The sequence below is a fragment of the Pyrgilauda ruficollis genome, unplaced genomic scaffold (assembly GCF_017590135.1).
Source record: "Pyrgilauda ruficollis isolate IOZ18807 unplaced genomic scaffold, ASM1759013v1 scaffold2, whole genome shotgun sequence".
NCBI classification, from domain to species: domain Eukaryota; kingdom Metazoa; phylum Chordata; class Aves; order Passeriformes; family Passeridae; genus Pyrgilauda; species Pyrgilauda ruficollis.
In genome coordinates this window covers 26,546,014-26,618,102 of record NW_024519206.1, presented here as the reverse complement: position 1 = coordinate 26,618,102, position 72,089 = coordinate 26,546,014, and the positions used below count along the sequence as shown (strand labels likewise).

Genomic DNA, 72,089 nt, shown 5'->3' with positions numbered 1-72,089 from the left:
GGGGGTCCCTGCCCCTGGATAACAAGGGATGATGTGAAAGGGATGCAGGAGTAGCAGTGCTTGCAAGTAAAGTCCTGAGAACCCTGTGCTGAGAGAGTGACTGCCTCAAAATTCACATTGCCGGGAAAAAATTAACAAGAGTTCACAGAGTTTGCCCAAGACAACCATTAGATGGATCCAGCAGAAATGCATGGGGAATTCTGTAGAGACTCGAGGAAAAGCATCAGCTTGGAATCAGCTGTGAAAGATGTATGAAAATTCACAGGACTTGGGAGAGAATGGTAACAGCAGCAGGTAAACCTCAGTTCAGCATCACCAGAAAGTTACAAGGATTAGTTATAAGAGGGAGTTTAGGCACTTTTAGGCTCTAATTAGCATTTTGAAAGTATCTAGTCCCATGGTTTACCTGTTGTGCTGCTGATACTAACGTACACCAGTTGTTGGTTTACTAGATAACCAAAAGTGCTTTGATCCTGATTTGATTTAAACCATGTGAGCCAAGCAGTTGTTCCCTACAACACCCCAGAAACTTTCCTGACTGCAGGGGACAACATAAGAGGAGGAACAGGCTTCTGGTTCCAAATCCCAAATCCTTAATCATTTCTGAAAACATGACTCACCCAGCAGTAATTGTCCCCATCATCTGGAAGTTTAGAGCACCATTTCAGTGCTTCATGGAGTGCTTTGAGATAAAAGATGCCATTTCAAAATATTTTATGTTTAACACTTTGGCAGGTGTGACATTCCATCTCATAAAGGATAATCAGAGTGGTATGCAGGATAACATTACAATTTTACCTTATGAGTCAACCCAATCAGAATTTATATGCTTATCTAGCAAATAGGATAGAGCAAAACCAGAAACAACCCAGAAGGGGGTTTTTTAAATGTTATATTTCATTCCATTTCAAGCCCATTTTTTAAATTATTTTTTAAGAGCTGAAAGAATATGATATGTAGAATAGATATGTAAACTCAGATGTCGTTTCAAATGTGAGCAGATAAATTCAGAGCTCAAATTTTAAAACCTACCTAAATGTTAGGGGTTTCTGGAGCTTCAAGTAGAACCATATTGCCATTTATGCTCCATTCATGGCAAGACAGATGCAGCCCCAAACCCAATAGACCCGGATAATACAGATTGCTCCCATTCAGACATTTTCTGGACTTGTGCAATCAGCTGTTTCTCTAACAGAAACTATTGGCAGCCTTTTTTAACACACATAAATGTGTGTTAAATTCCAAAATTTTATTTTTGTGAACTTGTGATTATGGCTGATCTCAAGCCTCATAACTATGTGTTGAGATTGTTTTCCTTCAGTTAGTTTCTTACTCTCAATATTTTGGGTGGGGATTTTTTTGATTTTGTTAAGGTGTTTTGGTTTGGTTTTCTTTCCAGGGGATGTACAAAACTAACATTAAAAAAAAAAAAAAAAAAAAAAAAAAAAAAAAAAAAAAAGAAGGAAGAGAGAAATTTGTACACATAAGGCAGTGTATTCACTAAGTATCCACCCAGATTTGAAATGTGATGGGAACCAGCAATATCTGCAGGTTTTTCTATGTTGGAAACAAACTGCAGGACAACCCTGGCTCAAAGCAATGTCTGCAACACAGGGGCAGGGATAAGCATTGGGAAAGCACAGAAGTCTCTGGTTTGTCTTCTGAAGCTTCTCTGTGTCCTTCAAGAATGTAACCAGGCCCCAGGTAATGGATTGCAACAAAGTTTGTTTGTTCCCACAGTTCTTTCTTTAGCTAAGGCCTAAAGCTCTACAGTCTTGGATGCACTTCCATTACAATAAAGTGTCTTTCCAAAAGGCTTCCCTCCAAAATGTCTTCCTTGTACACAACTGAATGCCCTGCATGGTCTATAAAGCTGGATATCAAACCCACCTTTCAGTGGTGAACAAAAGGAACAGACCCCCTCCTTGCTCACAGATCATGTATGCCCACAAATGCTCAATGCATTGCCAAACCCTCTACCTACACAGGCTTATGCCACATATTAACAAACGTTCAGGGGCCATAATGACCCCTTTTTGGACAAAATCTGCACAGCAGATCTAGAAAATTCACCCTTATTCTCTTGGTCTGAACATTCAGACCAGTTAGTCACCACTTATAGAACAAACACTTTTTTTTTTCATGGTTTCATGGAGTTCTGGCCATTTCTTTTCCTTGACATGTGCAAAGAATATTACATTTCATGTGTAGCTTTTTTCCCTCAAGCTATGCATGTGAACAGCTTCTGCAACTCTTTCGAGAGCATCTTCAGAGCATAATTTCTTGTTAAAAGTTTTTTTTAGACAGGAAATCTATTTTAAAGCTAACTGCTTACCAACAATTCAAGCCAGCCAATTTAGTGTCTAGGACACCAAATTAGTGAAATTATGATCCTTTTCAGTACCCAAGTGTCCTTTTACTTTTGCCACTACTCCACTGGTGTAATCCCTCACCTGTGCACACACAGTCTCCCACATCCATAGCTATTAATGCCCACCACAGGATTTCTCAGACAACACCCCATTTACAAATCTCTAGATCTTGTGCCTTTTACTAAGAAACAGCCAGCAGTGCCAAGCAAACAGAGCAAATGCTGCTGAACTCACACCAGGGAAGAGAAAGCAATGCTAGCCCAGAGCAAAGCTCCTTGCTAGCTCAGGGACCACCTCTGGCAGGGGAAGCAGGTCACCCCCAGGGCCTGGGGCAGGAGCACTTCCCAGTGTCAGACAGCACCCACAGGACTCTGCTGCCAGCACAAAGGCCCCAACTTCCACCTGCAGCTGAGTAGAGAAAACATAAAGAAAATTAATTTCCATTTTACTTGCTGCCTTCATAGAACTTTGTCTCCCCTTGCTTACCCCTTATTTTTGAGACAAGCATGTTCACAAGTAAAAGAACTACCCATAAGGAGCCTTACAGCCCATGGTCCACCTCAGGTCACAAATCCCTGCCTCTGACTTCTTCACTCCTACATCAGACCCCCTTCTGGTGCAGGGTTTCCACCAGAAATGCTGATAGTTCAGGGTCTTGGATTCTGCTTTTTGGCACATGCTACAACTAGCAGCAAAGCACAAGGCAGAGAGGTGCTGTAAAAGCAAGCAGTGTATTTGAAATTGCTTACAACCCAAACAAATTCCAGCTGCTGCATAGCCAGCAACACTGTCATTTTGATAGTTCAAGTTTCTGGGAATAAGACAATTGTTTTAAATTGTTGTCTCTGTTGTTGCTGTTGCAACAGAACAGTACACTTAACCCCAAGAACTGGTTTTGATCTCCTATAAGAAGGAGAAGGTCTAGCAAATCCCATAACTTATTTCCTTTCCAAGCATGATCACTTCAATTCCATTTGATTTTGAAATCCAACAATTCTAACTGTATATGTTGCTAAAATAGATGGTCTATGAAAAGAAAAAAAAAAATCATAGTGTGCATGTTTTCCCTGTCCCAGTCTGGCACCATTTTATGTATCCAAAGTATATCATTATTATTATTATTATTATTATTATTATAATTATTATTATTATTATTATCTGCAAAGGAGCTCCCTCATAGCTGAACTTTTTATTAGCAAATTCATCTCTCTTGAGCTTTGGAAGAAAACAGAGAGACCTCTTGTGAAAGAAGGATGTACTGCAAGCAACTTCCATGTCTTTTCCTTCTTTCCTTACTAATGGGCTCCTCAAGTGAACAACCCTACAAGTGAACAACCCATCACAGTCTTGTCCTCAAATAACAGAAGGAATCAACCTCCTCCTTCTCCCTGTCCTGCCCGTTTGTTAGAACATCCCTAGAAGAAGGTCAGTTTAACTCAAGAAGGAGAATGAATTTTCATCCATCATAAAAATTTAGATTTATTTCTGCAGACTTGAAATCAGAGCCATGTACATTTGCAAAGTGCACCCTGCCAAGCCCAGCGAGGCCATTTCTGACACAGGCTCAATCCCTGGATTCAAGACCACAAGTCCTGCATTCAGTGTGGGACAGGGACCTGCAGTCTTTCCCTCAATTCTGCCCTGCAGTAGAAGTGGAACAGCTGGAATCCATGACTTGGGTGATCAGATCCCAAAACTTGGGTTAAAATAACACAGCACAATTCCTGACATGGCCCAAATAATCAGGTACCAGAGGTGGCTGTAGCTGTTTTACTGGACATTGCAAGGGAAATATACATACCTGAGGCTCCCCAAATACACTCTGGAAATAAAGCAATACATTTGTTGTCAGACTCTGGCTGTTCATCAGTTAAGAGCAGCGATGAGCCATTAAAGGATGACTGCACACAGACAGTCTAGTGTTTCATGCTGGTGTATTTGTTAGTGTCACCTGTTACAACAGTAACACCAGTGACTGATGATTTGGTTTTTTTGGTTTTTGGGTTTTTTTTGTTTTGTTTTTTTTTTGTTGTTGTTGTTGTTGTTGTTTGTTTGGTTTAAGGGTTTTGTTTCTGTTTCTTAATTTAGGGGCAGCTGCTTCCTGCAGTAATTTGGAGAGGCCAGTGCTGCTGCAGCACCTGTGCCTTGCCCAAAATTAAAGGTAGTGGTTACGTACTGGGCTGCCAGCAGGAAGAGAATTGCTCACCAGCACCTCAAAAGGCTTTGCTCTGCCAGGTGCCTCACCTTCTCGTGAGGGTGCTGGAGGCCACAAGAAGAAGCTGAGTAACTTGAGAGGAACTTTAGGAAACAAAAAGTCCTATAAAAATACAGTATTTCCCCCTAGGAGAAGTAAAATATCAGAAAAAAAAAAAAAAAAAAAAAAAAAAAAAGCTGAGGAAAGGGAAGTTGCTGAGGTCCCAAGTCCTGCTCTGACACTCTGCCTAGCCACAAGCCCCCCTTTCAGCTGACTCTTGCCTATCCCAGCAATTTCAGCTGCTAGGGAATGGCTGGTCCAGGACCAGTGTCCAAGCACCAGCACAGGTCAGCTTTAGTAACACAGGAACAAAGCTCCTCAGCTCTGACTCAGAGGAAAGCAAACAGCCCACACTGCTCAGTAAGACAGAGAACAAAATAACACATTTTTTCTCCATCCACCTTCAATCTATTTATCACTTGGGGACATGACTTACAAGACTGTCCCCTGTTCATCTCTCCTAGGATCCTTCTTTGTATCTGATGGTGTCAGATGGCATATCAGTGACAACACTTTTACTCATCTCAGCAATGGGCACGAATCTTGGATTTCATCTCTAAAACAGACAAGCTGAATGGGAGGTGAGAGCAAAACAGTGGCCAAAACAGCCAAGTCTTCAAATTGTGAAAAACACAGGGTGCCATTTGCTGCCAAAGAGTGACTGCTACAGGCACGGTTTGCAACAGGAAACCATTCCAGGGAAAAAAAGGGCTGTAGAGTTTTCCAGCAGGAAAGACTTAAAGGATTCTTAGTAGAAAAAGGAGAAAAGACTACTTTCATTCAAGGTGTCAGCCCATCTGCCACAAAGGCAGTCAAGGGCTGTAACTGAGCACTGGCACTGGCTGCTGGGACAGCTGGACCATCCCTGCTGGGAGCTCCCCCAGGACAGACCCTTGGGACCAGAACACTAGAGAGCTTTCCCAGGGAAGCCGGCAGAAGGAAGATATCTTTGCGTTTTTCCGCTGGGGAGATTTAAAACAAAACCACCAAATTTCCACACCCACTGCCCATGGCACCTATGGTACACGAAACACAAGCTATGCTAGCACAACTGATCTCCCAGACCTCTCTTATGCACGAGTCGAGGCATCATCAGAGCCATCCTCTGGATCACACTCTGCTGAGAGGGTATCAAGAAGATTCCCATTTCAAAACTGGGTTTTTTTCCCCTTTGGGAGACATTGTAAGAAGATTTCTATATTTAAAATGTTTTTCCTGGACTAATTTCAAAATCGGGAAACTTTTGTGCATCCTGGAGAGGAGCAGATGTTGGTGTCGAAGTTCATTTGTAAATTTTTGCTGCAGCCAAGCCCAAACCTTCACACGGAGCTCAATGCAGAGCGGAGAGCAGCGTCCCAAGTCCCCATTTCTGTGCCAAGAGCACCACCCGGTGGCCTCCCCAGCCACGGCTCTCTCCCTCAGAAACCGTGGTAAAACCGAAACATTTGAAGGGGAAGGAAAAATCAGAAGCCTGTAGCTGTGCACAGAGCTGTATGGATAGGCTGGGTATAAACCCTGGTGTGCTTATTGAATGAAACCCAGCCAGCATAAGAGCAAATTTAAAAATCCCGCATTACAGGTGTCTTGAAGAAGAGGAAAGAGTCACAGGGTGGGTGTTGATGGGACCAGGTGGATGTGCAGGGCTGCATGGCTTTGAGAGAGCAAGCCATGGTCCTGCTATGGCTGGCACCTACCTCCTCCTCCTCCTCACTTGGCCTCCCAGGACAGCAGCTCTGCTCCTCATGGGTCAAGTTCCAGCACTCCAAAAGTGCTGTATTGCACAGCAGCTGTCCCTGCTCCCTGCACAGCTCCCTGCACCCTCAGCAAGCCAAGACAGCTTTGGTATTGCTGACCTGGGAAGCAATGGACCGCCACCTCCCCTTTTCTACCCTCCCTTCACTATCAGTTTGCTTCTACCCAGTGTGTTTAACAGGGTCACTTCAAGTTTTTCTGAAACCTTGATGATCCTGAGGCCTAAAAGTGAGGATTCAACACGTGTTCATGAGTAATTTTCCATATACTGGTCACAGGCTTTGACTGCAGTTGTGCACTCATTGGGTTCCCTGGGGCATGCTCACCAGAGAAGGCACTGTGGGATTTCTGTGTGCATCCTCCTGCTGCCTGGAGCAGGAATCCATTAAATAATTCAGTTCTGGCAAGGAAGACAGCCCTGTGGGAAACAATTTATACAAGGGTTATTGGCTGTTAATGGAAGTCTTTGGGAAGAAAAAGAAAATGTACACTTCTATTTAGAAGAAAAAGGAGCATGTCCATATAACAAATAATTCCCAGTGGCTATGCCTCGAGGCCCATGTGCAAAGGATGAGAAAGGACCATTGTTTTTAGTACTCTGTTCTGAAGGTTTTATATAAGACCTGAATGGGTCAGAGAGAAAATTAAATAGTGTTGAAGAAAGTCATGTTCTGCCTGGCACTGGAGACCTTACGAAGCAGGCAAGTGAACTCACCAGCTGCCTGAAGTATTAACAAATAAAAAGAGCTCACAACAACATGAGGAGGAAAGAGGCAAGGGTCAGACACGGCTAATTTGGGAGTGAGCAGCCTACACCAAAAGCCCATGGGCCCAGCCTGGCAGCACAGCCTGATGTGTAGGATTGGGTCACCCAAGGCACCTTTAGCTCAAAGGTCAAAAGCCTCCTGTCAGCTGAGACAGTCCTTCACCTCTCTTCCTGCTCTCATTTCTTTTTGCTTTCCTGTCCTTTCCACTTTCATTTTCCTCACAAGTTTAGGAAGAGCACTTTGTCTCCTCTGCAGACAGAGCAGCTGGCAGGTCATGCAGCCATAGCTATGATAAATACTCCAAATGTGGGATGAACACATCCAGCATATACTTGTCCTGCTTATCTTCTGGATGTCACTTTGTCTAAGTACAGCTGCACCATGAGAGGTGTTTTCTTGCTAAAATATCAAAGCTGCTTTAGTAAAGACAGAATTACTGAAAAGGCTCTTCACTTCCAGAGACACTTCAAGACACCACGGCGCTGTAAACCTTTATCATCTTAATAGAAAAATCTTCTCAATTGTTTTGTACTGTGAGCAGTATAGCTTCTGGGACAAGTCAGCATCACTGGAAAAAATGAGATACATACACATGCATGAAGATGTTGTGTAACAAAATGTAGTGTCGCTTTCATTTCCTAAAATTGCAAGGGTCCAATTTTATTGAGAGACACTGGAAATTGAAGCCCACACTAATTAGAAATCTAGAGTGATATTACCTGTGTACATACTTTTTTCCAGGCTTACCAGATATTTGATGAACATAATTAAATAATCTGTCTTATGCTTAAAGCTCTTCGGAAATTTGTTCAGTTATTTTTATTTTAAACCACCCTTCCTTTGTTCATAAAAAATGTGTGAATACAAAAGGAACATCTGTGTTTAAAACATAGTAACATTATTGGATTTTACTTTGACACAAAGATTCTTGATATTGCAATATGCAAAGCAGCATTTTTTACTGGTTAATACAGCTTCGTGGGTCATGTCCTATTGTAGACATCCTTTTTCAATTTTTTTTTTCCATCTGAAATGAATTTCATATTGCAATCCTTGTCAGCATGAAACTACAGCCATATCTCTTTTTCAAAGCTGTTTGCAGATTGTAGAAAGGGATGCAGGCAAGAAGATGGTTTCTCTACAGCACTTGCAAGAAAATTACCTGCTGTTTACTTTTACTGTGGATTTCTACAAGGATTGCTTTCAGTAGTGAAATTTTGAAGAATAGCATTGAATTTTTTTAAATTGTTTCTAAGCTGCTCTTTAGATTCTTCTTATACATCCCCTACCACAACAAATAATGTCTCTGGATGCTGCTCCACAGAAGGTATTTTAAACAGTCTTTGTAGACCTCCTTCTTCTCAAACCTTATAGCACTCATCTAAGTAGCTAAAATATTCATATAAAGTACCACTAAAACTCTGTTCTCAGAAGTATTTCTCCAGCAGCAATATCCCAAGCTATAAAGGTTTGCTTGTGCTGAAGCCACACAGAATGGAATGAGACTGCTGCAAAATAGGAGGAAAGATCCGATCTGGAAAGTGTTTGCAGCTTAGACACAGCTCTGTAATGAGGCACAGACAGTGAAGGAGGATGAAACATGAATTCCATAGACAGCAGTCCCACGGCAGCCTTGATCAACACAAGCCATTGTCGATGACTGAGAAGAGGACAGGATCATTTTCCTTAGGCCTTTGAAGACCAGGCTTGCCAGTGGCCATAAGGAATGCCACAGGAATCTTACCTTGGAAGAAGATAGAGGTGTGACTTCCTAAAACACTTTCTGGTGCCCTGAAGTGTCACAGAAAATGTCTGGAGGAGACCATAGCACAAAATATCACAGGACACCACCTCTTTGAGCAGGGGGGTTTCCCTTTGCAACACCTGTCGGCGCAGGTCTCAGTCTCCCACTTGTAACTTTTTCCCCTTCTCCACAGCCCCCCATGGCAACGTGGGCCCGCAGCACATTTAGACTCTAACTACCATTCAACACCACAGTAAGAAGTGTTGTTAGAATCATAGGATGGTTTGGGTCAGAAGGGTCCTCTAAAAATCATGTACTTTCAAAATGTCAGCCTCCTGCAAGATGCAGAGGGCAGCTGTCATTCTCTAGACAATGTGCAGATGAGAGTGGGAACTCATGCACAGAGTAGCATCCTTCAGTGCCTCACTGCTCTCTTTGATACTACTACTCATTGCTACTACTAGGGATTTTCTCTTTGAATTTCTCATTCTGAAAACAACCCATTTACAAAGACTGACTGTTTAATTCTAGGTTATTCAAGGTTCTTTGAAGATACTTTGCAGCAATGAAAGAATAGCTCCTGTCTCCCCAGCTGCTTTTAAAACCACCACTGACAATTGTCCTTGCCTTTCCTTGGCTGAGGATTTCCCCTTGCAATGTTTTTCTCCATGCATAATTATCTTCCCCAGGCTAACCTTTCTTAAACAGAACTTACTTGAGGGAATCTACCCAATTAGACATTTAAATCAATTATGCTGATTGACAGGAGGATTAAGTCTAGCATATTCTTGATTGCAGACAGAAACACTCAGCTGGAAGAAATACCTGCCTCATATAAGGCCTTGCTGAGGTTTAATTAGTTAATGTTTGTGAAGAGCTTTGAACACATGAAGTACTGTACCTGCTCTGTTATTCTCTCTGTTCCTTGTAATGGAGGCTTCAAATTTGGATGTGACAAAAACAAGGATGGCAGACAGGGACCTTGACCCAATGCCACTGGGGACCACAGCTGCAGGAGAAGACAGTGATGTCTGGCAGGGCTTTGCTCTAACTAAACATCTCTGTTGCTCTGTGCTCATGAAGCCTCTCTCAGTTCTCTGCAGGATAGCAGGAGCTCCTGACCTCTAGACCTCCCATCGGGACTTTCCCTCACACTGGAACCAGCATCAGATCAGCAGGCAGGGCATGAGTGAATTCTGGATCCCAATTGTTCTGCATCCTGTTCTCCAGCATTCTTCCCAGGAGGGAATTCAGGTTGTTTGTTCTTTTAAAGAAGCACCATTCACTAAGGCATCAAGACAATCACTCCTAATAAACAAGAGCTCAAGTTTGCAGAGGCCTTTGAGGCTGCCCAAAAGCAGCACTGGTATTTATTACCAGCTAACAGACACCTGGGAAATCTTCACATTAACATCTGGAAAATCTCCACACACCTCAGCGATACAAAAGATCTCTTTTCAAAGAAGCATACAGAAATCTTCACCCTGAAAACCTAAATTTCTCTGGTCATATGGGCTTAAATACAGATTAAGTTTTGCAAGGTGTATGCTTCACCAAAAAAACAATACACCTGAAAATCAGTAAAATAATTATGTATATTAACTAATAGACCAATAAGTAGTTTTTTTTATCCCACACAGAACTGTCTTACTTAAATTGCAAATGTGTACACACATGTGAACTGACAAACTTTTAAGTTTGGGACTCACAAAATCTAGTTTGGACTGGCATTAAAAAATCCTCAGAATCCAACCATTGTAGCATGCCAGTAAGGAGGTTTCCAATTAAAAAACAAAGCTGTCCTTACTCTTCCTCTGTCAGCCTCTTTCAATTTGACGTTGAAAACATATTGAACAGCAGTCAGTCCTGGTGATTTACCTTGCCAGAAAGAAGCTGCTGAATTCTTTGCTGTTCTCCTCCCAGAATCCCTTGTACAGGATCTGCCCAAACGTTCTTCCAAAGTACCCTCCTGATGAAGGCTGTGTAGGTTTTGGTACAATTCATAGCAGTCCCATCACTGATCATTAAAACAATGACCTGAAGAGACTATTTTTGCCAGTGCATTTTGAATAATGTTGAGGATTTTTTCTGCTGTGAGAAGTAGTAATGCTGGCAGATAGCCTCAAGAAGCAACACAACAGAGGGCTTGCACAGAATTCAGCATTTATACCATTAAAACCTGTGTGCACAGCTGTAAACCCGAAAAGCCTCAAGCAATAGTTATTTCCAACTAAGGGGAAAAATTCCCCATCACCAGCTCTAATCAATTTAAACAGAGGAATGCCCTCAGAAACACCAGCAGATCTTTTAATTTCAAAACATACGTTTTTGAAGATGCTCATGAAGGAATCCGCTACTGGCAAGTACATAGGAACTTAAGTTTAGTGTCAGAGAAATACAACACTAAATGTTTGTTTTCCCTAAAAGCTGGATTAATGAGCAGCAGAAAATATTCTAAACAAGGGTGGGATCTTCAAGGCAAAAGCATAAATTGTACCAGTGTTTCACAATAAGTGAAAATCTAAAACCCATGTTTGTGTCTTTTAAGATTCCCACCATCAAAGCTTAAGAAAATACTAAAAGAAATATTCCATCGTAAAAGAAATACAGGTTCATTTTTAGTGGCCACTAAAAATGGTTTCACACTCAGTGGTTTCTTTTGGAGTTTAGAGAACAAATTCTTTTTCCTGGTCATTAAGGGATCTATCTGCATATCCTTGTTCCAGTTTTCCTGATCTATCCTGCTGCCTTTCCCCAGGTAAGTCTGTACCTAAACAGAAGTTTTGGAATATTCTGATTTTATAAACTTACCAGTTATTAGCCAAAAATTTATGTAAGGCTTCAGCTGTTAGGAGGAGTTTATTACTGTCACATTCTAACATCCACCTCTAACTTCTGTCCCTTGAATATTAACTGTGTGAGTTATGAAAGCATGTAAAAATAAACTTCCATAAAGTTCTCCTGTGGATGAATAATTGCTCAAAGTTACTTACATGGTGGAGGAGTTTTGCTCTTATTTCTTTTCAGGGATTCTTCTCCTATCCTGTCATTAGAAAATTATGATCCAGGTGAGATAATCCAGTGGTTGCCATAGTATCTGCTTGGAATCAGCTATTCCCAGACACACAGAAGTAACTGGGGAACCACCACAGGAAAGTCACACACCAGCAAGGATAAAGACATTTTTTATTCCACTCATTAAGGTCTGTTGGATTTGTCTAGAGCATTGATTTACCTCAGAAAATAAAACATTTTAGAAAAAAGTTATATTTTCCTTCAGCTTTTCCTCCTGTTTTATTTCCCACTTCTTTCTTTCAGAATCTTGTTTGTTTCAAATCACGAGGGACTATTTAATGTGGTGTCTCTCCCTCTTTCTTTATTTGAAGAAATAATACCTTAACAGGACACATGCTGGCTTTTAGCCAAACAGAAAAAATACTCCCATTTTCAAGAACAATTTTATGCTTCCATTGGAAACACTGATCAATAACATTTTTCATCCATCGCTCACCACATGAACGATATTTTGGCCAGTATGTTTCCAGGCAAGCTGGAATTATTAAGATGTATTCAACCCATTTAGTTCCAGCCTTACACTAGGCACAAAAGTTTCTTCTGAGCTGTTGAATAATACATTTTGATGCTGTAACTGTGCAATGTCATTGAAACTCTCAACATTGCAAGCTGGGTAGTTGCAAATGCTTAGGTTCACAAAATTGAACTCTTCTTGAAAATCCAGCAATAAGGTTTTCTTGACAATTTATCATAGTAGTTAACAATCACACACTTCCATTTTCTAGGCAAATTGTCTTCATTGCTGAAATGCTTTATGTTAAACACTATCTAAAATGCTTTAAGTTGCAATTCCTTGTGGTAAATGCCTTCTTACAGTACAATGGTTGTCACTGAAATTTAGAAAGCTTTATAAAGACAGCAATGACAATGCAGGATTAATCTTTTATATGATTCAATACATTTTTCCAGTGGTTATAAGGAGCACCCCTTTTTTAGACCTACACTCCTTATCCAATCTAGCAATCTCTCACAGCCCCAGTTGCAGTATCTGCTCAGCCCTACCAAGGTACTTCATGTTCTCACTGCACCAAATATTCTTATTGCTTTAATTGCTGAAACACTCTGGGAGTAACTCCTGCATTTCTCTGGTTTTTAAAATGCTTCCAGCTCTTCACATCAGTTTCGGAATTTGGAAAACAAAATATATTTCCAATGACAGTTTAAGGTTATTAGCTTCACTTTTTCTGATTTTCCAATTGCCACTTTGTCAAAACAGTTCTAATTTAAAAAGAAAAAAATCTGCAAGAATACAACATCTGATTTTTATGATAATCACACGAATTTATTGCACTGCTGGACTCTGCCTTCAACTACTTCTGACACAGAAAACACATCTGAATCCCACTCCTAACAGCAAAGCATTAAATCAGATTTAATTAGCTGCCTATAAAACTTGTTAAAATGAAGTGCAATAAATTTGTGTGATTAGCATAAAAGTCAGTCATTCCAAAGTGTTTACAGTTATTCTTAGAGTAATGAGGAGGCTGTGATGTCTTTAAGGACCAATATGCAATAAACTTTTCTCACTGGCAGCCACTTTGTCACACAAGCTCACATGCAGAGAAGGTAGCTTCTTCAAAAACCACCATCAATATCCTAGACACGGTTTCATTTCCACTGCTTCAGGAGATACTGCAGGCATATGGGAAAATACCATTTTTAATAACAGAACTGAAATATACACAAGCTACTAAGAAACAGTCTCCTTTGAAAAAGCCACTTTTTGCAAGCCACTCAATTTCAAATAGAATGCCTGTTTCCACAAAGAAAGCAAACCTTTTTCTAAACAAACTTGAATTTTACAGAAAAAGTTTAATGATGGGAGAAAGCAGTCCTGTATGCATTAAGCATAAGCGCAGCTAAGTCTGATTGTCATGATGGCTCTAACAACAAAACATATATGAATAAGACAACATGGGGCAAAAAAATGGTGGTAGAATAAATCTCAGCTCCAGTTCTGCGAAGACTTGTGTTGGTTTTAATGGGATTACATGCAGCAGCAAAGAAAAACACAGCTGTGAGTATTCAAAGGACTGCAGCATTAGAACAGGTTTTGCTACTTGTAAATGAAGGGATACACAATACTTACTGAAATTGCAAACCTTTTAAAACAAGCATTTCCAAATAGATACATTGCCAGAAGAAACAAAACACAACAAAACAAAAAAAACCAACTCAAAATACTTGGCCACACATTTGTTTCCCAATTTATTGGAAAGAACTGAAACATAATATTTACTGTATAATTTACCTTTATTGGAGGTACAGGGGGAGGAATAACAACTTTTCTGCTGAAGTCTACAATGTATTTTAATTTAGAAAATTACACCTTCAGCCAAGTTACAAATAAACCATATTGTAGAACAAACAGTGCCAATATACACTGTCAGCCCAGTTAAAGTGCCCATAATTCCTTTCAGGAACAAGAATGTCAACAGTGAAATATTACTCATGGACTTAAAAAAGACAGAAAAATGCATGCCCAGAAACATAAAAAGCATTTTCCTTACATTGCTTAAATTAAAAGAAATCCAGGTGACAGAAGAAATTATAGGAAAAATATTTAAGAGTGATACTTATTTGTCTTTGGGAAGATCACTTTATAAGCACAGCAAATTTATTATAATTTCAAGCAGACTGAATACTTCCCCAAATCTGGGTACTTGCCAAAAAGCAAGCAGTCGACTCCTGAAAGTTCACTTTAACAAGAGGACCAAACCCCAAGAGGCCTAAGCTTGGGGGATAACATCCCACTATCCCTCCATCACCCTACAGCCAAAAATTGCAGTAACAGAGATATAGGAAATCCACCTATAATTCCAGTCAGAAGCAAGGTGGCCAGTTTGATGGTGTTTGAGTCCAGCTATTCCACATGGCTGCTGAATAATCTCAGATTAAGAAGATCCCTGAATAGAAGTCTGTGTCTCAGAGGAAACAGTCTCTGCTGTACTGACAAGATTCAATCACAGGTCTCCTGGGCACACATTTTTAAATAGTAGGAGACCAAATATAAGAGCAATGACCAAATTCCCATTGTTCATTTTCAAGCAGTTATGCACCATGCAGTGTGAAGCATCAGTCTTTTTCTCAGTTTCACATGCCTAAATACTTCCAAAATTTTTTGCTCATTCCCATTTCTAAGGCCAGAATTTCCTGAAGAAAACATACTAACATGTGAAGATTTCACCATTATTAACATGTGAAGATTTCACCAACTCTGTCTATTAGGCATGTATTTTACTACCAAATGAAACATTGATTCAGTTCTACATGCCTGGATCTTTGTGCTTGCTTCAAGTCTGAGAAATATTACAGTTAGGGCATGAAAATATGCAATCATGCTTAAAAGCTGCAACCAACTAAAGAAGAGCCAAGTCAATGGTTGAAGATGATGGAGAGCCACTGGTTTCTAAAAGGAGAATATTTTTTGAATAGTCAATACCAGATAGTAAAGAAATAACCCTGGAATAACTAGAACTTGATCAGGATCTGCATTATGAATTAGGAACCAAACAATACCTTTTAAGAGGCATGAAAGGATTCCTACTCAGCTGATTTGCTAAAGCTTACAACAAACAAACAGGTTCTTGCCTTCTATTGCCTTAGACCCAGCAAATCCTCTGGAAGTGGAACTTTCCTGTTGAGGTCTGCAATATTAATTAATATTTTGCACTTTGCTCTTGGTTGTTTATCTTGGTGATATATTCAGACTCTCTTCATTGTCAGTATTTAAAGGGATGAGGACACTTGTTCCACTTGTTTTATTTTCAGTGGAATATAAAGCCATACGAGAATCTAATCCACATAGACTTAAGGGAGTGCAAGAAGGGATATTTCTTTTCCCTAACAAATCAGCAGGAATCTGCTCTGATTCTATAATCTCCCCCAGCTTTGAGCTTCCTCAGACATACTGTAGAGAAAGGAACAAATCAAGAAATAAAAATATTAAGGGGAAGATGACTCCAGAACACAAGGAGACAAAATACATTAAAAAATGTCAGGAAAGGAAGAACAGTGATAATCCTCAATCACGGAGTGTGAACATGGTTCATATATTAGAAACCCTCTTACAGAGCATAAAGATGAAGTCTGCATGGGAATGTCACACAGAGGGAAAAGAAAAGCCTGAGAAATGGCAGTAGGAGATGAGAGGGGATTTTCACCATTTTTTTCTTAGTCCTGCTAATATTACTTTCAACACCTACAAGCAAAGCTTGAGGCTGAGCTCTCCAAAATCATATGGGTTTTCATTGCTACAAGTAAATTAAACCATAATGTCTGGGGACCTGGACTCCCTTGGACAGCAGAGATAGAGCAAGAACACTGGAAGCAAAAAGAGAAAAGAAGGAATAATTAAGTAGGAGAGAAAGAAAGAAGTAAAAACCCTGAGAAGCACCTGGAAGCTTTTTCAGCCTCCAACCTGAAGGAGGAGGGCCTAATGCCACACATCTATTAGCAACAGTGACAAACCTGTGCCTCAGCCTTGCCACAGCAGCATCTGTACTTACAGGTGCCATGCAGTGACCACCTGGCACAGTCCATGTTTAGCCTCTCTGGAACACAGAGAACATGAAAGAAAAACAAAATTATTGAAAAAATAATTACTTTTATAATCGTTACAAGCAAATTCGCCATCTTCTGCACTATGAATAAGGCTGCAGACAGGTTCTTAAAGGTGAAAAAGGCAACTTGTAACACAATCTCCAAACTTTCATATTCATTGTTGATTAAATATTTTTGTCACTTCAGACTTTATTCCTAAACAACTATATTAAAAATAAGATAATTACAAAATATAGTATTGCACATCAGAAGCTATTTTTCCACAGTTTCCTATCCAAAATAGACTTAAATTAACAGATGATACATTATTACTAGTACTCAAATACGATGTAATGCTTTTATAACATTAGGTTACATTAGGTTCCCTTAACTCAGGGAAGCACTTAAATCCATTCTTGTTTTCAGGAAAAGGAAAAGTCTTCCTGACTCAGAGACTCCAAAGCAGAAGTATGACATATTATAGAGCTACTACTTGGGCATACAGTAAAGATTTGATTGGTTTGTTTCACCAAGTCTTGAACTCCACAGCAAGTCTTATTCCAGTAAGTATTAGAAATAAGCTAAATCAATTTAAAGTGCAATTCTCCTTTAAGAGTCAAATGATCTCTACTTTTATACATAATTCTTGCAGAAAAACAGTCACAAGATGAAACAGAAACATGATGACAGCACCCTACACTTTTTGGTTATTCAGCAAGTTCACACAAAATATTAGCACTCACCAAAAAATAATATTCTGGTTCATATAGTTGTGAAAATGTTTCACTGATTCTGAAATGCTTCTGACATTTCTCACTATGAAATACATAGGCAGAGAAGCAGCTCTCCAAGTGTAAAACACCCTCCTTCATTTCTACAGGCTGTGTATTCAGTGCCAACACCACTGATATTCTAACGTCAATATTATTTGCTAGCACATGGAACTTGAGGACAAAGAATTATAAAATGGAAAACTCAAGTGCTTTTTAAATTTAATTAATCAATCAAAAGTTCTGAGATTCAAAAGCTGGTCTAGGTCATGGCCCCTCTCTGGGCTGTAATTTTCCCCCCACAGGATTTCTTTAAAACTGCATCCAATAAAAATATTAAAACCCACATGCAATAGAGCATCTGATGCTTCCCCCGGGAGACCTTTCCACAGCCAACAAGTTGTTTTTCCTCAAGCTGGATTTTCATTTAATTTCATCCCATTGCCTATTCTCATGGAAGCAAGGAGAAAAAGGTCACAGCGAGGGCAAGAGATAGAAAAATCCAACCAACCAAACAAAACAATTCTAAACTACAGTGAAAAAGTGTGTTGATGAAAGGGAAACTGTGAAGGCAAGGGTTAACTTTAGTCACAATTTCCCAGCTTTTTCTTCTCCATCAGCATGGAAAAGTCACAGATGCACATGGATGTCTCCAAGAGGGAAAAAACTCAATATGGAAAAATGACTGAGTTACCACTCCATAATTATGATTTTGGGAAAAAAAGCAAAGCGCCCTTAGAACTGCTTAAGTTCCTACTTCCCAGAGTAGGAAGAAAACCTCTTTGAAACTTGTTATTATTTGAACCTTGAAAAGGTATCAGCCATATCTTCCACATTCTAAAAACAAATGAAACCTACATATTACACAGCACTACCTTCTTGTAACAGGAACATTGTACCATCTATTACCCTGAAAAACCAATGAAAGATGTGGCCAAGGAAGATATCATAAAACATAAGATTTAGTCAATAAGGGTTTGTATTCCCTCATAACCTAATAAATGTAGTATCTGGCTGTTTATTTAATATATCCTACAGATAAAGAATATTTCTACTTTTTATTTTTCCTTCTCTGTGGCTAGAAGGAATTAGTGAAAAGACTGTTTAAAGAATTAGTGCAAGACATGTATGCAAACAGCTATTTTGAAAACATTACAAACACAAAACTCCTGGAGGATATCATACAAAAAGGATGAGAGAAGACTCAACACTAGTGTGAGTCACAGAAGCAAACATTTGTAAAAGATGTAAAAGCCCAAATTTATCTAGTCCCCACTGCTTTCAACAGCAAGAGGGCCAAGTAACATCAGAGGAGGTGGATGTGAATTTGATCTCTGTCCTTCAGAATCTCAGAATCAAAAAAAAAAGGCATGGCAATAGCCACGAACAGCTACACATTAAATTCCCAATTTGTTTAGAAAAGAAAACATAAATGATTTGTTAATCAATAAAAAGAAGACAAAATGAGCTTGAAAGATTTCATGTGGACTCATCAACAACTTCCTTTCGGCGCTGGGCCCGGAAATGGCGCTCAATGTTTATGGTCACTTCCCTCTGCAAATTCCTGCTGTTAGTTTTCCCGGCTGTTCTGATCCAGGGGTGCTGAAGTACTTGACGTGCTGTGTAGCGCTTCTGGGGATCCACTATCAACAGCCTGGTGATGAGGTCTTTTGCTGCTGTTATGGAAGAAAGCAAAGGGGAGAGGGGTGAAGCACAGTGGTGTGCAACATGCTCTAGGATGTGCAATGCTGTGCAATGTGCTCTAGCATGACCCTGCTCGAGCAGGGTGTTTGAAACACATCACCCACTGTGGTCACTTCCAACCCTAGCCATTCTTTGATGGTGACAGTTATACCCACACAAAATGTCCTTCTTACTTTTTTCATTAGTTTTACCATGGTTTTTGTAACTATCCCCAGGAGCTATTCTAACAACTGCAGTTAGAGTTAGTGACAGAAAATATTATATCTTCATGGCTGGTGTCATTCTCCCCTTCAGAAACAGAGGAGAAAGTGAAGTGAATTTAATCTCAAAAGTGTGCTGAAGGCATCGGGCTAAGTGTTCAAATTCACAGGAATGAGCACTGGGTATCTCATCCCTTAAGAGGCATAAATGTTGTAAAATGCTGTGGAACAAGTCCTTTAAAAGACAGGAATTAAAGGAGTTCTAGGGCTTCTGATTTTGAAGAGTCCACAAAAGACACTGTACTACCCTGTGAGAAGGAACAACTACTACCTGCTGACCCCATTGTCAACAGGAAATCGACAGTGTTCTGCAGGGCAAGGCTTTCATTCTCAGCTTTTGAGATTTTTTATAACATCTCTAAAATCTAACAGAGTCCTTGAGATTATTTTGACACCTTTTTCTGCAGAGACACATAAACAAGATGAGGAAAATCCTTGCTTTTGCTTCGGAAGGGAGGAATTGAGGACTCCATTAAAGCATTCTGAACTAATATGCGAAACACAGCCGTTGATAGCACCAGAGCACTAAATTCACATTTAAAGCACAGATTCACACAAGAGAGAACCATAAAACACCCCAAGTTGATCAAGCCTACTCCCCTGAAAAAAGAGTTTCTCCCACTTCAGGGAAGACTGCGACTTCTCAGATCTGCTGTAAGTGCAGAATCTTACCTGCAGAAATATTGTCCCAGTAAGGGGACAGGAACTCGTAGTGACCCAGCTGTATGATCTGGAACAGCTCCTCTTGATCACGGTCCTGACTGCGGAAAGGGGGAAAACCGCAGAGCAGGATGTAAAGGATCACACCAGCTGCCCACATGTCTACTTCGAGGCCATAGCCTAAGGAGGAAGGGACAAACTGTAAGTCTTGTTTTAGAAAAAAAACCTCACAACTGCAAGGCAACTGCTTCTTGGAAATAGAATGAAAAAGAAACCCAGAATCTCTGCTCAGTTCCTCAAAAAGATGAGGTGAGCAAAAGAATGAGTGGCTGGTACACCACACTGACAAACTGCCCATTATTAGCTACAGCTCTCACAGAGTCTCTCTTTTCCACAACATGTTTCACAAACACTGTCTCACAAGGCTAGTGTTAACTGGAGACTAATTGAGAATACAGAGCACGTATTTCTAAAATAGTCATCCTCAGATTCCCTTCGAAAAAGAACTAAGAGTGCCAAGTTTCCATTGAAATTGGATATAACTGGAGATGTGCAACCCAGCTCCGCAGAACAAAAACCAGAAATAGATTTGTTTGAGTCACCAACAAAACTGACTTCTTTCCAGAACTGAATCTTTTTGGAGATGAAATCTTCAAAATTCCTTGTGATGCAAAATATGTTTTGAATTGTTACATAAATTTAACATACACGTTCACAATGACTTTGTATCATCAGGGGCTTTGGAGAGTTGTTTGGATTACATTGACAAAATGGCTGAAACATGAACTTTTGGTCATTTTCCCCTCTTCAGCTATTACTATCTATGATATTTTATGGCTCATCTGCTTGGAAGTCAGTGATGTATTAGCACAGGCACTAATAATGCAAATATAACTAATGTCATGCTTGTATTTGTTAAAAACTAAGAGGTTTCCTTTCTCAAATTACACTGCTAGCCAACCTCCTACCCTGAAAAGATATTTCAGTAGGTTGAAACATTCTGGACTATTTCCATTATTAGAAAGTTCAGCATAATTGAAAGATTTTGACAAATTAAAAATATATACACTCACCCTTCTCAGCAAGTATTTCAGGAGCAACATACGTTGGTGTTCCACAGACAGTAAATATGGGTTTTGTAACCTGCTTAGCAAGGCCAAAATCTGCCAGTTTCAGTGTAGTAGATTTATCTGCATTGTGCTGAACCTATATCCAAGCAAAATATATATATACGTTTAGTCCAGATGCATTTTAAAACAGCAAAATATACAGGAAGCAGAAAATTAAACAGGAGGGAGTTCTAATAATAGTACTAATAATGGAAACAGTCTTCAGAACATGGCTCTTTTCCCCCACACACTAAGAGGGTGCATTTATTTAAGAGGATAAGCAATTACGGAAAAAAGAAAAATTTGCTCTACAAACTCTGTCACACTGCAATTTCCAAGAAATTAATAGAAGGAACACAAAAAATAACCAAGAATCAATTAAATAATATTATTTCCTCTTGAGAAAATAAACTGTTCTTTTTCCCTGGGAAAGCAAAGAAGAATGTTGTGGACTTAAATGCAATGAGCCCATGTACTGATTTTGGTTTTTAGCCCCAGATAGCAACTAAGTACCACACAACTGCTCATCACTCATTCTCTACCTGCCCGCAGTGGGATGGGAAGGAGAACCCAAAAAACAGTGGCTTGAGAGAAGAACAATTTAATAATTGAAATTATTAAAGTATAATAATAATAATAATAACAGTAGGAATGGTAACAACTATAATGAGAAGATGGTCAGGGAGAGGGAGAGAGCAAGAGCAAGAAAAAGGAATAAAACCCAAGAAAAACAAGGGCAGCACAATGCAATTGCTCACTGCCCACTGACCCCCAGCCCAGCCCGTCCCCCAGCACAGCCCAGCAACTCCTGGCCAACTCTCCTCAGTTTATTTACTGAGCATAATGTTCCATGGCATGGAATATGCTTTTGGGTCAGCTGCCCTGGCCATGCTCTCTCCCAACTTTTGGTACACCTGCTACCTGGCAGAGCATGGGACACTGAGAATTCCTTGACTTAGGATAAGCAGTGCTGAGCAACAACCAAAACATCGGTGTCATATCAATGTCATCCTCACACTACATCCAAAGTACAGCACTGCACCAGCGAAAACCAAGACACATGGAAAGTGTATCTCCATCATGCTGGTCTAACAACAAAATACAAACCAACAAAAGCTTTATGTTCTTTCCAAATTACTCTGATCCTCTACACCTGCTGCCCTGAAACTAGGTTATTAATGGTTATTAATATAGCAAGAGCTATAGAAATAGGTTCATGCAGAACGACCTTCCAATTGGGCCTTTTCAGCAGTTCTCATCTCCTACATCCACCTGGCAAGTAGTCAAAACACCTTCTCCAATTCTAATTTTGTATGCATTGGTCTTTAGCATTACTTTATAATGCAGTTAATGAAGGGTTATTTTGAGAAATGAAATGTTAATGACATAGACAGTGGGACTGAGCACACCCTCACCAAGCTGGCAAGCAACACCAGGCTGAGTGATGAGTTTGACATGTCTGGAGGATGGGATGTCCAGAGGCACCTTAACAAGCTCAAGAAGGTTGAGCCTCGTTAGGTTCAACATGGACAAATGCAGGGTCCTACACCTGAACTGGGGAAATCCCTGGTATCAATACAGACTGGGTTATGGATTGAGAGCAGCCCTGAGAAGAGCAATTTGGGGTAGCTGGTGGATGAAAAACTGGAATGAGCTGGCAATGTGCAGGTGCAGTCCAGAAAGCCAACCATATCCTGGGCTGCATCCAAAGCAGCGTGGCCAGCAGGGCAAGGGAGGGGATTCAGCCTCTCTGCTCTACTCTGGTGAGAGCCCACCTGCAGTGCTGCATCCAGGTCTGGGGTCCCAGCACAGGAAGGACATGGACCTGTTGAAGCGAGTCCAGGGGAGGGTGGGAAAGAGGGATGGGGCACCCCTCCTGTGAGGAAAGCTGCAAGAGTTGTGGTTGTTCAGCCTGAAGAAAAGAAGGTTCCAGACAGACCTTATTGTGGCCTTTCAACAATTAAAGGGGGTTTAAAAGTAAGATGGGGACAGGCTTTTTAGCAGGGCCTGCAGCACAGACAAGGGGCAGTAACTTTAAACTGAAGGAGAGTAGATTTGGACTAGATAATAAAAAGAAATGCTTCATGATGAGGGTAGCAAAACACCAGAACAAGATGCCCACAGAGGTGGTACTCTGTCCCTGGGAACATTCCAAGTCAGGCTGGACAGGGCTCTGAGCAACCTGGTCTAGTTGAGATGTCCCTGCTCATTACAAGGGCTGGGGCCAGGTGACCTTTAAAGGTCTGTTCCAACTTAAACCTTTCTAAGATTCTATATTCAAAGGCAAAGTCATAAACAATGAAGCAGTATAATTATATAAATCAGTATGCTTAATACTAGTGACTGCTACTCAAATATTCTTTGAGAGGTAAAAAAAGTCATTAATTTCCTTGAAATGAAAAACTGTTTGTCCCTGAAACTATGGGGAACAGATCAGCAGCTAAAATGTCCACAAAAAAGCCAAGTAAACATGGACTTGGTTTTGAATGGACAAACTGTCCATGTCACAAATATTATGTGACAGGTATACTCTGTGCTTTAACACCTCATACTTAGTCATCAGACATGGCTTAAGAAAGCCAAAAATTCAGTATGGTCTCTATTACCAGGTAACTAAAGGCACACATGTGACAAAATTTGCTCTTATACATTATAGTTGACTAATCCCCATTAATCATCTTTATGGAAACTGTGGGCACACATCCAATTTTGATTAAGCAAAATGGGTTCGGTCTTCTTGGTGGTTTTTTTTTTTTTTCTTTTTGAGAGACAAAAAACGTATTGCACTACAAAATAATACAGTAAAGCCTACTAATCTCTTTTAACCTTTCTTTTTTTTTTCTTAAGTGCACAAAACTGGGAGGAGTGACTGATGCCCCAGAATGCTATGTGGCCATTTACAAGGATCTCAACAGACCTGAGATTCAGGCAGGGCAAAAAAAACCTTTTGAAATTTAACAAAGACAAATGCAGGCTTCAAAATCTGGGCAGGAATAACCCATGCATCAGTACAGGCTGGGGGCTGGCCAGCTGGAAAGTAGCTCTGCAGAGAAGGAGCTGGGGGTCCCAGGGGACAAGAAGTTCTCCATGAACCAGCAGTGCCCTTGTACACTCTTCTAGTTTTGATTAAGCAAAATATTTGGTGGGTTTTTTTGCTGCTCTTCCATGAAACAATATTTTTCAGTATGAAACTGAAAATAAAGTTTACTACAACCATGCAGTCAAAACTTCTGCAAGAAGAAGCTAAAATGCCACAGCCCTTTTCTCTATTACATTAGGCAACTAAGTGACAATCTTTTGCCATCATGCGCTGTGGACACAAACTGACAAAAATGACAAAAAAATTATAAAAGTAACACTTGCTTTGTAGAACAACATCTATGTATAGAATTTATATTCTACCAGTAGGGATAATAGTGTTAAGAAGTTACAAAATTGAAATGCTGAATTTCATATGCAATACAAAAATATGAGCATGAATGTATTTTCCTATTATATATATATTTTTAAATTATATAAGAAAAGCATGTCACATGGAATTTCAACTAGCCTGCATGCTACTGTACTAATACAAACAATACTGAAACGTTTATATACATTTTTAGAAAACAGCAGGGTGGTGGGAAGGGTAGAGAACACAACGGTCTTAATCCCAAAATCTTCAGGAGATTTCTTGCTTTGTAAAATGCACCGTTGCACTTTTTCTTTTCTCAGGATGCCAGACTCCTAATCTCCCATTACAGCACAAGGTGGCAACACAGCACCATCTGTTCTTTCAGGACAAAACCACTGAGCTTCCACTTTACTTAACAAAGGAGCAGGTAGGAACAGCAGGCACGGTGGGTATATTTTCACAACTTTATGACAATCACTTCAGAGACAGCACGTAACCTGTCAGCAAGCCTGAAAACCTCACCCCAGAACTTCTCAGCAGCTTCACTAACACTGTGCTCAGAACAACTCAGTCAGCTCAGAGAATTCCCCTCATCCCCAACTTCCTACTGTCCAGTCTACCTTCCCATCAGCTGGCATCACCTTGAGCATGCAAGTATGCTTCACTGTAGAAACAAAAGCTTCTCATATTCTTTTTAATCGTTCCCAAGGCCAGACTACTGCCTCATAGCAGTATTACAGAAATGCACAACTCGCTCAAGAGAAATCAAACCTCTGACATCCACAGTATGTATTCCACGCAATGGTGAGAACAAAGCAAAAATAGTGCTGCCTGCCTATAGACTTAATTGAGGTAAGAAGGACCAGTACACTTCATATACTTTCTATAGACAGCCAAATTAGGCCATACAAATACAGCATCTGGTGGCCTTGGACTAAAGGCAGTCAAGTCAACTACACACTACTTACTCAAATACAGATGACATGTCAGAATATTAGAATATTGCCTGAGGATTTCTAGCTATGCCAGCCATACAATCAGAAGATTGTAATATAAGAGCAAATTCATCTTCAAAGGGGAAAAATAAAAAATAAAAATCTTTCTCCTTCTGTCCTGTCTGTGGATGACTCCCAGTACTTAATGCTCTTGATTTCACATGTACCTTGTGAAATTAATCAGTATGTTTAAATTCATAATGATTTAAGACATTAATAGTTCCCTGTATGCACATGTATATGGTAGCACAGAGTTGTCTTATGGACATCATGAAAGCCAGTTAGCCCATGTGACATTTTGTACATGGGAAATAGATAGAGCTTAAGAAAAATTACTGCTTACACATTTGAGTTTCAGACATTCCTTGCTGCTAGCTAGAAGAATCTCTATGAAAAATATTACAGAAAAATATGGAAGTTATGACAGGTAAGTGGTTAAACAGGAGTTTGACTTACATGCACTCAGGAAACTGGCAGTGCTTTGTAAATATGTAAATAGTGTTGGAAAATGGACAGTCCTTTGTATATATGTAAATAGTGTCACAAAATTCAAGGGCAGAAAGGCTATACTTGAAGTTCTCACACATACATGAAAACTTGAGCAAGACAAAAAGGGGCTGAGGGACAATCTCAATGCACAAAAAGCTATAACATTTATGCAGCTGAGTGTTGAATTATCAGAATGAGGGAAATGTACAAGGAGATGAGTACACAATCGCAAATACAGCCCTCTCCCTTCCCTCCTAAAAAGGGGGGGACTTTATGTCTTTTACAGCTACAACATGGGAAAAAAACCACCACATTTTGGGCATTAATTTCTCACTCACAACTGAAGAAATGCCAGCAGCTGTAGAATTAAACAGTCCCTTACCAAAAAACCTTGCCAGCAAATCTTGCTCCAGGAGGGGGCATGAAAGAAGTGACTGGCTTCATCTGTGAGACCAAACACACCACATTGCCCATCCTTGGCAGCAAAGGTTTTCTTGCTGAACACCTAGTCCTAGATGAGGTGATTCTGTTAGCAGATGGGAGGGAGTCGTAGCAGCTGTCTTCACACCAGCTGTCAAACAGATTTTGTTTTTGTAGCGCAAGTCACCACCCTTCTGCCTCACAGCTATGCTGCGAGGAGCCTGATCAATGTGGGCAGACACAGTCGCGAAAGAGGGAAGGGAAAAAGCAGAAAGGATGATGGTAGCCTGGTACAGAAGTTTGTAACTAGAGGACAGTTCCATAAGAGAAACTGAAGAGCAGTGAACAAACAGCTACACCAGGTTTCCAACTTTCTCTTGTGCCAATAATTTTACAATTTACTAGACATCAAAGTATATTTCTGTCTTTTCTTCTGTGGGGACAGAAACTGTTTTCCTTCTTTCCCTAGTCACTTATTTTCATGAAACTTAGGGAAATATTTTTTCCCAGATTGCTGCTTCTTTGTCATCTCTTATGACAATTAGCCAATATGTTTAAAAGTCATTAGAAACAGGGTTAGATTCTCACACAAAGCAGGTTCATAATAGACATACACATTTCCTTAGTAAAATAGACCAAGGATCCTTATTCTTCCATTTCCCATTTTCTCGAAGGGGAAAAACAGTAGATAAAGATTACAAGATCACCTGACCAAAAGAAGACCCAAAGTAGGACAAACAAGTCAACAGCCTAAAAGTACATACTTATATTTTGACCTTTGTGTACGAAGTCTAGGTAGACTAATTCAGATTTAAACATCCTCATTGTAAAAAGAGGTATCCCACAAACAGGGACAACTCTGCATGATGTTGGATCTTGAAGCACTTTCCTTCATCTCCTGATGCTCCTGCTCCACCAACAGCCAATGAACCCATGACATTTGTTTCAATGCTGTTTGTTACTGTTCAGCACTGGCTGATGGTAAAATTAGTGGCAGCTCTCCTTCCTACTTTGCTGCCCCAGCCACTCTAAAGAGACAGAGGCAGCACACTAAAAAGACAGAAACCCCAGAATCTTGCTCAAATGGCCTGTCTTTATAGGAATACTTACTAGACAGCAGGTAACCTAGTCAATACTATCAAGACCTTATAAACTCATTTGCATGGTTGAATAAACTTGCTTTTCAAAAGTATACTTTGTGTACATGGTATCTAATACTGGTGTGCACAGAAAATTAACAGCAATTTGAAACTAGAACAGGTATTTTATTTCCTGCAGTGTTTAGATAACACTGTTCTTGCATGACAAAATACCTACAGTCTGGGAGCTGCTCTGTCCTTGAAAAATGTATTCTGACTTTCAGAATGGGCAACATGATTATTTCAGAGCTACACAATGCTGCCACTGCCCAGCATTCTCTGTTTTGCAGTTCTGTGAACTAAATATGAAAACAACCGGAACAGGCCTTTATCCTGCCCTTCTTTGCTTATCTACATCACCGTGATGATTATGTATTATAGAGGGAAATGAAGCATCAGATCTCAGGTGTTTCACTGAGCACTAGCTTATTTTCAGCAAATAGGAAAGAGCAGGACATGGTTCATAATGGAAAATCAGTTTCTGGAAAAAGCCATGCAGTTCTATGTGAAGTTTTGTTCAAACTCTGTGCAAATGAAACACAAAGGCAGGGCCTACAAGCCCACTTCTTCCTGCAAACCAGCCACTTGCATTCACTGCATTCAGAGTTGCATTCATTCTTTTATTTCCACAGAGATCACACACCAAAGATTTTCATTAAACTAAGCAGGATTCATAACAGGACCTAATGAAGAAGCTATTGCTTAGTTTAAAAGTTTGGGAGCAAACTGTTTCAGCCCAGCCTTGCGCAGCCTCTGCATTTCTCCAGAAATTCACACTGATCTCTGTGCAAAATTATATCTCTTAAAAACACCGAATGGCCCACAGGACCAAATAATCTATAACTTTCTTTGTTTGGCTAACCTTGAACTTCCAAAAAGCTGATAAAATCCAATTTGTTAGAGACTGGCAAATACTTGCTATTTATCTGTTTATTAGGAAATTTGGAACCCTAATACAAAAGTGTAACACACACTTAGAAAGGGAGAGTTGTTTACTGTTACAGTCCACAATGTGAAGTTCTACAATTGGGAAGTGTCAGTACTACAAACATTTCTATGCATATTCACACACGTCAATAGCTCTGTTGACTTCAGTGCTGGATGCAAAGAATGCAGCCTCAGAAATGTGATGGAAACAAGAATTTTTCTCTTTGGCATGAAGTTACTATTTGAGCTGACTTTAATGCTGTATTCACCAAAACACTTCATTGTCAGATTATTTAAATCAACTGCATAGTACTTCTGCTTCTAAGCAAAGAAATTGTCACAAGATAGAAATCACTATATTAGAGGACTTGCACACTGGTCTGCAAGATATACAAATGCAGTGGACAAAAAGTCCAACAAATAAATAAGATAATTTAGCCATTTTAATAACCCTTAGTCTGCAAGGAAGATGCTTTATGATTCACCCTTGGACACCTAAAAGTCAGATGCTAAGTAACAAGTTTGATATCTGAAAAATACAAATGCTCACTACCCCCGAACATCTGATAATTTTTACTTGAGTTTCTTTCTGAAATCACTGCTATCTGCAATGCACAGCAGATCTATGTAAAGCAAACTGCAACTGTAATTTCACTCCAAAATTTTACCCATTTTTTCAAACAGTCCTGCCACAGCACATTATTTCTGTATGGGATTAGCTTAAAACAATTCAATGAACCACAACTGGAAGGAAAATAAATTCAATTCCTGCACAAATGCAAATGTTTGACGATACTTACCAAGAGATTCTCTGGTTTGAGGTCCCTGTGGACAATGTTCTTGCTGTGAATATAAACCAGTGCTTCACACAGGTCAGTGATCATGATAGCAGCATCATGCTCTGTGAACTTCACACTTTCTATGATTGCATCAAATAAGTCCCCTCCTGGGACATACTCTAAGATTAAGTAGATCTCAGCTTCTGTCTCATACACCTCAATTAAGCTTACTATATTGGGATGAGAGAGACTCCGAATAATGAGGATTTCACTTTCCATCATGTCCTCCTTCCCCTTCAGCTTGGATTTATCAACAATTTTCATTGCATAGATCTGATTGGAATCACAATGGCGACATTCCTTCACCACTGCAAAGTTCCCATCCCCAATAGTTCTGCCAATCTCATAGTGTTTTTCTACATCAGTTCTGCTTTTAATGGCATGCCTCCGGCTTGTGTTTTCCAATCCCTGAGTTTTGTTGTCTTCTTTACTCACTCTGCGCTCCCCTGTTTTTTCTCGTCGAGTCATGTCACTCTCTCTACATGTGCCATTCCCCTCTCTTCTAGCAGCTTCCTCTTTAGCCCTTTGTCCCTCTCTGCCCTCTCTATGTGTTTTAGACATTTTCTCAGCATCCCTCAGAGTGTCTTTCTTTAGCCAGCCACTTTGGTTCATTACACAGCTACTTCCATTATCTTCCTTCACTTCATGAGATAGCTGGAGCCCTTCTACAGCACTCTTCCTGATTTTTACTACTTCCTTCCCATGGTTTTCATGCTTCTCCATATCCCTTTCTTTCTCAATGTTCCTTTTTTGCTTCTCCAGCCCTTCATTAACAATCCTATGTAGTGGCTTCCACATCCTCCTACCGCCACTATCTTTCCAGCCAACTTCCTCACCCTCCAGACAGGTTTCAGGAGACTTTCGGCAGCTCCTGGCTTTTGTATTTCTTTCTACATGATACCTCTGGCACATGCCTGCGTTCAAGTCTCTATTCTCAAACGAGGCTTCAGCCTGCCTTTCCCTCCGTAACTTTTCTCTGGCCTGCCTTTCCTGTTCACATTTCTCACACCTCAGCACCTCCTCAGAACTCTCTTCTAGGCCTTCCTCAGAACTCCTCTCATGGTTAAGGTACCTTTCACTTTCTCGTGTTTTTCTAGAAGGCTTCACTCCATGCTCACCACCCCAGCTCTCTCTAGTCCACTTTTTTTTGGTTCTCATTTTTTCCTCTTGCTTTGTCTTGGCTTGACTTTTTCCTTCATGCCCAGCTAACAGCTGGGAAGACAAGCCATCACTGCAGTTCTTGGTAATTTCTGTCTCATCAAAGCCACTGTCTACTTTCGAGGCCTTGTCATACAGCCTGCCCTTCAGTTTTTGGGACTGCTCCTCATTTGTCTGAATGGCAGCACTGGCAGCATAAGGATTTTCAGGATAAAGTTCCTGTAACACCACCTCCAGGTCCTTCAAAGTGAGGGGCTCCTTTCCCATAGCTATAAATGCATCACCTTCCCTGAAGAACTCAGAAACACTTCGGATTTCTCTGCCTCTCAGATTGTACAGCTTTCTCACACGGTCATTCTTCCAACGAGGAAATCCCAGAGCTTCTGAAATGTCAGCCATCAGCTGCTCAAAGGTCTGGACTGATCTCCTGTTGAGAAGCAAGGTTATCCTCCTGAGCGTGCGTCCCCCGGGTTTCACCACTGTTATTATCCTCGGCTTCACAGGACTGTGCTCTGAATGTATCGTGTGAAAACCATTGTGGGGACTGAAAAATGAGGACCTGTGGCTGCTTTCACTCAAACATGGTTTTTCATAGTTTCCACGACCAACAGGAGGACAAGTCCCATGCAGTTTCCTCTCTTTTACTTTTGAGCCTGTGTTGCGTGGCGAATGGTCCAACAAGCCTTGACGTCCTAAGGCAAACAAAAAGCAGGAATATTTATCATTCTGCATCATCAGACCTCTTGCAGCAATAGTTTTCTATGTGTCAGTGCATGTGACCTCAGAGAGTAAGGGTAGGTGACTTCAAGGTTTATAAAGAACTTTTAAATACCACTAAGGAGTATCTCCACATAGTTGCAACTCCATCATTGTCAAGTTTGTGAGAAAATCTAAATTCATTTTGTGACTGGGGAATGTCATTAAAAAAAATAATACTATTGAATAGAAACAGATATTTCTTCTAAATCCTCACATCTTTCAGAAATCCTCAAAGAACAGCAGGATTGCAACCAGATTGTTTAGTATTAACTTATTAATACATCTCTCATAAACTCACTCAATTCCTTTCTGAACCCAGTTGAAATTTTGGCCTCTGTAAACTCTGTGGCAACAAGTTGCACAATTACACTGCATGAAGTAAGATAAACTAATTACTTGTGTTTTAAAATTACTACCAGATGGCACTCTGTATGCAATCTTACATTTTTATAAATAATTATCTCCTCTTCATTTTCCCTGGACTTTCTATAACAAGTTAAATAAATTCTTTTTTAAAAAAACATTACTTTTGCTATAATTTTTACTGTAATTTTACAGGTCATCTAATAGCAATGCAATTTAATATTTTGCCTTAAAGAAAGGTCATTTTATTTTTGTTTGATAAGTGGAGTCATGGTCTTCAATACTTTGGGTTGACATTTTTATTCTAAAAATTATGTGAAGTCGCACAAAGTTCTGAGTATTCTCTGGGGACATTGACATTTCATCTTAGAACATCATCAAAGAAAATGGCATCATTTGTTACACGTAATTGTGAAACAGAAGAACTGAAAATATAACATATGGTTATGGATAAATCAAGCTATAACATAATTCCCTGTCTATCAACAATAATCTCAGAACAAAAATGTCCCCCAAAAGTATTCTGAGCTGTTGTACTTGCTAGGATTAAAACCTGCTTACAATGCATTTATTTTCAGCCTCAAGAAATGTACATTCAGAATGAGATTGTAGAGTGTTTCCACCTCCATTTAATAGCCTTGCTCCTCAGTTGGGAGCAAACATTCAGTATATATGAACTAACAGGATCAGGACATAAGGAAACAGCCAGAATGGTTAATGAATCATTACAAGGAAATTTCTGTACACTAATGGCTTATCCCCCAGAAAATCAAGTCCATTTTCATAATTACTGTTATTCCACAGTCACAGTGCAATGGCCAAATCCTCAAAGGAAAATCTGACCATATCAGCATTTCTCTTGGTGTTAGGCTCATGCCTACTACATTTTGGGTTTCAAGTGTGAGAAGCCATTTTCGGTATTTCATGGTACATATTTTTATTTGTCCTTTCCATCAAGGCATAATAGAGTGAAGAAGAAATACACCTCCTTTCCTTGAACAACAAACAAAAGGGAAAACTGCAGAAGTGCTGCAGCAGAGCATTCATTTGCTCTGCCTCAAATAATACCCAATAGGCCAGGGCCTGAATGTGGAAAGTACAGGAGGAGACGCCGCTACAGAATCCACTCTGCTGTTGCCTCTGCTTGATGCAGGATGATGCACGCTTCTTGGTTGGAATACTCTTACCAGCTAAGCACTGTGTGCCCCCCAGCATGTCCCTTAACTCTTGGCTTCATTTTCTTCTCCTGCCAAATGAGATAGATGCTTCTTCTCCAAACAAATATTACAAAGAAGCCCAGCTGCCAGCATGCTGATTGAAGACGTAAGCATTATATAAGAGCTACGTGTGACTAATGCTTGGTGGTTGTACAAGTTATTTCTGTCTTCATTCTGCTTTTTAAGGATGATCTCTTGTTATCAAAGATGACTACATACGTGCTAGTGATTTCTCAACATTCACGTATTTACATTCCACCCAAAATAAAGCTTGCTGTGAATGGAGGGGAAAAAAAATCAGCTGTAATAACAGTTCTCTGAAATCTAAATCAACTCCACAACATGTTAGTTACCAGGAACTGAGCAAGCTCTGAATGTAATCAACATTTCCAGGTTCTTGCGTACCCATTGTCATCAAAGCTTTATCTTGCTTATGGGAACTGTGAGTGACATTTTTACTGCTTATAATCTTGGTACAACATAAAAACAGTGGTGCACTAATAATGACTTTTCCCACAGATTATGTTCCTCCTGGTTATGCTGCTATTATCATATCTTTCTATAAACCATTGATTTTAAGTGCTTGGTTGTACTGCTGATTGTTTCAATTACCCAGGCATCAATTATGTTTCCTTTCTTCACTAAATTGGCTAAGCCTTAAGGAGAAGAGAAGCTTATTTTTTAATTCTGTAACTAATGGAATAAGAGCAGTTTTATGTCATTATTAAGAACAATACAGGAATGCTTTGTTCTTTCTAAACTAACCTGATTCCTAGCCAAAAACACTGTGACAAAAACCACAAGTTGATATATAACAATGTTCGTTATAAGAGTAGAATTACATATTCTTCTATGATGAGAAAGGAAATAACTGTTTAAATCACTGCATGAAAGAATCTTCTAATATTTTCCAAGAAAAAGGGAAGTGTCAAATTTTGTCAAAGTGGTGGTCACAATGACTATATATTACATGCAATTAAAAATTCACTTCAGCTGCCTGTTACAACTATTTCAGTCATAATTTCTGTTATTTTCCAGTTATGCTATATTTAACTGATACACAAGAAGCAAGCCTCAATCTGTCAAGAAAGTGCATATGCTTAAAGCAGTAACCAGCATTTCTAGAAAGCCTTCAAAGGTCACACACATACCCAAATCCTATAGCTACAATTTATATTGCTTCAAAATCTTGTTTCCATATTTATATACAAGTGGGAGAAGGAGGAAGAGGGAGGTGGTGTCAGAAACACACTTCAATGAGTTCAAGCACTGGCAAATTATACCTCTGAATAAAATGTGTTTTTTCTTTTGCTGTCCTCCTGAGAGCCAATGATTGTTAAATATAAATATTCTTTAGAAACGTTAAGATGGATCGATGAGGGTGTCTGGTTTTATCTGTATACACATCTATCTATATTTTCTAGTGTATTATGGATTATCAATGGTGCAGCCTGGCCCAGGAGGATGCTGAGGTTGCTGCTGTGGACGGGCAGGGGTGAGGCAGCACAGCTGGTCAAGGGCACCCTGCACACTACCTAAACTGTGCACATGGGCACAGGGAAACAAAAACTAGCACCCATGGAACAATACAGAGCTCCATACGATGAAGACATGATGGTCTTGTAGGGCAAACACTGACATCAACTTGCTAGAGAAGCATGGAGGATGGAACAAACTGGGATTTGGGGGCTCAAACATGTAGCAGAAATAAGAAATTTAGCACCTATGACCAAAGCACAGATGCTCCCTACAGAGAAAATGTGCCCCCCTGAACAGCTTCTGTGACTCATTTTTAAAATTTACAAATCTTTTGTGATAATCGCAGTCCATCCCACTGTGGGGGTGGGGAGGGTGGGAAAACATGGGGAGAAATCAGAAAAATTCCACTAGAAGACATTTCCTTGGAGTGTTTTGGATCATATTCTGGACATGGAGTAAAACTAAATTAATTCTGAAGACTTAAGCTCTGAATAAGTTGTGTATACAGAACATCAGCATCTATATCTTAAGGAATTGCCTGGCTACACCAGCTAAAACAGCAGAGTAACAGGGTTTGCCAGAGGTCACCCACTGCAACTAAAAATGTATTGCTGCCATTTGTCTTTCAAAAATTATCCTTTCCCTTGGCCAGTCTATAAGCTTTTGTTCATTAATTAAAATATTGCCACTCAGCTTGCATTCTTCTTGGCTCTCCTGCTGGAGATCACAGTTTCAGTAATTAACGGAATGGTTCACCATTCTGCTATGAAGTCACAGGTTGAAGGGGAATTAAATTTTTACAAGAGTTTTACAACACAAAACAGAAGGCAGCAGTGAAATAAGATCTAGGCATGGCATTGCTGTGAATAAGATAGTGTTATCTGAGCCCTCCAATTTTTTTAGAAGGCTTCCACTTACAAAAGCAATTAAGAAAATACCCCAAAACATTAGCAGCAACTAAACTTGCATATGACAGAAACCGTGTATCTGGGAGTTGTTTTGATAAACTGGTCCCAATGTAGGATAAACAAAACACTGTTTAAGTGGGCAAAGAAAGGACAGCAGTACAAATGCCTGTTTTTTCCTTAAGAAAATTCCTGCTGAGGGCATGTAAAACAAAGACCATGGGGGAAAAAAAAAAGAATGTTCTTACTTGGAACAGAAAACATTTGATTCATTTCACAGTACTAACAAGTATCTTCAACTACTTGACTATGACGAATGCCTCTGGCACTGAACTCAGAGCAGCCATGTATGTAGCTCACACAGGTTAGCAGTGTGCACCAGCAGTCAGGTCCAGGATGCAATCCAAGTCCTCTAGAAATGTGCCATCTTGATCTCCTCTCCTTACTGTAAATTATTTAAAGCTGCAACTTCCAGGGCTAGTGCACACTGTTAGTGCTCAAGACTGAAGCAGTAACATGGCAAGTCTAAGTTCACTAGATCAGATGCACAGAAACAAAACATGATCACAGGCATTCTTTTACAGCAAGTAAATTTTACATTATCTACAGCCCCACTGTTGGAAACACTACTGGTGAACTTTTCTCTGGGTATGAGCAGTCATACCCTCTCTTTCCTCCCCTGCCATGTTTTACATCATTTTAGGGCAGAGATTTTGTTTGAGTCAGGACTGGTGGTTATTTCAGCAACAACACTGCAGGCAGACGCACTGCATCAGTTTTGACCAGATAAAATCCTGAGTAGAAAAAGAAAGTCAAATTTCACAAGGGCTGGATCAAGACAGTGTCAAATGTCTTGTTACTGTTGCTGTTAGTTGGACAGCTGCTGTTAGCTCCAGCCTGAGAAAGCTCTAAATGCTCACTCAGCTCAGAGGTATGGAATTGAAAATGGAAAAGAAAACCTAGTGAAGAACTGGACTGTGAGAATAAGAGCAAAGAGGAATTGTGAAGGCTGCAGAGAAGGAAGCCAGTAGTGCTATAGTCAGGTACTGTCTGACACACAGCAGTTCCTACAAACTTTTACACCTGCTGATAGCAATTCCCCTGGTCTTTACTGACACAGTTGAAGCAGATGGAGACTCTAGTAGGGAAGCAGTAAAACATGAGAATAAGAGTGGATCAAGAAGTCAGGTAGAATGCCAAACTTAGACAAAGACATGGGATTGGAAGTCAGCAATAGAACTATCCTCACATGGTCTGCTCCTTTGCAGTTCTCAATAAAGAACAGCTACCTGCTTTTGTTGTCACTTGCCATATTAGCTTACATTGATTTTTTTTTTTTTTTAAATAACAGGAAAAACTACATACATAGAAGGAGAGGAATACATTAGGAGAACATTAGCAAGGTCCTCAGTGAAACAGGAGAAAATTAGAGTTATCACTCACATCCTGCACTACATCAAAAGCAGCATGGCTGGCAAGTGAAGGGAGGTAGTTCTCCCCTACTTTTCCATTCTCATGAGACCTGGAGTGCTGCACCCAGCTCTGGGGCCCTTGACACATGAAGGATGTGGACCTGCTGGAGCAACTCCACTGGAGGACATGACAGTGATCAAAGGGCTGGAGTAGCCCTCCTATGAAGACAGAGTTGGGGATGTTCAGCCTGGAGAAGACAGCAGCTCTGGGAATACCTTAGAATGGCCTTTTAGTACCTACAGGGACCTAGGAGAGCACAGTGGATAGATTTTTACAAGGGCATGAAGTGATAGGATGAGGGGAAATGGCCTTAAACTGAAAGAGGAGAGACTTAGATTAGATATGAGGAAGAAATTTTTACTGTGAGGGTGGTGATACAAGTTGTCAGAGAAGCTTTGGATGCCCCATCACTGGCAGTGTTCACGATGGGGCTCTGAGTAAGCTGGGGGCAATATAAGGTTCCCCTGCCTGTAGCAGAGGGCTGGATTATCTTTGGGGTGACTTCCAACCCAAATAATTTTTTTTGCGAATTCACTTCCTCCTTGCATACAAGACAGTTTAGATATATACACAATTTTTCTTGTGTCCACCCCAGGGTACACTGGACCCTCTTTTTCAGGTAAACTCGATTAAGGACTGTGTTGTAGAGAAATATACGTAACTAGAACAGCTGAAAAGTGTGTGAAAAAATGGAGGAAGATCACTTTCTCTGCTTAAGGCACTGCAGCCCTGAAGAACTGGATTTTATCTCAACCAACTCCACTGAGTTTCAAAGCAATCGACTTAATCTATACTTTCTAGAGAGGATCAGAGTCTGGTAGCCAAAACAACATTCTGAGACCCGACCCACAAACCTGGTCAGTGCTCACAGCTGAAAGGACATATACTGGAAGAGGTACCTCAGACCACAAGATTATATAACACAACACATAGATAATGTTAAATCATCCCAACATTCAGGACCTGGGCATCTCAAGTTGCTTTCTTGCCCAGATTAAATACTTTTGACTTTATTTTTTGCACCTTGGCTACTACTGAATGCAGTACAAGCCCTCCCTTTGGAGGTGTTACAGATAGGCTACTTCATATTTGTTACTATAGAAATAACCATGAAGCCCAGAAGCTAACAAGCCTGTATTAACAGCAGGGTGCAAAAAACACACAGCAGGAGGCATGAAGAGCCAGGGTAAACAGTAGAGTAGAGGCTCATTAGGAAAGCTTTGTCCATCACAAATGGAGACTGATGGAGACAGAGTCCCTCGGGATAAAAAAAACTGCATCTGATAATGCAACAATGCATATATCTTAACGCACAGGAAACATAGGTTGGGGGAACAGCAGTTCTAATCAATAGTCATAAAAGCTTGACTTTGTAACCTGAATAATATTAGATTTTAACTACCTGGCCTCATAGAAATAGATTTTTTAATACATTGAAGAAATACATAAAATAAGCCTTACATGTTCAGAATACATTTGATGGTAAGGCAGTTATAAACTATACTATGCAATAAAATATTATTGTAAAGCATATGGTATTATAACTATGGTTTACAAAACCAAATAAAAGAAGCACGGTCTTTTTAGATGACCAAAGTGTATTTTATTCAATTAGATTAACTTAATTTCAAAAAAAAAAAAAAAAACCAAAATAAAACAAAACACATCATGACATTTGCATTAATTCTTATCTGCATTAGCTACTGGAGCAGAAGGAAAACAAATATATCATTTATCAGCTGGATTCTTTCAAAAACAGTTTTCATACTGTAACAATGGAAAAAAAAAAACTGGGGGGAGGGGGATCAGTTATCAGTTTCATTTCTATAATATCCTTTCTGCTACCCTAATGGGCATTTCCAGTCATACTCATGCCAGCACTTCCATGTCTGATATGCACCAGTGCAGGGGAGATCAATCACTGACCCAGTCTAACCCAATTTGTAGAAAATGAAAATCACTCAGCAGTTCAGACAGTGTTCTAAGTTCACTGAAGAAAAACTAATTTGGGCTCTCACATACAAAAAGAAAAAAAAAATCAGAATAATATCTCTATCTCATAAATATACAGTCTTAGCCCTAAAAGATCATATAAAATTAGTATGATGGGATTCCAAGTTCTTTATCTTTCACAATTTCACATCAAGCATGCTTAAATTCGCATGCAATATTATTTTTCCTTTAACTGTCAGCCCTGCAAACTCAGCTATGTGTCAAGTTGGGCTCCTTCTGTCCCACACGTCACCAACAGAACTAAAGTTTCTCCCGGCCAAATGTGTCTGGTCCCATTAGATGAGTTTGCAAAGTGTCAGCTGCAAGGAAAGAAAATGTTCTTAGTGCCTACACCTGGACTGCAGGACCATAGGAGACATGTACCTCTGGACCCACTCTCTGGCCTCATGAGGGCAAGCAAGAAGACTTCAAAACTTTGCATTGTACACCTTATCTTCTGCACATCTGCTTTTTATTTTAAGAACAAACATACATTGTGTTATGCAAACTGCAAATCAGAGATCCCCAAATTTTTCAGTCCCATAAGTGTCCATTCTCATTCTTCCCCAGTCTCTCACACTAGAAAGAAAGAAGTGAGTCTACACTCTTCCCCCAGGCATTTATCTCACTCCCTTTTCAGGACACGGACCTCAGAGTTAATGGGAGACCCTAGAGGACAAAGAGCACCAGAGCAGCTAAAATCAGACAGATGTTGCAGCAAAGAATTTCCTAAGATGAGAAGGACTGTCTAGAATGACAGTCTGATGGAAAAACTTTGCAGCTGGCTGGACTTCAGCAGAAGGAAGGAGCCTGAGGAATGCCCGTATTGGAAAACCCTCCCTTGTGGCTAAGGGATCTCTGGACTTTTCCATTCTGAGGATGGATGGTTCCTCTGTGACACCCTCAGCCCCAGTGTGAGTGTCATTCCACAGCAAAGCGCTTGTAGGAGGCTCAGCATGCCACAACATGTGACCATATTTACTGTATGAGAATCACGATGGATAAGTGACATTTAGCTACCACCTTTCCTTATTTCTCCTCAAAGATAAACTTAAGAGTTTTCTTTGCCTTATTCCCCCACCCCCTTCTCCTTCACTAAATGTTCAGAGCCCCTTTGCAGCCTGTGCTGGTGTTCTCCTGTCCAGCTCTTCCAAGAAGGGAGCAGCAGGGACAAGACTGCTGCAGGGCAGCCTGGGTCGCTCTCTGTGTTACACTCCCCCTTCCAACAGTGCTTGGGCAAAAATTACCTTCTCAGGTGCTTATCTTCTTCCTCTGCAGGCCCACATCCACCCCACTGTACCACTGCAGGTTTTCTAAATCAAGCCATTTGTAATTAAAAAATAAAATATTTACAGCAAACACAGATGGTTACTGCCATGTGTTAGTGTTAAACTGAGCTGAATCACACCCAGAGCAGCAGATGAAGGTAAAGATTTCATGGAGACTGGTAATGACTCACAAGTGCCATCATTTTTACTTTTTTTTGGAGCAGAACCCCACTTTCATTATCTTCTTTCTGACATTTTAAGGGTAGCAAATTAAAAAGCGAGCATAAAGAAAAGTCTTGTAGAGAAGTATATAGATGCATAATCTGTAAAGAACTATGTGAAATCTAAGACTGCACGTGAAATGAATCAGTGCCTTTGGAGGTGTGAGGCTTGGTTCAAGCTGCATAAAAAAAAAAAAAAAAAAAAAAGAATATTATGAAACTGCTCACTTATTTAATTTCTTTCAAAGATGACAGGCTGTGTATTTTATTGGGAACAGCCATGGCTGCTTTCTGCAGTTTTCCTGCTTTAGGGGCTGCCCCAGTAACCAGGAAAGTCAGCTCTGCAGTCCAGGACTTTCCATCAAGAATCTTTCAGGAGAGGGACAGAACTGACAGAGGGAAACAAAAACATCTTACACAACTGTGGCTTTTGCCAGAATCCATCTGGCAAAGCCCTCCATGTGCTTCTCCAGGCTCACTGTACAGGGAGCTCTTGACTGTTGATGCTCTTGACTCCTGAAGTACCATATATTTCAAGTTAATTATTCGTGTTTCATTACAAAGTAAGCTTTCAGCTGCTTTTTAGTCCTGTTAGCCAACAATGCCTCAGTCAAAGGAGCAGGATTCTGTTTCTTCTTGTGGGAGACATTATTTGCATTGCTTCCTAAATCTCAACTTGATGACTAATCGTTTGCAACTGAGCAAACCCAGAGAAAATAAAAGAGCCTGCAGAGGTGTCACTGAGAGTTTAATTAAGCTTCCAGTTCCTTTACTACCAATAACCTCGTTGCATAACTAAAGGAAAGACCCGCCAGAGTCTGATTCTCCATCTGGTTTGCAAAAGGGGAAATCACACAGAAGTTTTCTTTGTAAATACAGCACATTTAAGAGATCTTAACTCACGTACAAAAGCAGAATTCCCAACCCCATTATTACAGAAACACTTTTTCAGAAGAGATTCATATACTGAAGTCAACATTCCAAAACAAATTGTTTTGCAGGACTTATAAAGGAAGATGGGTTTCTCAGGAAAAACTGTAAGCCAGCGCTAATTAGACTGAAAAGCATGATGACAAGCAGATCATGATTTTCACATCACCAGACATTTCCCAGCATTTCCATTAACTACATTATTTGGAGTGATGAGAAAACTAAAACCTGGAGAATACGTGCAGGCTAGCACTATTGATGGAGTGGGAGATGGTGTTTTCAGAATGTCTGCTGAGAGCTTCCTCCACGAATATGTGGCATAATTGTTTTGCATTCTTACAATAATTAGACTGTGTAAACAATGCTAGCAACAGAGAGAAGATGGTAAACATGCCTGACTTTCATTTGCAGTGAAAGCCAACTACTACTAGGTAAGATGGACAATGTGCAAGCATTACCACAGCTCCAAATTTACATTAGAATCAATCAAGGCAGTAGCTCCCACTCTTTCCTCATTGTTTCCAGAATCTAGTGAACACTCCAAAAGGACAGAGCCCATATCCTGAAATTGAGAAAAACATGGAAAACAGTATACTATTATGAAAAGAAATGTCACATTCACCTCTTCAACTACCACATTTTCAGCTCTGATTCAAATTGCACTGAAGCTAATTAAAAGTTTCACATTAGCTTCAGTGAGATCTGAGGCAGCTAAAATCACCATACTGTTCTGATTCTAATTATATTTACAAGAAAGATTCTAATTTTATTTACAAGAAAATCCATGTAACACTAATTTCAAATGTTGTTAAATGTCAAGGAGTCATTAACTTAAAGGAAATGGGAAAATCAGTGACAGAAACCAACTCAATTTGCCCTAGAGCTGTTGGAAGAGAAGCAAGGACCATGAACTTCCCTTATTTTTACAAAACTATAGATGTTTCTGCAGAACAAACCAAGCTAGGTAATCCTGGAAATGGGGAAATGAATCCCACACAACTTCCCTTAGTCACCACGCGCTGTAAGTCCAGCTGGTGCCAAAATCGTGACGCTTTGCGGAACATGACCAGAAAAAGCAGCAGTGAAAACAGATACAAAGCTTGTAGTGACACTACCAGATAAAGATACATTCAAAAGTCAGGCTAGCATGCCCAAGGTAATTATCTTGAGTATTAAAAAAAAAAAAAAAACAATCTAGACAAGGTAATTTAAGCACCGCTCAATTTCAGAGGTTTGAACAGCTGCCACTAACTTGAATTAAACCAAGTTATCTTTGCTGACAGTTTAAATCCAATTAGCCAATTCAGGTTAATAAACCACAGATGGAGATTTATCAGAAGCTAACTCTCCGTTGATGTGTCTGATCATCCTACAAAAATTTTCATGGAAAAGGTCATGCTATTTCAAAAGATCCACACCTCTTACACTACAAGAAAGGGACTAACTCAGCAGGATCAGTTTTATCTGGAAAGCTGAAGGGTGGCTTACTGAGATATAAAATTCAGTTACCTCTTGAGAAGAGCATAAGTTGCTATAATAACTGCACTTCTACTACATAAAGCAGCTGTAATATGTTTTGTAAGCTTCATTTCACTTGCTGACTGTTTTGGGAGTCTGCTGAGTTCTCAACATTTCAAAGTGTCAAAACCACATTCAGATCATAGAAAAAAAACCACAGGAAGCACCAAGAGAAAAAAGGGGCTAGAAGAAAAGGAAACAAGGAGGTGGGAAGACAAAATTGCATGCAAACTTGCATATATGCACATCTTCATGTCTCCATAAAGTTAATATCAAATAACAAATTATCAGGTTCAAGGATAAACTCTCAGTTTATACTCTCACACAGGACGGGTTTCAATGTAAATGCTCAGAGGAAGGAGGTAGAAACTTTTTACACTATTGCAAGGGAATTTTTGTTGGTTTTGGGTTTGTTCTTTTTTGAAAAAGTATATTTTTAGTACTCAGTGCAGCAAAAGTTTCAGTTTATGGGGTTGTTCTCAAATACTGTGTCTCACAACCTGAAAACTGCTCCATTAGCTCAAACCAGTGGCCCATCCAGTCCTGCTGAAATTACATACTGAATGTACCCTGAGGAAGGCAGAAAATAATGCTGCACAGGGAAAAGTTATGGAGTTGTTCTCCTATAAATATCTGCTCAGTTATTAAACAGAAGCAAACACAACTCATATAACTACAGAAGCCAGGGGATGGATGTAAGGGCACAGCCAGCATTCCTCCCGAGAGAGGTCTGGCTACCACACATCACAGCACCTCCGTCTGACTCAAGAGCCCTCCCCACTCTGACCCCCTGCCTGCAACCCGTGTACCTCCAGCCGTAGTGATTTCCCAGCTGCGGGAAGATTCATCAGCCTCAAGTGTGTTTTAAAGCACAGTTGTGCAATGGTTTAAAACCCTTACACTGCATTCTATTTACTTTCTTTTGCAGAGCATCAGCGTGCTCTGAGCAGCCCACAAGCATTTGCTCCCAGTGAAGCACCCTCATGCTGACTATTAAGAGCGCAAGTTACTTCAAATCTTCAATTTTTATGGCCGCACAGATGACACCGCGCCTGCCTTTCCGAGCGGCAAACGCTGACTTCCCACTCAGCCGGCGAAGCTTGCCCCGGTACTGCCGCGCTGCCGCTCAGCCTCGGCAAGGGGCACGGGCGGCTCTCCCTGCTGCGGCAGCCCCTTGCTCTGCTTCCAAAACAACCCACTCCCCAGCGAATCCACTTCGCTAGTCTCCTCTACAACACAAAACTGGGGGGAGGGGGNNCTCTTTAATCCAAAATGCAGGCAATTAAAGGAGCACGGTGAAATAACCACCCCAACTCCAGACCTTCGGGGACTTCTCTCCCCTCCTAGAACCCTCGCCTCAATCCCACGGCCGAGAGGCATCGTACCTTCCTTCCTCCGTCGGTCTCCAGCCCCACTTTCCAGCCCAAACGGCCCCGAAAGCTTCCCCCGCTCCCCGCAAGGACCTGGGCAGGAACTTTCGCCGCCGCCGCCCCACGTCCGCCTCAGCCGGGGCGCCGCCAGCTGCCCCCTCCTCCCGAAACGAGTCCACAGACGGCGACCTGTCGGAGCAGGGTCCTGCTGGGGCTGCCGGCGGCGAAGGGGCTGAGGGAAGGGGAAGGGGCTGAGGGAAGGGGCACTCACCCTGGCAGTGGCAGCAGGCGCCCGCCGCGGGGTGGAGCGGGGGCGGCGCGGCGGCCGGCATGGTGCGGGGGCTCGGCTGGGCTCCGGCCAGGGGCTGCCCGCACAGCACTGCACGCTCCCTCCGCGCCGCCTCCCGCCTGCGAGGGCAGTCAGGGAGCGGGAGGGAGGGAGGAAAGGAGGGAACCCGGCGGGGAGGCGGCGCCGCGCACCGGCCACACCGGCGATCACACCCCCGCAGCCCTTCCCGGGCTGCCCGCCCTCCCCGGGCTGCCCTGCCGGCGGCACCGCCCCGCCGCCTCAGCGCCCGCCCGCCCCCGCACCGCTGCTCGCCCGCCTCCCGCCTTTCCCCAGCGCCCGGCTCGGCCCCAGCCGCCGGGATGTCCTCGTTTGGCCCCCAGCCGGGCGCCCGCCGGCCGGGCTCGGGTGTTTGTTACGTGCCCGGGGGCTCCATGCGTTCCCGCGGGTGTCCCCAGGTGGCGGGATGTGGGGCACTGCTCCCTGCTCGCTCATGAGTGAAAACGCTTTTATTGTCGCCCTGTAGATGCCAAGTAGACTTGGTAAATCATTCTCAGAATCACAGAATATGCTGGAAGGGATCCTCAAGTATCATCGAGTCCAGCTCCTGGCCCTGCACATCACCCTCCCCAAGGGTCACACCATGTGCCTGAGAGCATGGCCCAAATGCTCTTGAGCTCTGTCAGGCTGCTGTTGTGACCACTTCCCTGGGAGCCTGTTCAGTGCCCAGCCACCCTCTGGGGGAAGAACCTTTTCCTGATACCCAACCTAAACCTCCCCTGACACAACTTCAATTTTGCTTGGATTAAAAAAGACAAGCATTAAGCAATATAAATAAAGTGCATGCTGGATGCATGAACAACTGGTTGCCCAACATCTGTGTAAAATATGAGAAGGAGTTTATTTCATCCAGACTGCCCATGGGATGCTGGCTACATGGCCAGCATACCTGAAAAATATGCGAGTGAAGTGATGAGCCACAAAGCTGATTTAAGTGTTGTAAAAATAGAGATTGGTCCCCATACCATGCTACGAAAGGAGATGCAACTTGATAATAGCACGTACATACCTTCACAGGTGAAAATACCACAAACTAAAAGGCCCTTCAACTTTGTAGTTGAAATGGATAAGAAAGTCAATGTCTTATGGAAGTCAATGGACTTCCAAAGTCATTGGAAGTTGAAGGTGGGCAAATTCAAATAAGAAATGTTATTGATGGAAATGAATAATTGCTGGCACAAATTGTGGAGGGAAGCTGTATTTTATTCTTTGGAAATCTCTTAATAACACAAGATGTCTCTGTGGAAAATAATATGTAAATACTGTATGAATAACTGGTAAATACAGTGTCCCAACAAAGAAGTTGGACTTATATGCAAAATCTAGTGGCCCGAGATATCCAGTAGGTCGGACTAAAAAATGTAGTGTTACACCATTCTGGCCTCAAATTATATGAACAGGACAAAGCAGAACATGCTAAACATTTTGTCTTATACTCTTGTTTGCCATTTACTGAATGTATTATCAAGCTGCCCTGTTTAATAGCTTGTCTTCTATGATTTTACTTCCAGGGTACTTCATCATTTTAGGGGAAACAGAGTCTAACACAAAAACCTTTGTAAAAGTAGATCTTGAACAATATTTTCCCCGAAATGTATTTCATTGTTCTTATAGAGAAATGGGTATAAAGCTGAAATATCTTTACTCACTCTTTGACATGGAGAATTAGTATTTGGCTAGACTATGTGGTGAGTGAAACAATGTAAAATAAAAGCATAGACAAAAGCTGTCTTATAAACAAGTCAAAATTCAGTTTGTCAAAACCTTGCAACACATTATAATACCAAAAAGGTAGCATAACTTCACCATCCTTTGAAATCTTCATATTTGCTTAAAATCTCAGAAACTTTCAAATTTATTATTTATTATTTTTGCCTTACTCCTTTATCTAGAGCTTGTTGCTTGCTACAAGCAACAAGTCTCGCAATCATCATTATCTTTTTGCCCTGTGTGTCAAACTTAGTTTTGAACAAAAGATCTTCAGGATTAGAGCTGCCTGGAGGAGTATAACTAAAGTGTTGCATTTCAGTCATTTTCACACGTGCGGTTTGTGTTGTGTAACAGGTCACCTCTTCTGACACACCCCATGCCCCTGTGAAATCTTGGCTTCAATAAAGGCAATGGCAGGTGTCTTCTGCTATTCCCCATCTTTCACCTTTAAGCAGTCCTTTAAGCAGTGTTTCAACTGATTTCTGCAGTTGTTGGCATCTCAGTTATTAACCCTGTCTTATGAAACCAGGGACTGTTCAGTTCCTGTCTCTGGGACTCCTCCACCAGGTCATTCCACTTTTCTGTGTGTGACCTTTTCAATGTGAAATGTCAATAACATCAGTTAAAGGAATTTGCTGTTTATAGATGCAAAATCCTTAGAACAGCTAAGTATCACTCTTAGTTATCTGCAGTTGGCTTCCAAAATAAGAACGCAACATGACCCAAAAATAAACACTAGATCAGTGACACCCTCATTTCTTATGCTAAAATGAAAAGCAGATGAGGAGTGAATACAGACTTCTGAAGACACCTCATTTCTAATCGACTCTGGAAAATTGTCACCTCTGCCTTCATCAGTCACAGAAGTGGTTTTTTCTTTAATCCACTTTTTAACCAGCCAGTGACCTCAACCACTCCATTCCTCTGTTAAACTATCTGCTACTTCCTTGCCATTGTTTAATAAGTACAAACAAGAACCACGAGATTTGCTTCACAATGATACCTTTTTAACTTTTAAGAAAGCTGAATTTCACTGAAAAATCAGCAGGAAGTTGCCAAATACACGTCTCTGTGTTTTGCACACCAGCTCATACATAGTATCTACAGATGGCTATGACTGACAACAGAAATGTTAGTACACCCTTGGAAATGGGACGTTCAGTCTCTTTTAGTAAGAAATCCTGCTTTCTTTTGGCCTTGTCCTAAAATCAGCAATTTTCTTCTGCCTTAGAAACCACCTCTTTGTCTCCCGTTTTTCCTCCCTTGTGACCCAGGATTCTGCTGCCACCTGCTCTCTTTCAAGGTCTGCACTTAAATTAAAGGAGATATGTAAAACAAAATTTCCACCTGATTTTATTGAGGAATTATTCTCTCTAGACGATCATACTCAGAAATTGCATTTTGTTTGTTTCTTGTCATATTCTTAAAAACATATCACTAAAAATAAATCCACATTTTTTCAAGGTGGACCTATTAACCAGATAGGATCATCTGGTTATACCCCAGATAGGATCATCTCTTCTGCTATCACAATACATTGCTTAGAAAGTGATAAATCACCTATACATACTATACCAAGTGAGGAAGAAGTAGCAAGAGCTACTATATATATTTATTTGCCACTGTTTTGCATAATTTAAAAGAAATTACAATTGCTTTGTGACAAGAAAAAATCAGCTACTTTAAATTTAATCAGTTTATTCACAAAGTCTGATGAGAACTGTCTTCCAAATATCCAGAAATCTAATCTAGGATATTGAATAAATCGGCATAGAAATATCAGTTTCATAATGTGGTTTCAATAACAAAAATTTAGTCTATCATTTTTATGTGAAAATCATTCATACACAGTGGTTTTCCAACTTGCTAATAGTCCCTGAGGTGGCAAATTAGGCTTAAAGTCTTGGAGCCCAGTGCTATAATGTAATTTTTCCGTAGTCTAGAAAGAAAAGTGTGTGTATCATTTTCAGACGAATATGAATATCCCATGTTGCTGGGATATTCCAAACACCCAGGAGCCAATGGTTGCTTGGGGCACATTAAACTTTGTCACATCATGTGGTGTAAAGCAGCTTCCACTGACACAGAGGCTGAAATACAGAGGCTGAAATGCTGTGACAGGCAACCTGACACTGCTGCTTCTGGCAGAACTATCAGGGATTATTTCATGTTTGCAAAAAATATCTATATTGTAAATAAGACAGCAGTTAATATGGCTCCTTTTAAAGAAAAAATGAAACCCAGTGCATTTAATATGAGAACGAAAGACAAAAAAAACCCCTGACCTTTACAAAGGACTAAAAATAATACTGAGTTCTCTCTAAACCACATTTCTATCTCATCTTCTATGGCTTGAGTATATGAAATACAAGGGACAAAAGATGAAGGAATTAATCTAAATGAAGGTGATGGTAGCTCACAGTCTGATGCTGTTAGAGCTCCATAAGCTAATATTTCAGACCTCTTCAATAAGAAATCAAAAGCCATCAGTAAAATACCAAAAATGACATGCATTATTCAAATCACAAAAAACAAATGCCAAGCTATATGTGAACAACACAGGATTTACCCTCCACCCTCTAAAATAAATCTGAAAAAAAAAAAATCAGTTTATATCCATGCTCCTTAAATGTCATGAAGGAAAGAGTTCCCAATAGAAGCCAAATTCTAATAGCAGAGTGGAATCAAGACAATGTATAATTTTGGCACAACAGTGATATTGAGGATATTTACATAACAAGAGCACTGAACAAATTCACAAGATCAAATAAAAAACTCAGGATCCAAATCTTCCTCAGCCACAGTCAGCGGGCCAGCAAATATCCAAAGTGAAAACCAGACTTTGGCAACTTATTACCTAGCCAAGAAAGAAGATAATGAACATAATTGACAACTTCTTTCCAGAATTAACTTTTTATTTAAAGGGCATATTTAGAAAAGAGCATTGTATTCTTACCAAAGTAAGGTCTGTTATCTTCCTCTAACATACTGCCTTATTTCAGCTTCTAAGTCATGAAGATACTTAATCAGTGTCAAATTCAGATAATTAGAAACTGCAATGGAAAAGGGCATTGATAATAGGTGTATTATAAATGGCAATGTTTTGATGATGTGGGATAATTCTCCATTACTTGTTTTAGAAAGTGTTCATGTATTAAAGAGACACTCACTGGTATCAAATGAGTAGAAATTGTGACCGCCTGATATCCCCTGACACTCCAGATTTCAGCTTTACCTGTGCTAAGGAATAGATACAGAAATACGACTTCTAGTAAGACTCGCAGAATGGCATGCTTATCGTCAGGACACTTCTCTAAGAAGACATTTTATATTTTATTTATATTTTACATTTAATAATGTCTTTCATTCAGGTATTGCAAAGGTCATCAACATTCAGTGAAACCTGCACAATGCACAATAAAGGCACGTAGGAACTTCATTAATAGATGACCTGATCAAAACCTAGAGCTGGAGAAAAACAGTGAAGGCATATAAACTGTATTTAGATACCATAAATGAATATTAAAGGTAAGAAGTTTCAAACATGGAGACATTGAATGAGGGTCACATAGCAAGTCACAGAAATAGAATCCAAACCTCAACTGCCTGACTTTGAGTGTCTCAATATTTGCCATTGTTATTACAATATTTGATGCTGGATGTGGGTTTTTTTGGAAATACCCTAGGTATTTAAGCACCTACGTAAGCTCTCTGTGGATTTTTTAGAAGCTATATCCCCTGGCTGACAGTATAGCTTTAAAAATACACTCCTCTCCTTGCTTAGAAGTTACTCTCCCTTCCTTGCTTTGAAGTTTTGAACATGGTTCCTGCTGTGAATACTTCTATTTGCTACATATCAGCTTATTTCATGCCTCATGTAAAGTGAAGAGGAACCTTAGCTTCTTGGAGACACTGGTTTTCACTGCCACCAATGGCTCAGGAAACAGAAAATTTATCTGCAAACAGTGTGAGACAGTGTTTGTACACATACATTTTTAAATGACACAATTCATAGTGTTTGGAAGCAGGCAGTTCATACTTACTAATTATGTCTGTATTGTTACTGTAGAAATGGAATACTACCAGAAAAATAGAGATGGATGGGAAAACAGACCAGTAAACCAGAAATAGCTATACCAATCTGACATAATCTTTTATCCCAAGGTCATTTAATCTAACACTGGTCAGTACTGATGAACAGGCTGGACTTGTGAGTGACACCAGAGCAAAGGGGCTGTACTGGAAAAGGCAAGAGAGGCATCACTGATTTTCAGGGTACCTCTTCAGGTAAACTGAGGGGCAATATAAGTTTCTCTCCCCATGTTCAGCAGCTGGACTTAATGATAAATTCAGTTCCTCATTTCTGCACTGAATGAAAAGGCTGTTCTGTTAAAAAGAAATGTGTTTCTGTTTTCAGGAGTGGGTGAGCAGGACTCAAGGTGCCCAGCCTCTGCTACATTTTAGGGAAATGTGGCCACAGCCTGTCGTGCTCATACATGCAAAAGGGAGGGGCCAAGATACTGCAGTCAGTCTTCTGTGTAATATAGCTGTACATCTTCCTTAAATTCTTGCTCACTTCTCTTTTGAAATAAGGACCTCTCATGCAAAAAATGTCTGTGGTTGGTGGGAAAAGAAAGAACTAGAAAACTGTAGATTTTATCTGAGAAACTTCCCAAATAATACAAAATGTGGACTTTAGAATTGTTATAGGAAAAATCATCTTCTATGCTTTCCTTAAGAATACTTCAAAATTGTCTTTTGTGCGAGCTCCAGTCTGATTAATAATGTTTATGATTCTTAGGAAAAATGGATAAAGGATGCATATTTTCTTTATCACTCTTGAATACATTCCACTGTAATTAAAATTTCAGACAGCAAACAGGGCACTATCACCTCTACTCTCTGCTTGCTTGCAGCAAAACTTTTGCATTTCTTACCCAGGACAGAACTTGTTTCTTGCCCATGCTTTTGCAGAGTCAGCCACAACAGCGTTCTTGATGGCCTTCTCCATCTCACCATAAGAAGCACACATGACATGGAGGGAATCCAGGGACACAGGGATTCGGCATTTTGAAACTTCTCCCCAAGGAGAATTCATGGGGAAAGCCTACACAGGTGATAATCTCATGGACAGAGACCTCAGTGGGACTCCTAAGCAATCACATCAGGCAGGTCAAACCATCTGGAAAGGTAGGACCAGACTGAGGAGAGCCAGATCTCTCTCTATATATGGAAATATAAAGTCCCTGCAAAAAGACTTTGTACTCAACAGGGAGGAGAATTTAGAGCATGTAGCTTACCTTCGCTTTTATTGCACTAACCCCCAAAAGACTGCATTGTAATCCCAGTTATTCAATCCATTATTGTCATAGTACAGTGATATTAAGAGGTGACAATATAAAGTAGCACCTGGAATTAAATTAATGCTTTGCAACACACAGTCTGATGAGCTGGGTCCAAATTTACCCTTCAATTAATTGATGATTGTCACTTACAAAAGGAAGAAAGTACAAGGTTAAGCCACATGGAATAAGAATGTTTCGAATGGATTACAGCACACACAAGAAGTTAACATATTTTTGTTTGTATGATTCATAACCCCTTTCACATCTACAGGAACCTGCATTTAGCTATTTAGTTCAGAAGAATAGGGAAATGAAGACCATTTGTGATCCAAGTCAGTAACAAAGAAAGAAGCCTTCTACAAAAAAGAAAAGTATATTAAAGAACAGAATGTGTTGGGGAAAAAAGACTTGTCACTTTGACAAGGCCAAGAGACAAGACAAACCTGTGCATGGTAAATGCACGGAGTGTTCACACTTATGCTAATGACAATGTAAACACAAATGTATTTATTAGGAATGTAATTTTCATGAGAAGTCATAGCTGAATGACAAATCATGAGTGCCTGAAAAGCACACAATGAAGCAGAATCCTTGAAAATAAATTACTTTCCCAACCCCCTTGTCTCAATAAAGATTTTAACAACCTTGCATTCAAGTGAGTGAATACTGCTCAGCTGTCCCCAGAGTGTTTTGAAGAGTTGTGTATATTTATGAAGTTTTTATATTGTTTCCTTAAAACTTTTGAGTTTTGTAACACTGTGTTAGAAATGCAATGCTTTAGTTGGGACCTTGAGATGCAGCCGGGGAATCCAGGGAAGAGATTCCCACTGGACGGCAGGAGACTGAGCTCTATTCTCAGCACACACAACATGATCTGCTCTGGAGACTGGCACAAGGCACCTCATATCGTGGTGCCTGCCTTTCCACTTCCTAATTAGCTGTGATATTTTGGAGGAAAGGGATAGAGGGAAACTGAGGACATGACTGTCTCCTACAGCATTGTAGATCCAAAAAATTGTACCTTCAGGCTCCACTTTCAGCTAGGACATCTTGGAATTACTGAGGTATAAATAAAAATATCACATTGCAAATCACCCTCTAATATTTAGAGGAAGACTGTGTGTAAAAACAGTCACCAGCTGTTCCTTCTCTGCATGCTTAGGACAACTGGTGCCACTGGTGCCATAACTTTTGGGAACCCAGTTAGAATTAGCTAGTTATTCTGGACTTTGATGAACAAGATATGAAATAGCTGGAGAACCAGAACAGGAGAAATTGTTCGGTTACTTTTTCATTATTATTTATTGTGATTATTTCATTAATCTCACAATCTAACAACTGGTTTTTATGAAGCCTCAGCAGCAGTTATATGAGACTTTGCGTTGCCATAAAAAAATGTTTGGCCCTCCTGATTCAGAAAGAGTATCTTGAAAATACCAGCATTACCGGTTAAAGAAGCAGCAGACAAATGTCCAATACCGGCATTAACTGTTTCAGGCCAGAATTCCCAAGAATGAAAGAATTTTGAGGCTGTGATTTTCTCTTCAATTTCTCATTTGTCTCTTTCCCTCTCTTTTCCCAATAATTTTGACAGCAGTGACTGATTTCTACCAAAATTGACAAGAGAGTAGACATTTGAAATATAACTGCCTTGTATACATTTTGTGAAAACTTTAAGCTGGCTAGCACACAGGGAGCCAAATTATTTTCCCTCACAAGAGCAAAGCAACCAGGATGTAGCTGCTCTTCACATATGCAACTGCTGACAACTGGCAGTAGAACATGTGTAACCATCCATGGGCAGCCTCACATTAGCCCTGGCCCTGATTTTCTGGGATACCATTGACAGCAGCTTCATCAACAGCACATAGTGGAGGGCTGACATTATTTAAATTCGAGGAAAGCATAAAGGAAGAGATAACAGACTGGAGGCAAAGGACAATTCATAGGAAACCAGGATTGATTACTCCCCCTAATCACAGAAAAACTCACTTAAATCTCACTGGCTTTTGCATAGGGACCATAGACACATTGTCAATCTTAGGACAACACAGTAAAATGAACACATGGCATTAATTTTGACTCATCAGAAAAGCATCTTAAAAGCCTTGTCACCTTTTTTTGATAGTACTTTCTTTGCTTCCTAGGCCAATATGATGTAATACATTATTTATAAGCTTTTGAGCTCTTTATGTAATAATTTCACTGCTTTCCTGACATAGCCTTCAAAACAAGAGTGCAAGAGATACACATAACTGGACAAGGTGAAAATTCATGAGAAAGTGTGTGGTTTTCCATTGGCTTTAATGAACCCCAGAGAAAGCAGAAGTACTAAAAGTGCTTCTATATAGCTGCCAGTATACTCATACCCAAGTAAAGGAGATGTAAAAGGCAAGTACAGGCAGTTAAATGGGTTATTAGGATTTTTGATGGATATGGTGCTTTAGCACACAGCCACATGGCAGAAAGATTTTTTTTCTGGTTTTGTCCTCTCCTCAAGATGTGGTTAAAGTGGAGAAAAATTTGAAGGACATCCCAAACCATGCTTACTCAGATAAGAGGACTCTGCCTAGTATAGCCTTTCCTCTGCCATGGGTCCTTCAGACACATAATGAGCTCACACATCAAATGGTGTGGGCACAGTCCTTCATTCCACCTCCCAGATCATTTATTGGAACAGAACTTGGCATAAGATGTTCTGTTAAAATTTTCTGTCCCTCCTTCCCTGGCACAGATTTGTGGTTCCAGCCCGTTCTCTGCTGCTCTACCCAATGCTATTTTTGATGTCCTGCTTTGACAGGAGATTCAAACTGAAGCAGTTCATGTAGGTGCACCATTGCAGAAATGACCTGTTACAATGTAAAATTAGCCATTTTGCAAGAGATGAAAACCATCTTTCTATCAGACCTCCGCTCAAATTTCACTCCTAAACAGCTATGCCAAGATTTTAAACTGCTTTGAACTCAAAGATCTGAGATTGGACAATCTTCCTCCTGTTAAAATGGATTAAATTCTTCTGTACATGCAGAATAATGAGGACTAGTGCACTGACATGAATGCTTTTTCAGTCTTCTCAGGCAGCAGACATGGATGAAGCACTAACTGTACAGACAAAGACATTTATTGTTATGGTTACAGATGGCTACAACCTTTAATTTATACTTTTCTCATTTTCCAGTGTTCCTGACACACTCTGTCTAAACCAAGGAAAATTTGACTTGACATTTTAATGGTGAAAAGGTGAGAAAAGAAAAACAGGTTGCAATTTCCATCTGAGAAAATTCAGTCTTTCTAAAGCCATCTTAGATCCACTGCAGATCACTTCCCAAAAGCCCACGTGGCACCCTGCTTCAAGCAAAGGCACAGCAATGCAGTGAGCACCTGTTGTCTGCATCACTTCATCTAGTTAAGCAGTAGTTTGTCTAAAACAACATGCAAAGTCCCCAGAATTTGAAGTTCACTTCTAAATTGTCCCCTGCAAATATGTTTTCCTTCCTTTAAATGATCCATAAATCTCTCTCAAGCAAGGAAGCAGAAGTGAAGCAGTTCAAAGTAAGCAATCACTTTCTAATCTCTCTGTGTTTATTAGAAATAGGCCTGCAGTGTTGTACTTGCTCTCAGCCTGGGAGCCTGGGGACAATATTCTGCTACCCAGGCAACTTCCTCACATCACCAGTAAAGCCCTGTGGACAGTATGTGCCAGCTAATTGGAATGAGAAATCCCATATCTCACCAGCTGTGTCTTTTATTTACTTAACAAGATACAAATACAGCATCTGTCTTACGGGTTTTGTAGAGAAAGGAGTGAAGTTTGCAATGAAAACTTGATCAGAGTTGTTAGCCAGGCGTTATCCTCCCATGCCTGTGCTGAAGGACTGTGAAACACACTCCAAGGATGTATTTCCCTTACTGGTGCTGAAATGTGGCATACATTGGACACCTGTGTGAAGCTGCAGATGTAGATCAATATTCCATCTTTGTATCTGAGTAATTAGAATTATCTACTGAATTTTCCAACGAATATGAACAAAAGAGAGAGTCAGACTTAACTAAAGATGTAAAACCTCCCAGTCTGTCTGCTTAAACCATGCAGAAGAGAATCTTTCATGGATAACTTTTCTTACTTTAGGGACAAATGCAGAGACTCTAGTCTTTAAAGAGAAAATGGGTGTTCCATGTATAAATTTTACGTACTTCAAATAACTGGTTGAGAATATCTGGAGTTTCAGGTGTTTTATAATACAGATCTACATACATAGATAACACATGCACCAATGCACACATTGGTTATACATCAATACTGTCCAATGTGTGACAAACTCCCAAGAATTTGAGATTAACTGAAATCAGTCTGTGCAGAACAATTTTTAATATTATGTTTTGAAAAGAGTGCAGACTGGCTGTTCCCCTGCCCATTCACCTGGAAGATTTAAGGAAGCTACACCTTTTTATTGTTATTTCTTTTTACTCAGTGTTTTATGTCCTGTGGTGAGTGTGAACTGCACTTGAAAATCAAGATTGTAGCAAAAAATTACCTCCCCAGTGAACTGATACAGGAAAGAGCAGCACAATGTCAACAAATTTTTGCTTTATATTTTAAATTTGGGGGTTTTAGGCATTTATGTGAATTAATTTAATTTAGACAGAACAAAAAATTAAGGTTTCAATCCCATATCTGTGTTATAGTTATACAAGTAACTATATTGCAAGGGCATAGAAAATTTCTGCAGGCACTATTATCAGCTTATTAGTTTTGAATGTACTCCAGAGGAGGACAATTACAGAGAATCATGCTGTGGTAAATACTGAAAGTTTTCAATAAGAATTCTTTCAGAATAGAGTCTGTCTGAGCCTAGGATGTTTTATGGCCACTTTTCCAAGAGAGAATTTAAAGGAAAACTGAATCTCTGTTAAAAAGTCCATGAGTGGGTGCTGTTAATAACTCCAGTAGGTTGGGGATGATTGCACATGACTTTCAGCTTTGTTTGTTCACTGAATATTAGATGACATGGCATAAATCCAAAGGGAAACAATTAGCATTCATGTGCTGAGAAAAAGCGGAGCTGGTTCTTTTGCTTCTAAATGCTCAGAGTGACCAAGGAGTAGATTTAAGAAAGAGCTGAAAGTCACAGGAATGAGACTTAAGTTCGCAAAACCAAAATCACACTCTTAGGCATCTCCTCCCATGCCTATGTTCTGTCAGCACCTTTGTTTTATCCAGGAAGTGTTTAGTGCAGAATTCACAACCAGAGAGGTGATCAGGCTTTACCACCCCAGCCCTGGGCAACAAGATCTTGGTCCCTGGACCCCCTGCCTTTCTCACCTATGGAGTCTCTTAATGATTGTTTACATGGAAGGACCAGGCTTAAGAGGGAACCTTGCCTCCAGTTTGGCTTTGTCTTATAATCTCAGAATGGCAGATAGTGATGGTCTGAGTACTCTGGGTGAGAAAAGGCTCTCTGTACTACCAGTTTGTGCACAAATACTTCCACCATTTTGCTGTTGTCTTCAAGATGGACCTCTAGGAAGTGTCTCAGGGATATGGATGCCATGTAGACACCAGAGCACCTTCAGGTAGAGATTCATTCTCCTCTCTATTATTTCCACATGCCTAGCTTGAGGCAGCTGCACATTTTAGCTGATCTCATAAAATGCACTGGAAGTGCATCCTGAAGAGTTTTATTTTCTACATGAATTGTATACATTTCTGAACAGAAGATTTTGGATTTCATTGTGGAGCCAAGCACCAGGCATTTGAGTGCCTAACACATTCACTGAACACATTTGCCTTAATGTGCTTTCACTAAACAGAAAAGAAGGATGTACATTTGAGATCTGCACACCATTTGAGGTCATCTATTAATTGTTCATTACTCAATTGATACCAAAAAGAAAAACTAAATTAAAAAAAAAAAAACCCTCACAAATGCAGCTATCATCAAATGCACAGAAATCCTACAAGAGCTCAAAGAGAAAGGTAACATATGGGTAAGGCTGGAAAAGCTAATTTTAACATGATTTAGTTCAGCGAAGAACACATCCTGATTTAAAATGTGGTTTTATTCTTATCTCACATTGGTTATACTTAGTTATTTTTCTGAAGATTGAGTCTCACTTTTAGCAATTATTAAGGCATGCTATTTTGCAAGTAAGTGAGGCGTTTTTTACTAAATTTGATACCTTTTCTTTGGTAACTAGAAGTAAGTATATTACTGGTCTGATTTAGGGCAAATTTAGGGACGAAATTTCTGAAGGGGTCCCTCAAGAAAGCAAATTCAAGTGGCCCCTCCCCCACCCGGTTTGGGAGACAAAAATCTCCTTCAAGAAAAGTGGGAAAAAACCTGTTTATTTAACAAAAAAAGTATTCACAAGCATAAAAATATAAGAAGAATATTAAACAATAAAACCTCTCACTGTTCTGATGAGATGGCAAATTCAGGAAGTCCTTGTTGTGGGGTGTAGCTCGGCTCACTCAGTCTCTTATCATCCCTTCCCATGCTGGAAAATGCCACATGCCAGGCCCTGTGGGCCACGCATGGGAGCTCCTGGTGTTTTTCTGGATTGTCAGTCTAAAGTAGGGCCAATCGGTTCCAAGAAAAAGAAAAGCCACAGTCCGGGGAACTTCACTGCCTCAGCTAGGTAAAGGAAAACTAACTGAAAAGCAAAGGAGAGCTCTGTCCCACTGTCCATGCTGCAAACAACACAGTCCAGGAGCAGGATACTGGGGAGCAAGTGCAGCTTCTGATAACAAACTCCACGCTTCTTTCCCCTGCTTTGCTCTCAGAGCCTGTCTTAAACTGGTGCAGAACTTAATATCCAGCATAAACAGAACAGGTGACTGGGGATACAAGCATCATAAAGTCAGCCGAGGACAATTAGGTAACATAACTGCTAGACTGTATTCTGTTAGAAAAAGGCAGATAATTCTTTTTGTTTCTAAGGGGATTCCTTTCTATTTGTGATTTGGGTAAAGCTAATTTGGATGGAAATATCAATCATATCTAATATGCAAAAACTTGATTACTTTAAGCAAATAAACACAATTACATGGAATACTTTGAATAACAACAATACATTTATTGAATTATATTTTTAAGTTAAAACTATTTGAATAAGGACTTCTTTGTAGCCATATGTCCTTCAAGACACCTAGAATCAGAGGAGATTAACTCCTCCCCTTCAAGGTTTGTCATTAGGTTGTAAATTCTCTTCAACCCAGGTTTCAATACCCAATGAACTTGTCAAGTTCTAATGGTCCTTGTATTGTATTAAGCTTTTCACACAGAAAAAAGCATATAATTTATTCCTTCAGCAAATCCCACGCACTAGATCATGGGAGGTGATTTCACCCTTTACACTGACTGGACTTCTGTGACTGACAGCAAACACAAACATTGTCCTCGGTGTGATTTACAAAGATTTTGTAAATAACTCTAATCTGCAACATACATTTTCAGGGCAATATTCAGGACATATGCAGTAAACACATTTTAGTAGAAAATATTCATGACAGTGGGCCCAGTTGCATGCCTTTTTTTCAAGCCACTGTTGTTTTACTTTGTCTTTTCATACCAAGGCAGGAAAAGAAACCAGCAAACACACATTTTAGTGTCTTTGTTAACCTACTCATAACTTAGTCTGGAAATGGGTCAGTTAATGCTCTTTCATTCTGCTTAAGATATTTTTCTGATACATGAAGCAAAATAGTTCTCTATCAATGTTTATAAGGCTCGTTTTGCTCAAGGATCTTTATCTTGTCATATCAATCAGCTGAGGCTAATATGTGTGACAGAAAGTAGGACAGAGATCCCCAAAGAGGGACAAAAAATGAAATTACAAATAAGCTGGAAAAGATGCAGGGTCATTTCCCTTTCAGCCTCAGTGAAATACCTTGCTTTATGAGTCAGCATTGAGAATATAAATAGTTTGCAATTATATAAATAGTTTGCAATAACAAATATAGTCAGATGATGAATATCAGACATTGGCAGAATATATTTTGTTACCTTGGATTAGCAAGGGAGGAACAAACAGGACTGATTGATCTGAGATACCACAGCTGAAAAGCACAAACCCAGGGGATGAATCCATGTTTTGGTTACCTAATCAATCAGCCAGAAACCAGGCCCTTGTGTAACGCAGGCAGAATCACCTCACAAAGGCTGAAAAACAGCAGTCAGTCTTTACATTTGAGAACATCAGCTTAGGAAATCCTCCTATGTGCAGAGACATATCTCCCAGCCACAGCAATAAACACTTTCTAGAACCTGAGAAAGCAAACAAGAGGCTCATTGTCCTGCAGCCTTCTATTCAATAGTATTGACGTCCAGTCCAATTGGCAAAAGAACATCCCTGTTTTGATTTCTGACTAGATGAACAGGTCATAAAGTCAGATTAGTTCAGAAAGTACACTTCAGCTTGTACATTGAGACCTGATGCCCTTCCACCTGAAGAGTCTGACTCTGTTTTTCTTGTTTTCTCTTTATGGCAATGAAAGTAATCTGATTTTTACCAGGTTTACTCCACTTCTCCCTAAGTATAAATAAGATTAGAGATGTGTTTGGAAGCATTTATGCTGGGTGCAAATAAAGTTCCTTCCAGTGCAGGGGCAGCAGAAACTTACAGCTCTCTCTGAGCTCATGTTTAAACATTTCACCCAAATACATATATCTTCATGTAACCGCAGTTTTGACCTTGTTTTATAACAGCAGCCCTTTTTTAAGGAAATGTGGAAAGCTAATTAATTTATATTGCAACAAATTTTCAGAGATGATCTTTCTCTACCCCTCCCCCCTACTTAAAACAAATGTTGAGGGAGGAATAAGTAAAATTTCGCAGGTGGAAACAGTACAGATACTCTTGCTTCGTGATTCTCTCCCTGCCATTTTCAGATGAGAACATTTGCTTTCCAGGAGAGTTTTAAAGTCATAAGTTCTAATGAAAATGACAGGTAAATTGAGCCTGATCATGGAAAGCAAATGGCAGTGCATTCCAGGGGGAGGCTGGGTCAGGCAGAATTGTTCATGCTAATCCAGGCAGCTAGTCAAAGTCCGAACAACACACAGGGTGTGAGGTCCTGCACTGGAAGCAGGAGATGACAGTAGCACGAAGTCCAGCCCTACAAACCAATTAAATCTTGTCAGCACTCTCTATTCCTGAATTTCTTCATCTCTAGATAGTAATGATCAGTACCTGTCCACTGGGATATCACAAAGCTCAGCTGCCCAGTGTTTGTAAAGCATTTTGACAGTCCCAGATGGAAGCTGCTCCATGGAGAGTCGCCTCTACCTCCTTGATGCTGCTACACATTTTAATCCACCCTTTTATCAACTGGTATTTCATGCATTCTCCCTTGCAGACGAAGCAGTGAGCGAACAGAAATGACAAAGTGCGCTTCCAAACTTCCCTCCCACTCACCTCTCCTCCATCTGTTGGAGAGAGAGATTTTATTTGCTGCAGAACTGCTGTCTGGCTAAAAATGTGAGCACTTTTTACAGCATGATCCCACTCTCTCCTCCACACACACCCACTGCCCAAGTGCTTCATTTTGAAATATGACATTGCTTCTTAGCTAATCCCCTGTGTAAGAAGAGGCTTCTACAGCCCATTTTATTAGGTGATGACTAAAAAGCTGCTGTAGAATCCCACATGGTGTTCACTGCTGATCACCTCCACCCTACCTATAAGGAACGGAAAGAAACAGAGGATATCCAACAATAAAGACTATTTTTCTTCCTCTTTTCCCTGTCATAAACAGTCCAATTCAGTCTAATGCCTCATTATTTCCAAATTTTGAGGTTTAATTCTGAGTCTTATGGCAAATTTGTATTTATCTTTAATACCTAGCTGCTGGAAGGAAGTGCTCACTTCAGATTTTCTGTTTCTTTTAAAGAAAACAGTAAGTCAAGTATTCCTGGCTAAGGAGGAAAACTTCATTTGGCTGAAGACAGTCGAAAAGATTCAGGAAATAAAGGTATATAAGAAAACATGACATTTCAATAAACACACAATGAAATCCTATGGCTTTAAGCCCACAACTGTGCAACAATTCTAAATTGTGGATCTGGCAATATGAGGAGTGGGGGCAAGTTTGTGGTCATGGAATACAAAATTGGCCACCATGTGTAATGAAGCAGAATATAAAAATCTGTTTTCAGACAGTATTTTAGTCCAGATCTCAAGGTCTGGACTTGAGATTCTGCCGAAAGAGAAAACACAAGATAAATTAGACAAAAAAGAGAGACATTGTCTAATTTATAACTGAAGTGAAACCTCTTAACTTCAAAACCTCCCAACTTCATTCTTACCCTGGATATTGTGGCTTTCATAAAGAGAAAGGTTTGTATGGTTTCAGACTTTTTTCAGTTTTCATGGTTAAAGGAACTATTTTTTCCCCCAAGTACCTATAGTGGTCTATCTATCAATCAAACTAGGTAGTGTTGTGGTGCACTAGTTTATTTAGTTGTTCTCTTGCACTGGGTGATTGGGAATTTGCACAGAGTAGTTTTTATACTGCACTGTATAGCTTATGTGTTGAGGACTCCCCATGTGTGGAGACATGAGGCTTGACTTGATTTTTCTCAGAAGGCTGATTTATTATCTTATATATTATATTAAAATACTACATTAAAACTATACTAAAAGAACAGAGAGAAAGGAATGATCAGAAGGCTACAAAGAATAGAATATAATGCATAACAAAATCTTGTGACTGCTCACAGCCTCGGCACAGGTGGCTGTGATTGGTCATCAGTTGAAAACAATCCACAAGGACCAATGGAAGATGCACCTGTTGCATTCCACAGCAGCAGACAGTTATTGTTTACATTTCTTTCCTGAGGCCCTCAGCTCTCAGGAGGGAAAAAATCCTAGGAAAGAATTTTTAATAAAATATCATAGCTACACTTATGTTATATCATGTGGTTTGTTATCCCTTTCCCCCATCACATGGCCTTTCCCGCATCTACCCCAGTACCCCTTGGTGGTCTCTTCCTAGGTGAAGAGACCCTCCCCTCGCCACTCCTCACTGGTATCCCATTGGCTGTGGACCTTTTCCTCTATCCCTATCCCCCCGGGTATAAACGTCCCCTGCCACTTCAAGGTAGACAAATAATTTTATTCCACGTTTTCAGGTAATTTTTTTTCATAAACTTTGCAGAAAGAGTTGCAAAATGGGGATGGCTGTGATGTCCAGTCATTAGAAAGGCAAGTTACTTTTTGGTGGAATTGCCTTGTTAAATGTGGGGCTTGAACATTTCAACGATCTCAGACTTAAGAGGAGAAGACCACTATAACAGACTAAAAGAATGCAGATTTTACAGGCCACAAGGACATTTGGAAAAACTCCCACTATAAGGAAAAAACGAACAAACCACTCAATCAACTTTGATGAAATCAGCTCTGAGTGGGAAAAGGTAATTCTGGCAGGGGGAGTTCATGACCACTGACTCAAGAAACCCACTGACTGAAGAGAAAAATTGAGCACGTGGACTAATCAGCATAAGAAGTGAAGGACTCAACCAATAGAAGACAGAATACTAATTAATAAGAGAACTGTGTAACTTGAAGCAAGTGAACATTAATGCCTTTGTTTGCTAAAATGTATAAATAATGGAAAGTTTTGATAGCCACTGTGGTGGCTTTGTAGATTTGACACCCAACACCCATTTTTGTGCAGAACTATAAATAAATACCTCAGCTCTGCATGTGGAATGACATCATGCATGCTGGGTTAAAGAACCATATTTTGGGACATCATTTGGAAGATAAGCATCAGACAAGACATGGCATTTTCTCTTCTTTCTCACCCCAGTTTGGTTAGAAGGAATATGGGGATGGAGGTCCATACTACAACTCTGAACGTGTAAAGATTGTGTCCCTTTTTCCATAAGGACACAACTTCTTCAGATTGTCCTCTAGCAATTTCAATCAAAAGGCTTCAGTCAGACAAGCAGATGCATCACTGTTTCCAATTAGAGGCCCGGGCTAAATTACTAGGTGATGAGTTCCTATTAAAAACTCATTACACCTAGAAGAAAATGTTCATTTGGGGAATGGTGACTAGTCCCAAGTCATGATCCCAGCCTTGGACCAGATTCAATCAATCCTGACAGCTGTTCAAGAGAGTTATAGCTCCTGCCAGACAAAGGGGATTGTCTAACTTAGGGGAAGTCAAAAGGGGAAAGTTCAGCATGTTTTTCTTGCCTATTCATAAGCCACAAGAACTTCAGAAAGATCCTCCAGCAAAAAACAGATGGAGTTAGCAATTTATGAACTAGGCAACACAAAGTGGGCAAGGCGAGGCCATAAAGAAGGACTCATGTCTTAAGGCAGGTGGTGGAAATAGGAAAAAAAAACCCTCTTCTTATCAATATTCACTGATCAGTAAAAAACAGTAAGCTAATTTTAATTCACAATGCAAAACATACTCCACACAACAACCAAAACCTTTTTTTCGCCCCTGCAACCAGACTGCTGCACAGAGCTATAAATACCCCAGCTCACAGGTACAGTTCATTGTACTACAAGTTTATTCCTTTTTTAAACATCAGACTCCTCCAGCAAAAGTAAAGAATGGTGACAAAATGTGAATGTAACATCAGGAAATTCCTTCCTATTAGCTGGTGTTTAATCTTATCTGACTAACTCTGGCTTGAACAGCAGAGACATTCAAAGTAATAATAGGGTCAAGTAAAAGTGAGAGTTATCCAGGCATGTTATTTACAGAGACAAGCAGAGCAACTTGGAAACTGGTTTTTGGCACTTATTTATTTCAGCTTGATCTTTCTGTTCTTTATACAGGTCTTGAGCCAAGAGTTCCTTGTTAACTACTCAAAGTACATCTTTCAGGGAAAATTGACCATGTTCTATCTAGCAATTGCAGAAAACATGGTTCTGCATTTTTTGTTAAAACTAAGTATTCAAGTGCTTTATATCTGCCCAATAATCATGGTTCAAATACATTCAATAGCACTGCTAACTTTCTCCAGCAAAAGGCTATCATACAAGATTGCAAAGCACCAGTTACACTAAGATCTCCCAATTCCAAAACTGACGGAGTTATGTGAGCAATATCTGCATTTAAGGGACACAAGGGCAGGAGTAGCCTCATCAGTATGGGGGTGGCCATCAGTATGGGAATGAGGCAGCGTTCCTTACCTTGAAGGCAATGTCAGTTTGACCTTGACCCTACACAGCAGCAGACTGACTGGGGGGAAAGGGTTTCAGAAGAAAATGTGCAACTGGCCAGTATCAAACCCAAGATACTGGTCTGCACCACGCTTGGTTTGACCCTGTACCTCTATCACATGCCCAGAACTGCCATATTTTGACAAGCACAGTAGCTTAGCATGTCACCTACTCCCCAAGTCCAACCAGGATCCAGAATATAGGCAGGACTTTCTCATCATCTTCTTCAGTTCATTAAAGCACTCCCTAAGATTCTTGCATACCATGGGCATCTTCATAAAACAGTTGCTGTTGACTAGCTCCTGAATCAGAGTGTTCTCCCAGGGAACAGGAGATCCAGACTTAACTCCACATCCACCTATCACTTAACAGTGATGAGCCTGGTTGGGAGGCTGCTGGAAATCCCATCTCTCCTACTGAAACTGTTTCACTGCACAATGAATTCAGCAGTCATTTATCAAAGAAAGGGTACTCAACCCTTCCCTAGAAATCAAGCACCACCAGTACTGGAGGTGCAGGTCCCCTTTCAAGATCTGGTGGATCTCTTTCACCTGCAGGACTGCTGTGTTGACACCTGCAACTCAAATGCATGTATTCCCTTCCTGAATGGGTTCCACTTCCACCCTCTGACTCCAAAATATCCTAATTAAGACACCTTCAGCAGCAGCTGCAGTGAATGTTTTCTAGGCAATCTGGCATCCAATGGCTTAGAGCATCCTCCTGGGAGGGCTGAGTTTGAAACCTGGCTGTCTCAGCAGCCTAGAGAAGTATTCCAGCCACTTAGCTGTTACATAAGTACCCATCAGCACCTATGCCTCCAAGCAAAATTTTCTGTCTGTCTCCTGGTGAAAGTGAAGAACACTGACCTATTCTTTTGACAGGGAGATGCCTGAAGGTTTCCATGTTCCACATTTCAGACACTCCTTCACCCAGACTTCCCCAGTCAAAGCTCCAGTAATACAGAGGATCTGTAACTCACCCATATTCAGCAGTTTCCTTTCTGCATGTCTTCTGACATCTGAAACACTATTTTAGATCACCAGTACCTTTCAGCTCAGTGATCTTTTGCTCTGATGCTTCAGCATCTTCAAAGGCTACTCTGTGTTCAAGGGCTCTTCTAGATTTCCAGAGCCTGTCCATAACTACTATTAATGTAGTACAAGACCAGCTAATTATACAATGAATAGTACAGAGAGATATATAGCACTGAACTAGTGTAATGTAGCTTCAGTGAAGATCTACTCACCCCTTCACAAAGGAGAATTGCAAGGATTTACTTCCACAAGACCTAATGAAAACTACTTTAAGGTATCAGCATTATTTATTTGGGAATTTTGACATTTGCAGAATGTTGAAGAGGCACCCTAATTCTGTCAATTGTTTGCCAAAGTTTCAGCACTGGACAGCTTAGAAACCAGTTGATCAGAAGACCATTGAAAGTAACTTCTAAATGTCTAGCTATGACCATTATTTAAATCACTAGCAACTACACCTTTAATCCATGAAAATCTGTGTGTGGCCTAAGCAGAAGATGGGCTGTAGGAAGGTAAAAACCTCCTACCAATCTCTTTCCAAAGGAATTGGAAGTATTTCCATAGATCAAGCAGCACAGAATGACCATACAGGCTTCCAAGACACTGTAACCCACTCTCTTGCAACAAGGCAGGATGAACACAGCAAAGAGTATGACCACACACTACCCGTGCACATGCACACACCATGCTCAGATGACAGGCTGAAAACAGTTACAGAAGTCGATGTCAGAAAACTGAAATAAATGTTCTAATTCTCAGAATACTTATTGGTAATGGTTATTAACCCAACAATTCAACTGCTTTGGTGTTTAGGTATCTTTCTCTTTAAGTATTTCACACTGATGCTGAGTATGTGTACAGTGAGAAACCCTGGTATACAAATGTAGTTATGAAAATTACAGAACGAAGTATGCAAATTCTTCCATTCCCCACCACACTAGCTCTTAGAGAGAGCATTAGGGAAGGTATTCAAAATTTCTGCCATCTGCCACACCAAGATAAAGAGCAGGGGTGTTGCCTGTTACTTTGCTAATACATTTCTGAGTTATGAGCTAACAGAAAGACATGCCATGAATCTAATACCAAGGTGTGTCTGGGCCTTGCTTTGGAAGTGTACACGTGAAGGTTTTAATGAAAACGGAATTATAGAATAGTATGGATTGGAAGGGACCTCAAAGATCACACAGCTCCAACTTCCCAGCCATAGACAGGGACACTTTACACTAGACCAGCTTGCTCACAGTCCCATCCAACCTGGCCTTCAACACTACCAGGGATGGGGCATCTACACCTTCTCTGGACAAACTGTCCCAGTGCCTTATCACCCTCACAGCAAATAATTTCTTCTTAATCTCTAATCTAAACCTACCTACTCAGTTAAAAGCATTTCCCCCTTGTCCTGTACATGTCCTTGTAAAAAGTCCCTCTCCAGCTCTCTTGTAGGGACACCTTTAGGTAGTGTAAGATATTCTAAGGCGTCTCTGTAGCCTTCTGTACTCCATGCTGAACAACCCCAACTCTCTCACGCTTGTTTTCACACGGGAGATGCACCAGCCCTCCCATCATCTTCATGTCACTTCCCTGGACTCATTCTAGCAGGTCTACACCCTTCTTGTGTTCATCAACAGCAACCATATCAGAGACATTTCAGAGACCTATAGATAGAGTCAGATACACATACAGTAGCGTGTCCCTGTCTATCATCTTTTTGTTACCACTTTGTTATTGATGGTTATATATTTTTTTTAGCTCTTTTCTGTATTTAACTTTTTAAATGCTCCAACAAAAAAGGCTGAAGCTCAGTAGCAACAGCTGTGGTCCCTTTCATGTGAGGAAGGGTGCTTCCTAATTGGTTTTCAGCAAAAACTGTCACAGGGGTTTCTGGCAGGAAAACCTTTTGATTCATTTACAGAGATAAGACAATTTCTTTCTTCCTATGTTTTCAGTAAGTACAGAGGTAAAAGGCTTCCCTTTAGGAATGACAGCAAATGCTTAAAAAATGGCAAGTGTTTAAATTATTTGCTGAGTCAGAGTTTGTAACAGCTGACTTTTAGGCAAGTGTTTTGGAATAAAACCGTGGGCAGTGTAATGGAAAAATGTTTTTAAGAGAAATAAAGGGAAAAGGTGAAAAGTACACATCATTTACCACACAGTTCTTTGTATTAATATGAGGTTCAAGGAAGCAAGAGACTTTCTTTCTTGGAGAGTCTGAAATTTGGAGACTTGTCATGTTTAGGACCACACAACCCATCTTCCAACTGCAGCAAATAGTTTGTTCTTCTTTTTCATTTAGGTGTAATTTTTGTATCACCAGGGAGAGAGATTTTAAGTCACCAGTTTCTGAGCTTTTGCAGCCTTTTCAAAATTCTTTTCAACATGGCTTAGACAGGCAGAAGTGGGTGGATTAGCTCGACAGCCTGCATCCACTGCTTAGTTCCAAGGTTTCAGTGCAATATGTATCTCACACATACCAAGGCACCTGTTGTGGGTCTTAAGCCCTTTGAGTCATAGGTGTTAGCTGGTGCCAGAACACTGGGGCTTCCACCAGAGGTGAGAAAGATTTTTAAAAAAATAAGGAAAAAAACAGAACAAAAAAATCCCACAACCCAAGGGTATATCTGGACAAACTCATTTTGCTAATGTAATAAGTAAATGGGATTAATGCACTGAGATCGCAATTATCTGAAGAGACTGCCATGGAAAAGGAAGATTCATGTTTATTTATGGAGACCGGCATAGGGGGAAAAGCCCTTAAAGCAGTGACATTGGTCTGGAGATCCAAGTAGATCTCTGCTTGAACATTACTGAAATCTTGACCTAATCTATCCCTGAAACTGTAAACTCTGAAATTTGAATTGCCATTATTTTTGTCTAGCAGTCAGTATTTCATATGTTATTAAAATAAGTTCCATCTGGAAGTGCTGATTCAAAGTCAGAGAGAAAACAATGTGTTGCATGGAACCACATCAAGAATCACAGGTTCCAGAGATTAAGGTCTTGGTAACTTTTGTTGTTATTTCTTTTTCTTTGTTCCCCCTTTGCATTTTGTGATAATGTTTAAGTTGTTTTTTTTTTTAATAAAGAGAAATAAAAAGTATAGTAATTCAATCTTTAAAATGTGGCCAGCAAGGATTCTGAAATTGTAACTCTGAAATTGTAATTCTGAAATTGTAACTGTCCTTGAAAAGTTTAGGTAGTGTTTACTGCCACAAATGTAAACAGTGAAGCTGGGAAACTAATCAGGAAAGTTTCTGCAAAATACCCATCATTACAGAAAACAAAGCCAAATAATTTACATTAATGATCCAGCTTTCTTAATTCTTGACTTCTATACAGTGCAAGTGACTTGCATTACATTTCATCAGTGTATGTTTCCAAACTATCTTCTAAATCCATGCTTAATGAATAAGACTTCTTTAAGAAGAAACATCTGGAAAGAGACTTTTACAATGCAATAGGAAATTATTACTGCTACCCACACAGCTCCATTCTACAGCGCCATTTCATTTTTTACCCATGTAAAATGTCCCATTTCCACAACACTGAGCATAATAATAAGTGATTAAGGTTTTTTTTTCTAAAGGTAATTATTGAAGCAATTTGTTACATATACAAAGACAAACCCTTTTAAAGGCAAAATATTTCAACAACTAAATAATACTCTAATTATGTTTAACACACAAGTGTTTTAATTAAAAAGGTTACTAAAGGAGACTATATGTTGTGGTTTAACCCCAGCCAGCAACTAATTACCACACAGCTGCTCACTCACCCTCCAACCTTCCCTGTGGGATGGGGAGGAGAATTAGAAGAAAAGGTAAAACCTGTGGGTTGAGATAAGAACAGTTTAATAACTGAAATTAAGTCAAATGCAGTAATAATGACAATAAAAATAATAATAATTTCAATGAAAAAGGAGGTAAGAAAGAGAGGGTGGAATAAAACCCAAGAAAAACACCGATGCACAGCACAACTACTCACTCCCCCTCAGATGCTCAGCCCCTACCCAGCAGGGATCAGCCCCTCCTGTCCACCTCCTCCCAGCTTATGTGCTGAGAAGATGGTTTAGGCTATGGAATGTCCCTTTGGCCAGCTGGGGTGAGCTGTCCTGGCCATGCTCCCTCTCAGCTTATTTTGCACCTGCTCTCTAGCAGAGCCTGGGACACGGAAAAGCCCTTGACCTACGGTAAGCACTGCTCAGCAACAACCAAAACATCAGTGTGCTCTCAACGTTATTCTCATCCTAAATTCAAATACACAGCACTGTACCACCTATCATGAAGAAAATTAACTCTATCCCAGCCAAAACCAGGACACTACAGTATCCTGGGCACACTGAGATTCCATCAGAACAAAGTGACACTCTGGACCCAATTTACAAATCTCACTCATGCAGGCACATATGGCTTTCAGAAAGCATTCAAAAAATAAGACAAGATCAAGTGATTTTAAAAATTTTACATCTTTTATAAAAACATTATACATTACAAAAATGTATCAAACCCCCCACCCTTATAATTAAAACTTACAAAGCACTTAAAATGTGTAACATTCTTTAAAATTAGGATTATCCATTTTTTCAATAGGTACAGGTAGAAGTTTATATCAAAACTTTATCAAATAAAAGACAACTCCTAGCTTTCATACCTATCTAATCAGAAGAATATACACTGTCAGAAATATGAATGTGTTTACAGATTTCTTGTCTATGAAAATAGAAAAGAGGGATACTGTGAATTTCTCACCTGAAGACTCAGACAGTTCTAAACATACCAAGACTCTTAAAATCAGAGAAATTATCCATCTATTTTTCTGAGGATTCCAGCTCAGAAGAATGATGATGCAAAGAAGAAGAAAAAAAAAGACTGAGTGGAAAAACACCCCTGAGATAAATCAGAATATTAATATTTTTTTCTTCTTGCTTGTTTCTTTGGCTTTTGTTACCTTTAAGCTATCACATAGGTTTGAAAGGAAATTGGTCCAGTCATAGGTTTTAACAATTACATTATCATAACATAGGTAATTATTCTGACACAATACAAGCAATAAAAAGCCCCCAAAATAAAACACAGCATAAGTTGCTCTTTTTCTTCAGACTCTTCTGATTTCTGATCCCATCCCTCTATTTTTTTAAAAATTTTTTTCATTCTAAACATAGATTATTAAGAGGATAAAATAGCCATCTGGAAGAATTTTTCAAATTATAGTTTTGCATGTCTTCCTTTTTTCCTTGAGATTTTTTTATGGACAAGTTCTTCAAAAGCCATAATTTCATCTTCCACTTCATTTTCCAAGTCTTTATCATGTACCAAGCCTATATTAAAAACAATAAATTAATGCAGAATGGAAAACCCCAACAACTTTTTCTCATAACAGCATAACAAGCTATGTCACTGCTATTTTATATGTCAGCAATATACCTTCATATATGCATGATCATGTTTAAGAAGTATTTAGCTTAATATGACAATGTGCTTAAGAGCTCTGCAACGAAGCAGGGACTGCTAATCTACTTGCTGCACTAGTAATTAATTTTCACACTGAAAATCTGTTTCTATTGTTATTTCCTTTGACTTTTCTAAGAAGTCTGCCTCAAGATTCAGTTTCAGCAGACACTACATTTCCTTGCTGATTTCCAGGGTAGACTAAGATTCCTTTTGAGACTACAAGAGCACACCCTCTCCTATTAACTGTATCTGCTGGAATAGGAAGAGGCAACTCAAGGCTTTATCACAACCAATTTTTTCTAAAATTGAGCTACTTTAATGCTTTACATACAGTCCATTTTGTAAGTCTAACCACTTCATTGCTGCCAACTGTTGCAATCCCACCACCTAAATATATGTTTGAACATGAAAATTCAGGGAGGCACAATGAAGTCTTAAACTTGCCCTGAGAGATCTGTGATGCAATAGACTGCATCAACACATGCTACTTTTTGTATGAAACCAAGAGAAATGGAAATAAAAGAAACAAATACAAGCATCCTTTATCAGGATGCGATCCACTGAAGGCCAGGGAGAAGTCTTGCTCCACTCTGGCCACCCTGCATCCAGCTGCTCTGCTTTGAAGAGCCACTGAGGGAAAGCCTGGTTATCTCATGTTTTCCAGAGTGCCCCTGTGGAAGTGCCTCTCAAAGGTCAGTGAATATCCACAACGCTGCTGAGTGGGAGTGATGAAGTGATGCTTAGAGACCACTACTGAACAGCAGTGAAAGCTGTGCCATTTTAAAACATACCTTCTTCTGTTATCCTGTGAGAGTCCATTTGCTTCAGCCACTTACGAGAGTCATCAATGGTGTCAACCAATTTGCTGGCATGTCTGGTTATCACTTCTTCAGCTGAAATGGAGCACAGTTAACATTCTGTGAGAAGACTTAGCTGAGAAATGGACAGCAGCTAAAAGTCAAGCACAAAATGAAGTTACACAGAGCCATGTGGGATGACAATGCTGCAAACCCAGAAGTCATGGTCACCAGTGATCTCATGTGGGGGATAATTCACTAACGTGGATGAAGATGATGTATGTGTTACTGCCCATTCTAATCAATATTACTAGCACTATCAGAACAGAAGTTCTACATCCTTGTGCTCCTCCCTTT

The 72,089-nt window shown here is 40.1% G+C and overlaps 2 protein-coding genes across 3 annotated transcripts in view; both read right to left on the bottom strand.

Annotated features, from left to right (window-relative positions):
• Window positions 1-14,067: 14,067 nt before the first annotated feature.
• Window positions 14,068-44,264, bottom strand: DCLK3 (doublecortin like kinase 3). Its single transcript, XM_041466763.1, has 5 exons — window positions 44,137-44,264; window positions 29,174-31,062; window positions 20,974-21,106; window positions 19,913-20,080; window positions 14,068-18,952 (listed from the first exon to the last, which is right to left on the bottom strand). The coding sequence occupies exons 1-5, from the start codon at window positions 44,195-44,197 to the stop codon at window positions 18,756-18,758; spliced, it is 2,448 nt and encodes an 815-aa protein (XP_041322697.1). The 5' UTR covers window positions 44,198-44,264; the 3' UTR covers window positions 14,068-18,755.
• A 25,667-nt stretch (window positions 44,265-69,931) lies between these two features.
• Window positions 69,932-72,089, bottom strand: part of TRANK1 (tetratricopeptide repeat and ankyrin repeat containing 1) — a 51,381-nt gene continuing 49,223 nt past the window's right edge. For both annotated transcript variants that reach the window (XM_041466513.1, XM_041466514.1), the window contains 2 exons: window positions 71,727-71,828; window positions 69,932-70,802 (listed from right to left, as the gene is read on the bottom strand). In XM_041466513.1, coding sequence (XP_041322447.1) covers window positions 70,690-70,802; window positions 71,727-71,828 — 215 coding nt within the window. In that variant the 3' untranslated portion in view covers window positions 69,932-70,689. The remainder of the gene's footprint in view (window positions 70,803-71,726; window positions 71,829-72,089) is intronic.

Coding starts and splice junctions, on each gene's coding strand:
- DCLK3 (XM_041466763.1), bottom strand. CDS start 44,197: ATGCCGGCCGCCGCGCCGCCCCCGCTCCACCCCGCGGCGGGCGCCTGC. Junction 21,107..29,173: donor TCAAACCAGAGAATCTCTTG/GTAAGTATCGTC, acceptor GCTTGGATATAG/GTTCAGCACAATGCAGATAA. Junction 20,081..20,973: donor TGAAATACTTGCTGAGAAGG/GTGAGTGTATAT, acceptor CTTCCTCCTTAG/GCTATGGCCTCGAAGTAGAC.